The sequence below is a fragment of the Triticum aestivum genome, chromosome 7B, assembly GCF_018294505.1.
Source record: "Triticum aestivum cultivar Chinese Spring chromosome 7B, IWGSC CS RefSeq v2.1, whole genome shotgun sequence".
In the NCBI taxonomy this organism is placed as follows: Eukaryota; Viridiplantae; Streptophyta; class Magnoliopsida; order Poales; family Poaceae; genus Triticum; species Triticum aestivum.
Window position 1 is genome coordinate 680033480 of NC_057813.1, and position 72089 is coordinate 680105568.

Genomic DNA, 72089 nt, shown 5'->3' on the forward strand with positions numbered 1-72089 from the left:
TTCTGTACTGGACACTGAATCCGAATGGTGCACCTCTTCGGCTGCTGCCTGTTCGTTTCGTCTCCCGCGTTCCCTTCAGCTCCCTGCGCAGCCTCTCTTGCACCTATAAAAGGGAGGTCGCTCCTCTCAGAGAGACGCACCAGAATTACTTCCTCCTCTCGCCACCGGTTCCTGAGCACTGCGCTGCTGCTACGATCTTCCCCATCCCGGCTTGCGGCGTGCACCGCAGGTCAGGATAGTAGGCCTCCGAAACCGCACCTTTTGAGTCCTGTACGGGAGAAGGGTGATAAGGTTTTTGGGGAGCGCTTTGCGCGACTACTGACTCCACTCCTTTGTCACGGACTCCGACGACTACTTCCCCGACGACGACTTCTTCCCCGACATCGACAACCTCCTCGACAACATGGCTGGCGAGGACACCGACCCCAAGTCCAGTGCTACCGCTACTGCTGCTGTCCCATACGTGTTCTTACTTTTTTTGTTAGAGGTCATGTCACAGTTCCTTCTTCTACTGTTTTCCCTAGATATGTTAGGCTCTACTTCATATATGTTGCTTGCCCTAGATATGTTTGCCTACAGTTCATATGTGAAGATGATATTTACCTTCTCTCTATCAGATCGCATGACTTGCTTTATCTCTGCTATATTAGTCATGCTTTATTCAGTATTTCCGTTAACAAAATCATATGGTAAATTGCTCATATTTCCAACAATCCAAAAACCTTATGATAGGCAATTTACCCCAAGTGGTTTTGCTGCTTCCATGAGACCTCCTATGTTTGAGGGTATCCACTATAAGAGGTGGCGCGTGAGAGCAGTCTTATGGTTTCAAACCATGAGTTTCTATGACGCCACTGTTGGCAAACCTGAAGGAGAGCAAGATGCACAACAGGCATAACAAGCTTTTCAGAAAATGGATACCTTGTTTAAGGCTGCTCTCTTGAGTGTTCTTGGTGAGAACATAGTTGATGCTTATGCGTCAATTGATAATGGAAAAGATATGTGGGATGCACTCGAGGCCAAGTTTGGGGTCTCGGATGCTGGCACTGAGCTGTACATCATGGAGCAATTCTATGACTACAGGATGACTAAAGAGCACTCCGTGGTTGAGCAAGCTCATGAGATACAGTCATTTGCTAGAGAACTTGAGCACTTCAATTGTATCCTACCGGACAAGTTTATTGCCGGAGGTATCATCACTAAGCTTCCTCCCACGTGGAGGAACTTTGCTACCTTACTGAAGCATAAGAGACAGGATTTTTCCGTCCGGATCTCATTGGTACTCTTGATGTGGAAGAAAAGGCGAGAGCAAAGGACAACCGTGCTCGAGGTATTGAGGGAGGTTCTAGTGCCAATCTGGTACAGAAGAAGAATTTCCAGCCCCACAAGTTCAAGAACAAGGGCAAGTTTGATGGTAAAGCAAAGTTTGATGGGAAGAACAAGGCTGTACAGCACACGAACTTCAAGAAGAAGAATGACAAGAAGAAAGGTGTTTGTCATGTGTGTGGTGAGGGAGTCCTGGATTAGGGGCTACCCGGACAGCCGGACTATATACTTTGACCGGACTGTTGGACTATGAAGATACAAGATTGAAGACTTCGTCCCGTGTCCGGATTGGACTCTCCCTGGCGTGGAAGGCAAGCTTGGCGATTCGGATATTAGATCTCCTTCTCTGTAACCGACTCTGTGTAACCCTAGCCCCCTCCGGTGTCTATATAAACCGGAGGGTTTAGTCTGTAGGACAAGAACAACAATCATAATCATAGGCTAGCTTCTAGGGTTTAGCCTCTACAATCTCGTGGTAGATCAACTCTTGTAGTACTCATATCATCAAGATCAATCAAGCAGGAAGTAGGGTATTACCTCCATCGAGAGGGCCCAAACCTGGGTAAACATCCTGTCCCCAGCCTCCTGTTACCATTAGCCTTAGACGCACAGTTCGGGACCCCCTACTCGAGATCCACCGGTTTTGACACTGACACTGGTGCTTTCATTGAGAGTTCCTCTGTGTCGTCGCTGCAAGGTTTGATGGCTCCTTCAATTATCAACAACAATACGGTCCAGGGTGAGACTTTTCTCCCCGACAGATCTTTGTATTCGGCGGCTTCGCACTGCGGGCTAACTCGCTTGGCCATCTGGAGCAGATCGACAGCTAAGCCCCTGGCCATCAGGTCAGGTTCAGAAACTTGAACTACACGGCCGACATCCGCGGAGACTTGATCTTCGACGGGTTCGGGCCCGCATCAGGAGCGCCGAACGGTCACGACGAGCACGACTTAGATGTGCCGTCGAACAGTATTTGGGATATCGCACCTCCAGTAGCTTTGGACTTCAATCTGGAGCAGATTGCATCATCCGAGGACGGGTGGATGGACCCCGCCTCGGAGGCCGCACACTCAGCGGCGTTGGAGCCGAACACAGACTCCACCTCTAAGGAAATATGTGTCACCGGACCCTCGGACTTGTCTCCGGTCTTAGGTTCCGGACCGCGTGCATCCGTGCCCATTGAATCTGATTGGGCACCGATCATGGAGTTCACTGCCGTGGACATCTTTCAGCACTCACCCTTCGGTGACGTGCTAAATTCATTAAGGTCTCTCTCTTTGTCAGGAGACTCTTGGCCGAACTATGTCCGACTCGAGTGGGAAGTGGATGCTCGACTTCGACTCCGAAGACATCGACGGTATGGACGGCGATGCAGGAGAAGAACAGGAACCACCGCCCACAGGGTGCTGGACAGCCACCTCTTCATATGATATATATATATATATATATATATATATATATATATATATATATATATATATATATATGGTGGACACCCCAAAAGAAAACAATGGCGATGAGGCAACAGAGGATAACCCCTTAGGGAAGCAATCAAAGCATGGGAGTCATCTGTGCCGCTCTAAGCCCCACCACAGCAATACCGGCATAGGAGACAACAGCAATCCGGATGGTGCCGAAGATGAATACAATCCTGACCAGCCTAACTTCGGGCAGGCCAAGCAGGGGGACGGGCAAGCTAGCCCAGATGAACAGGCAACGGACGGAGACTTTGAGGACGACAATTATATGCCTCTCTTCGAAGACGAGGTGAGCCTCAGCAATGATGAATTTGTCATGCTTGAGGATCCCGTCGAGCAGGAGCGCTTCAAGCGCCGGCTTATAGCCATTGCAAGAAGCCTGAAGAAAAAGCAGCAGCAGCTCCAAGCTGATCAAGATCTGCTAACAGACAGATGGACTGAGGTCCTGGCAGCCGAGGAATACGGACTCGAGCGCCCAACCAAAGGTTACCCAAAGCACAAGTTGCTACCTCAACTCGAGGAGGAGGCACTAGAGCCTACACTACCAGTGCAGGACGAGGCTGGCCGGCCACCTCGTGGCCGAGACAAAGCGGCGTATCAGCCCGAACACCAGCCCGCACCCCGACGCCAATACACTACGGCCCGGGGCAATGCGCAGGACCTGCAAGACATATTGGAAAACAAAGCAGGACATCCAAGACTGATCTATGGATCGCGGGGGCGCGCCACAATGCGTGATGATGATCGTCATGCCGGATACCCTAACAACAAGTCCGGCCGGGCCGAACACAACAGACCAGACTTATTTGAACTGCGTCGTGACATAGCCCGACATAGAGGCGCCGCACACCCCCTCTGCTTCACTGATGAAGTAATGGATCACGAATTCCCAGAAGGGTTTTAACCCGTAAACATCGAATCATACGATGGCACAAACAGATCCCGCGGTTTGGATTGAAGATTTCCTTCTCCACATTCACATGGCCCGCGGTGATGATCTATATGATATCAAGTATCTTCCCCTTAAGCTCAAAGGACCGGCTCGACATTGGCTGAATAGCCTGCTGGCGAACTCCATTGGCAGTTGGGAAAACTTTGAGGACGCATTCTTCGACAACTTCCAAGGCACTTACGTGCGACCACCGGATGCTGATGACTTAAGTCACATAACCCAACAGCCCGGAGAGTCAGCCAAGAAATTCTGGACTCGGTTCCTAACTAAAAAGAACCAAATCGTCGACTGTCCAGATGCCGAAGCCCTAGCAGCCTTTAAGCATAACATTCGCGACGAGTGGCTCGCCCGACACCTCGGCCAAGAAAAGCTGAAGTCCATGGCAGCCCTCACGACACTCATGACCCGCTTTTGCGCGGACGAGGACAGCTGGCTGGCTCGCAGTAGCACCATGCCAAGAAACCCTGGCACTTCAGATATCCGCAACAGCAACGGCAAGCCGCGGCACAACAGACATAAGCGTCGGAACAATGGTGACAACACCGAAGACATGGCCGTCAATGCCGGATTCAGCGGCTCCAAGTCTGGTCAGCGGAAAAAGCCATTCAAAAGAAACAATCCGGGATCGTCTAGTCTGGACCTCATACTCGACCGCTCGTGTCAAATTCACGGCACCCCTGATAAACCAGCCAACCACACTAACAGAGAATGCTGGGTGTTTAAACAGGCCGGCAAGTTGAATGCCGACAACAAGGACAAGGGGCTGCATAGCAAGGATGACGAGGAGCCCCGATGGCTGAACACAGGAGGACAGAAGAAATTTCCTCCCCAAGTGAAAACTGTAAATATGATCTATGCCACCCACATCCCCAAGCAGGAACAAAAGCGTGCACTAAGGGACGTCTATGCGATGGAGCCAGTCGCCCCAAAGTTCAACCCATGGTCATCCTGCCCGATCACTTTCGATCACAGGGACCATCCTACCAGTATCCGTCATGGCGGTTCAGCCGCATTGGTCCTTGACCCAATCATTGATGGATTCCACCTCACGCGAGACCTCATGGACGGTGGCAACAGCCTGAACCTGCTTTATCAGGACATAGTGCGCAAAATGGGCATCGACCCCTCAAGGATCAAACCCACCAAAACCACCTTTAAAGGTGTCATCCCAGGTGTAGAGGCATGTTGTACGAGCTCAATAACACTGGAAGTGGTCTTCGGATCTCCGGATAACTTCCAGAGTGAGGAGTTAATCTTTGATATCGTCCCTTTCCGTAGTGGCTATCATGCACTATTTGGACGAACCGCATTTTCTTGATTCAATGCAGTACCACACTATGCATACCTCAAGCTCAAGATGTCAGGACCTCGTGGGGTTATAACAGTCAATGGAAACACAGACCGCTCTCTCCATACAGAGGAGCACACTGCGGCCCTCGCAGCAGAAGTACAAAGCAACCTTCTTCGGCAGACCGTCAACTCAGTGATAAAAACCCCGAACACCGTTAAGCGAGTCCGGAGTACTCTGCAACAGGATCGTCCGGCACGACTAGAGCTCGACTAGCAATTCGACCTCCGTCCTAGTCCCATCCAGGCGGCATTTGTGCCATGCGTACACAATTACGCACTCGAAATACCATGGTCATAGGCGGAGGCACGACAGCGATGCGGTCCACAGTGCGGCTCAACCGTCACGAGACCCGCATACCCTCATCATCTTATTTCTTTTCGGGACCCTACTTTTGTGCAGCCCCTTCAGAGGGCTTGATCATCGGACTCATCACGGGAAGGAAAACCAAGGAGGCAAGAGGCTTTGCGTACAAGGGAATACCCAGGTGGTCTCTGTTAATGATCGTTATACCTGTTTTACACACCCACACGCAGCCTACCCTTGGATAGGACATGTCAAATAGTCCTATTTTTGCTTATCACATTACTTGTACACATACGCTTTGACATATTATTTAAATAACAACGGGAAACAATATACAACATCAACTTATTATTACCTTCTTCATATTTTCCCTTGACTGTTTATTTAATATTGCACCCGTACACTTTGTTACGTTTAGTTTGCCAGGGGCTTTATTGTGCCCCATAACATGACAAGAAAATTTCGAACACTTTCGACAGTGCGGCACCCCAAACTTATAGCATTATATGCATCAGCTCTGAATCATGTCTTGGGTCAATAGTTGGGTTTGCCCGGCTCCCTTGTTTTGGTACCTTATGTTCCGTTATATCGGCTAAGGTAGCGCAAGGAGAACTACTGCGGTTGTGTCCTGGTTCTTCCGGACGAGCACCTCAGTAGAGAAAGCCGAAAACTGACTGTCATGATGCGGCGAGAGCTGGTCGCTGTTCGAGAGGTCTTAAATCCTTAAAGATTTTTTCCGCTTCAGGCGAGGAATCGGCCTTGTCTGATTTAGGCATGTATAGTGCCCCAAGTTCGGCCTTTCGAATACTAGGGGCTTCGCCAAAATTTAAAGTTATAGACTTCTACGGCTAAGTGAGAGTGATAAAGCCACATAGTCCGATTGCCTTGTTCGCTGCGCTAAACACCTCCTTAAAGGACCAAAAATTTGGATAAAGAGTGTTTGGGTTTTCGACGAACACCCCAGTACTAGTTACAAGGGGGCGGAAGCCGATGACTGACCAACTTTCAGAATTTTATAAACGTCCGCACAGAAGGTAATATTTTAAATCAAAAAGCGTTATATAGCGCACACGAACTCGTTTTCATATCACAGAACGACATGAGTACATTCACTCAAAAATTATATCCTTGGCACATTCATTAGCCACAAGGCGGGCGCCTTTCATAACGCCGTCATAATACTTCTCGGGGTGGCGATGCGCCTTGCCCTCTGGCCGACCCTCCGTCACCAGCTTCTCTGCATCCATTTTGGCCCAATGCATCTTCACACGGGCAAAGGCCCGGCAGGCACCCTCAATACAGACGGATTGCTTAATAACTTCAAGCCGCGGACAGGCATTTACCATCCGCTTTATAAGGCCGAAGTAGCTGTCGGGCAGGGGCTCGCCAGGCCACAGCCGAACTATGAAGTCCTTCATGGCCAGTTCGGCCGCCTTGTGGAGTTCAACCAATTGCTTCGGTTGGTCACTCAAGGGCATTGGATGTTCGGCCCCGGCATACTAGGACCAGAACAACTTCTCCATCGAGCTCCCCTCTTCGGCACGGTAGAACTCCGTGGCATCCGATATGCTGCGTGGCAGATCTGTGAATGCCCTTGGAGAGCTCCGAATTCGGGTAAGTAAAAGAAATGTCTCCTCCGCATGCTTGCTTTTGCATAATTAATGCCTTACCCGCCGCTATCTTTTTGGCCGCCTGAATTTCCTGGAGGGCCTTTTGGGCTTCGGCCTTGGCGTCTCTCACGCTCTAGAGGGCCTTCGCAAGCTCAGACTCTTGCTTCGTGAAGTCATGCTCCAAGGACTCAAATTTCTTGCCAAAGTCCTGGAGCTCTTGCTGTACCTCGCTTACTCGAGCATCCTGTTTTTCACGCTCGGTGCGCTCCTTGGCCTCCTTGTCTTCATCCTCGGACAACGCTTTCTTCAGGGCCGCCACTTCGGTCGTGGCCCCTATTAAAATTCATGATGCTTCTGTTAGCATCCCCAATTTTTTCCTTTATATTACACACGGACGGGGTATCACTTACCTTTGTTCTCTTCGAGCTGCCTCTTCGTGAGGCTGAGCTCTTCTTCAACCTGCCTCAGGTCCCGCTTGAGTCTGGCGACCTCCGCAGTATGGGCGGCAGCAGCCAGCAGCAACGCCTGCTTAGACATTTACTGTTAGACTCCCGCGGATAAAAATTGACCCTCCGTTTGGCTTTTCTTTCCGAACACCAAACAGAGTATCAGGGGCTACTGTCTATCGGGTGATATTTTCTTACACTTTTGATTACTTACCTCAAAGCCTATTAGAAGGCTGGTGCAGGCTTCAGTCAATCCGCTTTTGGCGGATCGAACCTTCTCAATCACCACACTCATAAGAGTACGGTGCTCTTCGTCGATGGAAGCGCCGTGAAGCACTTCCAGCAAATTATCCGATGCCTCCGGCTGGACAGAGGTCATCGGCACAGACGGCTCGCCCTCCTTAGCGAGGGGCTGCCTTCTTGAATCCGGAACCTTTGGAGGTTTTGGCGCAGTATCCGGCTGGGAGCCAGACTTGTTGCAACTCCCATCAGCATAATCCATGGGGATCTTACCCCCCCCCCCCATGTGCCCGGCGTCTGGAATTTCGCCTTGGGGCGTCTCCAGAACCACCGCCCCCCGTTCCGGTATCCTTTGGGACAACACCTCGGTGTCATTCGCGGGCCGTGGGGAGGTGGTCGTCGGGAGTGAATACATATTCATCACCAATTCACTCAAGGACCCATCCGAAGAGGATACCTGAAGGTGGGACCCAGACGGACTGCAAATGCGTGTTCGGCATTATGACAAGCAGTAAAGCAAAACATACCGGAAGTATTAGTGTCCGCATACTTACGATTTCGCCAGGGGCTTGGCCCTGGGCAACCACTCCTCGCCGCTATAGGCGGCCGTGGTGGAATAGTCCGGAAGGGATGTCTTTCCCTTCTTAGGCGTCCTAGCCTCCCCCTGTGGGGCGGCTTTTCTCTTCTTCGTCTCCCCGTCTTCGTGGGAGGAATCTGCCTCGGCGTCCTCGGACGATGAGTCTATTACGGCCCTGCGCTGGAGACCTTTCCTGGTCCCCGTGGCCGCCTTCTTGGCCTTCTTCTCCGGCACCTTGTAAGGTGCCGGAACCAGCATCTCCATCATGAGTGCGGTTGCTGGATCTTCAGGCAGCGGAGCCGGACAGTCGATCCGCTCCGCCGTCGCCACATAGTCCTGTTTTGTCAGCATGGTGGCTTAAAATCCTCCCACAAATGTACTGGGAAAGGTACATCTTGTGATATTTAGAGTGCTTACCAGATTGGCGGGGCGCTTTGCGCTGAGTCTGCTGTCCTCGGAAGTGGGAGGAGGTACTTCGGCGGCTTTGAACAACACCTTCCAGACATCTTTATGCATCATGTCGAAGAGCTCTCGCAGCGTATGGTGTTCGGTCGGATCGAACTCCCACATATTGAACACCCGTCTTTGACACGGGAGGATCCGGCGGAAGAGCATGACCTGGACCATGTTGACAAGCTTGATCTTCTTTTCTATCATATTTTTGATGCAGTTCTAGAGTACGGTCAGCTCCGCAGGTGCAGCCCAGGCCAAGCCCTTCTTTTCCTAGGAGGTGAGCCGCATGGGGATGCCAGATCAAAATTCAGGGGCCGCCACCCAGTTGGCATCGCGCGGCTCGGTGATGTAGAACCACCCCGATTGCCACCCCTTTACGGTCTCCATGAAGGAGCCTTTTAGCCAGGTAACATTGGGCATCTTGCCCACCATGGCGCCTCCGCACTCCGCTTGCTGGCCACTCACAATCTTCGGCTTCACGTTGAAAATCTTTAGCCACAGGCCAAAGTGGGGCTTGATGCAGAGAAAGGCCTCGCACACGACGATAAACGCCGAGATGTTGAGGACAAAATTTAACCCATAGTAGAACATGAGCCCGTAGACAAATGGGTGAAGTGGAAATCCCAGTCCGGGGACGAAATGAGAGAGGAACACTACTCTTTCCTGAGATTTCAGAGTGGGGGTGATCTGCCCCTCCACAGGAAGCCTGTGCGCGATGTTTGCGGCCACGTATCCGGCCTCCCGAAGCTTGGTAATGTCCTCCTCCGTAACGGCGAAGGCCATCCACTTGCCTCCCGCTCCGGACATGTCGTGAATGGCTTTACGGAGAAGGTGATAACTTGGGCGCTAGAGCTCGAGCGTGCGAGAATGGATGAGTAAAGGAGGAAGAAGGCGTGGGTGAAAATGGGGGATCCTTATCTCTTTATAAAGGCGGTTGAAACTGTGCGCCTCCCCACTTGCCTGTTAAAATTACTTATTCTCCAAGCGCCACAATTGATGGCGTGGTTGGGTTACCCATACCCGTATTGATGAGAATCCCGCGATGGGGGGACACGATCTCTGCGTCGACAAGACGTGCCAAGGAAACTGCCTCGCAATATGTGCGGTAGCTGGTTGTGAAGAAACGGTTCAATTAAATGACCAGGCCGTGGTGTGATGTCACGCTATGTAAAGTTGTCAGCAGATTAGATTTGTGGAATATTGTTCTCTCTGCGGTGGTATGTGAAATTATTTTGCAGAGTCGGACACGATCCTTGTGTTCGGAATCTACCTTGGAGTATTCGGAGATGGAACCCTCCTTGCAATGCCAAAGACAACCTGCGTGCCAGACTCATCGTCATTGAAGCATGGTTCAGGGGCTACTGAGGGAGTCTTAGATTAGGGGGTATCCGGACAGCCGGACTATATACTTTGGCCGGACTTTTGGACTATGAAGATACAAGATTGAAGACTTCGTCCCGTGTCCGCACTGGACTCTCCCTGGCGTGGAAGGCAAGCTTGGCGATTCGGATATTAGATCTCCTTCTCTGTAACCGACTCTGTGTAACCCTAGCCCCCTCTGGTGTCTATATAAATCGGAGGGTTTAGTCCGTAGGACAAGAACAACAATCATAATCATAGGCTAGCTTCTAGGGTTTAGCCTCTATGATCTCGTGGTAGATCAACTCTTGTAATACTCATATCATCAAGATCAATCAAGTAGGAAGTAGGGTATTACCTCCATCGAGAGGGCCCGAACCTAGGTAAACATCGTGTCCCCAGCCTCCTGTTACCATTAGCCTTAGACGCACAGTTCGGGACCCCCTACCCGAGATCCTCCGGTTTTGACACCGACATGTGGGGATCCTGATCATTGCGCTCCTAGTTGCCCTAATTTCTATGACAAGCGTCATCCTGGGAAAGGCGGCAAGACCGCTAATGTTGTCATTGGAGACACTGACATGAAGAATGTTGGGTATGGTATATTTCCCACTATTCTTTCAGTATGTCATTCTCCTGATTGGTTGATTGACACGAGTGCTAATGTGCAAGTATGCGGTGATATTTCCATGTTTTCGTCTTATTAGACCATAGGGACTTCCACCGTGCTGATGGGCAACGGTTCCAGTGCTTCTGTTCGTGGTGTTGGCACGGTCGATCTGAAGTTTACTTTGGGGAAGATCATGCGGCTGAAGAACGTGCATTATGTCCCCTCCATCAATAAAAATCTTGTTAGCGGATCTCTTCTGTGTAGAGATGGCTACAAGCTTGTCTTTGAGTCGAATAAATTTGTAATCTCCAAGTATGGAACCTTTGTTGGTAAAGGCTATGAGTCAAGAGGCCTGTTTCATTTATCCTTATCAGACGTTTACAATAAAGTTGTTAATCATGTTTGCAACAATAGTGAATCAAATGTGTGGCATTCACGTCTTTGTCATGTTAATTTTGGTTGCATGTCGCGACTAGCGAAGTTGAACTTAATCCCTAGTTTCACCACTGTCAAGGGATCTAAGTGTCAAGTGTGTGTGCAAGCTAAGCAACCTCGTAAGTCTCACGTGACTGCGGAGACGAGAAATCTTGCACCACTAGAACTAATAAATTCAGATCTATGTGAAATGAATGGTGTTTTGACAAAAGGTGGAAATAAATATTTCATGACGTTAATTGACGACTCCACTAGATACTGCCGTGTGTATCTTCTGAAATCTAAGGATGAGGCTTTGAACTTTTTCAAGATCTATAAAGCTGAAGTGGAAAACCAACTTGATCGAAATATCAAGAGGCTTAGGTCCGACCGTGGTGGAGAGTATTTTTCCAATGAATTTGATGCTTTTGTGCGGAACATGGTATAATCCATGAGGGGACGCCTCCCTACTCACCTCAGTCAAATGGGGTGGCCGAAAGAAAGAATCGTACTCTAACTGATTTGGTTAACGCCATGTTACATACATCGGGTCTCTCCAAGGCATGGTGGGGGGAGGCGATATTGACTGCATGTCATGTCCTAAACCGAGTTCCCACAAAGAACGAAGAGATAACTCCATTTGAGGAACAGGAGAAGAAAAGGTTAAAACTCTCTTATCTGCAAACATGGGGCTGTTTGGCGAAAGTCAATGTACCAATTCCAAACAAGCGAAAGCTGGGACCAAAAACTGAGGATTGTGTTTTCCTGGGATATGCTTTTCATAGCATTGGCTATAGATTCTTGGTTGTACAATCTGTGGTACCTGACATGCATGTCGGTACGATCATGGAGTCGAATGATGCGACTTTCTTTGAAGATATATTTCCCATGAAGGATATGGCTACCTCATCTAATCAGGAGATGCCTAGTTCATCGAATCAGGAACCAGTTACAATTACTGAACCTGCCATTTCGATTGAACACTTTGAAAGTCCTCTGGAGGAGAACAATGAAGTTCCTACTAGGAGCAAGAGACAGAGGACTGCAAAGTCCTTTGGTGATGATTTTCTTGTATATCTCATAGATGACACTCCCAGTTCTATTTCAGAGGCCTATACATCTGAAGATGCTGACTACCGGAAGGAAGCAGTTCGTAGCGAGATGGATTCCATCTTGGCAAATGAAACTTGGGAGATAACTGATCGTCCTTATGGGTGCAAACCTATAGGATGCAAATGGGTATTCAAGAAGAAGCTTAGGCCTGATGGTACTATTGAAAAGTACAAGGCTCGGCTCGTGGCTAAGGGTTATACCCAAAAGGAAAGTGAAGACTTCTTTGAAACTTACTCACCTGTGGCTCAATTGACCACTATTCGAGTTATACTTTCACTAGCTGCCTCACATGGTCTTCTCTTTCATCAAATGGATGTTAAGACTGCTTTCCTAAATGGAGAGTTGGACGAGGAAATTTATATGGAACAACTAGATGGGTTTGTAATAGATGGTCAGGAAGGGAAAGTGTGCAAGTTGCTGAAGTCTTTGTATGGACTCAAGCAAGCACCCAAACAGTGGCATGAGAAGTTTGAAAGAACTTTAACATCTGCAGGCTTTGTTGTGAACGAAGCTGACAAATGTGTGTACTATCGCCATGGTGGGGGCGAGGGAGTTATCCTTTGCTTGTATGTTGATGACATACTGATTTTCAGAACAAATCTGAATGCTATTAAGGAGGTCAAAGATTTCCTATCTCGCTCTTTTGAGATGAAGGATTTAGGAGTGGCTGATGTCATTCTGAACATCAAGTTGTCGAGGGACGATGATGGTGGGATTACATTGCTTCAATCTCACTATGTGGAAAAGATCTTGAGTCGCTTTGGCTACAATGACTGCAAGCCCTCTCCAACACCATATGATGCTAGTGTGTTGCTTCGAAAGAATCGAAGAATTGCTAGAGACCAATTGAAATATTCTCAGATTATTGGCTCACTCATGTACTTAGCCAGTGCTACAAGACCTGACATCTCTTTTGCTATTAGCAAGCTGAGTCGGTTTGTCTCAAAACCAGGAGATGTGCATTGGAAAGCTCTAGAGAGAGTTTTGTGTTATTTGAAAGGCACTGCAAATTATGGAATTCACTACACTGGCACCCAAAGGTGCTTGAAGGGTATAGTGACTCAAACTGGATCTCAGATGCTGATGAGATAAAGGCCACGAGCGGATATGTATTCACTCATGGAGGTGGCGCTGTTTCTTGGAAGTCTTGCAAGCAAACCATCTTAACGAGGTCAACAATGGAAGCAGAACTCACAACACTAGATACAGCTATGGTCGAAGCAGATTGGCTTCGCCGGCTCTTGAATGACTTGCCCGTTGTTGAGAAACCTGTACCTGGTATCCTTATGAACTGCGACAATCAAACTGTGATCACGAAAGTGAACAACTCAAAGGATAACATGAAGTCATCAAGACACGTTCACAGAAGGTTAAAGTCTGTCAGAAAAATGAGAAACTCCGGAGTTACTGCATTGGATTATATCCAAACATCTAAAAATCTGGCAGATCCTTTTACTAAGGGTCTATCACGTAATGTGATAGATAATGCATTGAGGGAGATGGGTATGAGACCCACAATATGAGTTGTTCACAGTGGTAACCTACACTTTGTGATCGGAGATCCCGTGAATTAGATGTGGAAGGCAAGCTGTTGGTCAACTGGGAGGAGAGTATCCTTACTGTTAAAAATACCACTCCATGAAGATGCAATACTCTCCTAATCTGCATGGCAGGTTGATGTATATCTTAATGTGTTCTAAGTGGCTCTTTGAAGCAGAGATGTTGTCCTGCAGAACATCTTCTGAAGAACGCACCTATATGAGTCTGATTGTTAAACGTCGCAATCTATGAGAGTAGGGTTCTCTCTAATAAACTCATGAAAAGTCTCGGAGTATGACGCATAAGCTCCACCCGCGAGGAAGACCCACGGTAGCCACGTATCGGTCAAGGCTTTGTGTGAAGCTAGATTCGCAGAAAACTTGCAGTTCAATGCCCAGTCCACTGTTCAAGTTGCTTACTAGTGTAGCATAGAGTCTAGGTGGAAGTTCAACTTAATAGTCTCCACTGCAGTACAGTGTTTTGGAACCAAAGGCAAATTTTGTGTGCCTCTGGGATCTGCTGGGGGATTGCTGGAATTTTTTTCTATTTGGGCCTAGCCCAATAGCAGTTTCAGAAATTCCTAATAAATCCTAGAGGCCCACGTAGCCCATTTGTGCAAGGCAAGAGGTGGAACTAAAGTTTAGTCCCACATTGCTAGTTTAGAAGGAGTTGGACCTCTTTATAAGGAAGGTTCTTTCCCCACTTGTATGAGCAGGAGAACAAGAGGGACATCCACGCGCGCTCCTCCTCTGCCGCCCACCGCGCCACGCCTCGTCACGACGTGGGTTGCGGGAATGAGCCGAGCCGATGTCTAAATTTTTGCCACGCACTACGGGTATACGAAAGGTCACTCGGAAGCTGAAACGTTTTTCTCTAGTGGACACTGAATCCGAACAACGTGCCTCTTCGGTTGCTGCCTGTTCGTTTCGTCTCCCGCCTTCCCTTCAGCTCCCGGCGCAGCCTCTCGCCTCCTTCTCTTGCGCCTATAAAAGGGAGGTCGCTCCTCTCAGAAAGACGCATCAGAACTACTTCCTCCTCTCGCCACCGGTTCCTAAGCATTGCGCTGCTGCTACGATCTTCCCCATCCCGGCTTGCGGCGTGCACCGCAGGTCGGGACAGTAGGCCTCCGAAACCGCACCTTTTGAGTCCTGTACGGGAGAAGGGTGATAAGGTTTTTGGGGAGCGCTTTGCGCGACTACTGACTCCACTCCTTCGTCACGGACTCCGACGACGACTTCTTCCCCGACGTCGACAATCTCCTCGACGACATGGCTGGTGAGGACACCGACCCCAAGTCCAGTGCTACTGCTACTGCTGTTGTCCCGTACGTGTTCTTACTCTTTCTGTTAGAGGTCATGTCACAGTTCCTTCTTCTACTGTTTGCCCTACATATGTTAGGTTCTACTTCATATACGCTGCTTGCCCTAGATATGTTTGCCTACAGTTCATATGTGAAGATGATATTTACCTTCTCTCTGTCAGATCGCATGACTTGCTTTATCTCTGCTATTTTAGTCATGCTTTATTCAGTATTTCCGTTAATAAAATCATATGGTAAATTGCTCATATTTCCAACATATTTACTTTTTTGTTTCCCACTCTTTTTTCCCTTTCTTTTGTTCTTTATTTACCTTTTTGTTTCCCTTTCCCTATTTTTGTGTTTTTTTTTTCAGAATTTGTATTCATTTTTCTGCTTTATTTGCACCTCTTTTGATTTGATATTTGGTCACAGAATGAAAGAAATTATTATCTATGAAACCATTTAATCTTTGAAAATACATGGGTGTAATTTTTTTGAACATTTACATAAAAATAATAAAGTTTTTTTCATACATAAAAACATATATTTGAATATATATGAACATTTTTTGATTTTCTGCAATATACCCTTCTCCCATTTTCCTTTTTTAATAGCATTATGTTTAACCTGATAAACACAATGACTGTTTTTTCAAAAGAAACAAGTAAAAAGTATTCGGCTTACTGGGACCTACTACTTCCTGTACAAAAACGAAAAAGGAACGGACCACGGATTCGCATGGCCCATCTCTAACTGGGCCAAAGACACAATTCGACAGCCACGCTGATCCATAAGGCACACAACATGCTAGGACTGAAATTCTTGGCCTAAAAAAAACAATTGAAATTCTTTGTCTCAACATTTATGCTTGCGTTGGAATGTACGAATTTTAGAGGATTTAAATCCTATGGATTTTTTCCCGATGGAAACCCTTTCGATCATAGGATTGAGGCTACAAAATGCCCGGAATCCTTTCCTATGCCCTCCATGAGAATCTCTTTTATTTTCTCAAAAATTATTCCATGAGAGTCTCAACCGTAAGCTCAAACAATTTCTGTGTTTTTTCATGTGCACCGCCCAAAGACACATACTGTAAAATTCCTATGTTTTGAATACCTGTAGGATTTCATGCTACATGTTATCTCAATCATAAGTTGTTTTATGCATACGTTCTCAAATTTCTACAAGCCAAAGATGCCCTCAAAGGGCACAAAAATTATTTGAAGAAAAAGGACACACAACTAACTGTCTTAACCTACGGCCGTATATGGTTCTTCACCCGCCTTACGACATCTCCAAAACAGACCCTCAAACCTACTGCAAGCGCCCGGACCATGCTATCCGGACGTAGTTTGCCATCCAACGCAGTCCCGCGTCATCGGTCCGTCAACGCGTTCGGACATTAGTTTTCCCGCAAACCGAACACAAACAAAAAAAGCTTTGCGGGAGTCCAGACATTCTTTTGGCCAATGAAAAGCCACCATGTGCCCTTTCTCTATCCGGATGATGGAAGACCGTTGCCGGCTAAGTAATTAATGTGGCCGAAGCTAGCATGTTTAAAGATAGCATTTGATGGAAGCATGTCTAAAAATGACCATGCATTTGGCGGAAGGTGTTCTCTTGCCAATTGGTTAATCTCTACTACTTAGAAAAATAAGGTTCCCATTTCACCTCTATTTCGTCTAACCTTCTTTATATATGTCCCACTCTTTCCTTCTCCTCTTTGTTTTTTTCTCATCTCTGATTTTTCTCCCATCCATTCTCCCTAAAATAAAATCTATTATCCCATGTTTTATTAAGTTATCCTAAAAAACATACTTTGTGTGATAAGTAATTAAATTCTTATCAGTTAAGTGCTTAACAATAAAATGATAGGTCAATCATGACGATTGCATACAAAAGCTTGCTAAGATTTTAGCGTATCAATATAATAATAGACACGCAGTCACGAGCTAATCTACTAGAATATTTATATTCCGTTGCAATGCACGGACGATTGTCTAGTTGATTAATATAAGAGCATTTTTACACTATCTCTACTACTTATCTCTATCTCTACTACTTAAAAAGAATGTAAGGTCCCATTTCACCTCTGTTTCGTCTAACCTTCTTTATATATGCCCCACTCTTTCCTTCTCCTCTTTGATTTTTTTTTTCTCATCTCTGATTTTTCTCCCATCCATTCTCCCTAAAACAGAATCTATTGTCCCATGTTTTATTAACTTACCCAAAAAAATACATTTAGTTTGATAAGTAATTAAATTCTTATCAGTTAAGTGCTTAACAATAAAATGACATGTAAATCATGGCGATTGCATACAAAAACTTGTTAAGATTTTAGCGCATCAATATAATAATAGACGCACAGTCACGAGCTAATCTACTAGAATATTTATATTCCATTGCAATGCATGGGAGATTGTCTAGTTGATTAATATAAGAGCATTTTTTTTACATTAGTGTAGTGTCAAAAACGCTCTTATATTATGAGACGGAGTTGTCAAAAACACTCTTATATTATCTATACTACTTAAAAAACGTAAGGTTCCCATTTCACCTCTATTTCGTCTAACCTTCTTTATATATGTCCCACTCTTTCCTTCTCCTCTTTGATTTTTTTTCTCATCTCTGATTTTTCTCCCATCCATTCTCCCTAAATTAGAATCTATTGTCCCATGTTTTATTAAGTTATCCTAAAAAACATACTTTGTTTGATAAGTAATTAAATTCTTATCAGTTAAGTGCTTAACAATAAAATGGTAGGTAAATCATGGCGATTGCATACAAAAACTTGCTAAGATTTTAGCGTATCAATATAATAATAGACGCGCAGTCACGAGCTAATCTACTAGAATATTTATATTCCGTTGCAATGCACGGACGATTGTCTAGTTGATTATTATAAGAGCATTTTTACACTATCTCTACTACTTATCTCTATCTCTACTACTTAAAAAGAACGTAAGGTCCCATTTCATCTCTGTTTCGTCTAACCTTCTTTATATATGCCCCACTCTTTCCTTCTCTTCTTTGATTTTTTTTCTCATCTTTGATTTTTCTCCCATCCATTCTCCCTAAAACAGAATCTATTGTCCCATGTTTTATTAACTTACCCAAAAAAATACATTTAGTTTGATAAGTAATTAAATTCTTATCAGTTAAGTGCTTAACAATAAAATGACATGTAAATCATGGCGATTGCATACAAAAACTTGCTAAGATTTTAGCGCATCAATATAATAATAGATGCGCAGTCACGAGCTAATCTGCTAGAATATTTATATTCCGTTGCAATGCATGGGAGATTGTCTAGTTGATTAATATAAGAGCATTTTTTTTTACATTAGTGTAGTGTCGAAAACGCTCTTATATTATGAGACGGAGTTGTCAAAAATACTCTTATATTATGAAACGGAGGAAGTATTAATCATGCATAGTAACTAGCTAAATGACGGAACCAGGCTGCCATTCTATTTTGCAGATGGTGGAAGTAGGCTGAAAGTAATTAGTGACACATTTGGTTACTTTGGCGGATAATGGAAGCAAGCTACTAAAAAGCTAATCATGCAGCTAACCATACTAAATTTGGCGGAAGCTAGCCTTCCATCAAACAAAAAAGATACACCATGTAGTGATTTTTTAAACATGTAAGATGATTTGGCGGAAGGCTATTTAGCTGAGCCTGCTATTTGGTTGAAGGTTAGTGAAATACAATTTTTTAAGTATAAAGATGGACATATAAGGTAAAGGGTTGGATGACCGACTCCTGCATCAGTATCCAAACACCGATTCAAATGCGGATGGATACGGTGTCCGTTGACCCTTGCGGGTCAATGTTGGAGATGCCATTACTGCCAAATACCCTTTGTTCCAAAATATATGACTTAATTTTGTATTAAAGTTAGTATAAAGTTGAGTCATCTATTTTAAAACGAAGGGAGTAGAACCGAAATCAAGCGAACAACTCGAGGCAGTGACGACACGAGTCACAATCCATGCACCAGCATACCTCAGCTATTCAATAATTCCACTTCTTAAGAAGCAGGCGACACTGTCAATAGATAATTTTATCTAACATTACTACATTAGCTATTAAGAACAGATAGTTTAATCTATCTATTTGACAAAGGAGAACATGCGTACACAAATGTATGCATTACACGAGTTACTTTAGTATGCTAATACAAATGGCGGTACCCTATAGTTCAACAACAAGGTGTTACTAACGCTTAGATCATCAGGACGACTATGTGTAAGCCGAGTACATTTTTTGGTGCAAGTCACTTTTTTTGGGCCGATGGATCTCCATCCAACAGTCAGGATCGTATATTCAAAAAGGAAGTCGACAAACGGCGCTAGATACTCTCGTCCCTCTCGCGTCGCCTCCCATGCGGGCGGCTCGGGAGGGCTCAGCCGCCGCCGCCGCCGCCTAGTTTTCCTCTAGCGCCCTTCTCCCCCTCCGCCGCTGCCGATGGTCGGCGCCGGGAAAAGCCCGTGCATGCGACGGCGGCGGCGGAGGGTCTCTCCTCCCTCTTCCGGATCCGCAGCGGCGCGGGCGTCCTGATTCGCGGGGTGCGGCCCTCCCGACGGTGTGGCGGATCCCGGAGGCGGTGGGCCCATGGTGGTGCACGGGCGCCCAAATCCATGAGTGCGGGGCTCTCGGCAGCGTGCGGGCTCCCGGCGGCGGCGGGATCGGTCGACGACGGGCTTGGGCGATGGCATTGGCCGCGCGGTGTCGGATCTCGTCGCTCGTGGCGGATCTCGCCACTCCGGCCATCATGGAGGAACCTGGACCTGGGACGGCGGCCTTGTTAGGCATGGCGACGACGCCTTCAGCTGGCGACGTTCGCTGGGGGTGGATGGACGATGTCTTGACCGCGTGGGCGGTGAGTTGTCGGTGGATCGCCTCCGCGCTGCAGGCCTTCTCCCGCTGCACATGGTGGCTTTCAATCGCGGTCGTTGGCCCCAGTGCATTCGTGGGGGCTGGTAGAGGTGACATCGGACCGGAGGAAACTCTGGATGACTTGTTTCATCCTGATGGTGGCGACGACCAGGGTCGCCGTTCTCCTACTTGCAGGCGCCGTCGAGGTCCCTACCCTCTACCCCGACCCCATGCCCGGATGAAAACCCAAAATCTCCTTAGATTGGGCGGCGGCGGCACTGCGTGTGTCGTACCCTTCTTGGAGGCGTCGCCTGGGGCGTTTGGGTGCTCGGTTAGAGAAACTGCAGGCGGATGGGATGGGACCAGTGGCAGCAGGTGGTGTCCGCGACGGAGGAGCGGCGTGGCATCTGGCACGTCGACATCGGCGGGTCTCAGCAACATGGAGTATCAGGGTCTCACCGGTTTGCGTGTGATGATGAACAAGCGCAGGATGGTGGCGTTGTCTGGTGTCGTGGTGGCGTCGACGGCAGCTAGACTAGGCAAGGTAGATGCAGCAGTACAACACTGAAGATGGATTGGTGGCAGGTGGCTGCGGCGGCCTCATACCCGACAAGCGTCCTGGTTGAGGAGTGCGTCGGACTAGTGGGCGCCCCATACCCGGCAGACGTCCTGGTTGGGACCTCAGGTCTTATATGTTAGGTTTGGCTGCGAGGTCTGTTTGGTATTAGGCCCAGAATATCAGCATCCCTTCATCAACTGGATAGGAGTAGCGATATATGTTGCCTAGACGGTGGCTTTAGTCTTACTATTGTATGCCTTCGTAAGGTCTTGTGTGAATAATTAATAAAGTGGTTGCATGCATCGTCCAGATGAAGAGGTCGGAGGTCCTCCTCCTTTTTTAAAAAAATTAAAAAAAATAGTCAGGATTGTGTTCATCACTGTTCTTCTTTTTCCTCCCGCGTTAGGCCTCCACCACCCGCGACCGCCTCGCTGCCCTGCCCTCCCCTTGACCTCTGCCTCCCCCGCTCGGGCCATCCCTCTAAGCCCTCCCCCCCCCCCCCCCCCCCGCACGCTGAATAGCTCCGACGACCCCCTTCCCCCGCACCCAACAAATTTCAGACTCACTCCTTCCAGCTATCGACGACTGTCGCTCGTCCATGGCTCGGCCTCGCCGTGGCCGGCACTCCTCACACCGTCCCTGCCTTCGGTTCGTGCTTTGCAAAATCGACTTACACCAAAAAAAAATCCAGTCGACTTACGAATAGCTCATGCGAGACCATCAAGCAATTGGGCTAGACTAACATGCCCACTCATTTTCTTGAATTTTTCATACACATTCATTCAAAGAAGTATACAAGTACTTCACTTTTTTTTGCTTAATAAAAACAAAAAGTTAAATCGGCAATGCTAGCTATGTTATATTAATCTCATTGATATAAACTTGTGCTTAATTTGGGCTCAAGCTGGTGCATAATCATGTATTTAGAAAATGTTAAATGGGTATAGAAAACATGTTTCTGATGCATACAAAAAAGTTGACCGTGTATTAAAAATAGTTGACATGTGTTGAACAAAAAAAAAAGAAACCGATAAAAATCAACAAAGAAACAAAGAAAAAAAGAAACCCAGTAAAACCCCAAAAAGAAAACCAATGCAAAAAGATTGAAAACAGGGGAAACTGAGGAATAAACAATGAAGACCCAAAAAGAAACAAAGAAATAAAAAATATATTAAAAAACCAGTGAAAACTGAGAAGGAAAAAAAGAAAAAGAAAGAGACGAAAAACTAAAAACCGTGAAAGAAACGAAAGAACAAATGAAAACAAAGAAAAACAGAAAAACCAAAACAAAGAAAACCAGGAAGATACAAAGAAAACCAGGAAGATACAAAGAACACCGAAAGAAAAACAACAACAAAAAACCGTAACGGCGAGCGAGTGAATCGTTTCCGAAGCGAGCGGGTGAGCGAGAAGAAGTGGGCCGACATGATTTTCCTTCAGGCGAGTGAACGATACAGCTCGCTATAAGCGAGATATAGTCGCCGCGCAATTCTACAGCCACGTTGATCCACAAGCCACACAACATGCAAAATCGAACAGAAACTCATTGTGTCAACATTCGAAAGGCACGCAGATTGTTTTGTCTGAAGAAAAAGGAGACACAGCTATCTGTCTTGAGCTGCAGCTGTATATGGTTCGTCACCCGCCTTACTGCCAAATGGTAGAATTGAAATCAAGCGAACAACTCGAGGCAAGTAACAACAGGAGTCACTGTCACTAGATATTCTGATCTCACATTAGCTATGATAAAATGATATTTTTATCTATCTGTTTGACAAAGGAGAACATGTATGTACAAGTGCATGCATCACACAGGTTACTTTACTCTGCTCAGTTGCTCATACAAATGGCGGCACCCCATAGTTCAACTGCTAGATTTTGCTGAAGCTTTTTTTCTTTCTTTTTTGAGGATAAAGGGAGCTCTTATGTTTCAATTATCCTCGATTACAATCAGGCATGATTACATGTATGAAAACCTGTTGCATCACCCAGATGTAGAGGCCGAGGGTCTTTCTCCTTTTCAAAAAACAAATGTATCAAAACCTGTGGCACGTAGGAGAGTCCCGGGCCTGCTCCTCCCGTAGCAGTCGTGGCTTCTTCTCTTCGGCAACCGTGAGTCGGTCTGTGTGCGTGTGGTTAGTGTGCTCCTGTGATGTTTGTGTGCGTCGTTGGCAAGTTTGGTGTGTCCTTGTGGTGCGACCAAAAGGGGTTGGCTTGGCCATGTGACGAGTGGGGAGTTGGTCCCATTTGTATCGGTTTTTATCTGGTTTTCATGATTAACTAGGCAACTCATGTGCGGCCACAGTGTTCTCCCGGTAAATTTTGGTCACGTAGGATGACACAAAATCTCTAATCATCTTCTTGGTCTCCTCGCAGCAATCCCAACATCTGGCTCCCACTGTAGATGTTGCTGAAGCTTAAATCGTCAAGCAAATGGGCTAGACCAACATGCGCGCACATTCAAAGATACTAGCATATTGTACAAGAACTTAATATCTTCTGTTTAATGAAAACAAGAACTTAGTTCCAAGTCCCATAAATTACAATAAATTTAATCACCAGCTTGATCCCAACTAATTAAGCACAGGTTTACATCAACGAAATTAATATAACATAACTGGCATTTTCACACAATAGAATAGTAACATGATCATATCTTGACGCCGTTTCCTCCAAACCTCCTGACGTAGGGGTCGTGCATGGTCTGCACCGGCACCACCGGCATGGCGCCGAACACGCCGAAGTTCATGCTGCTCTGGTCGTCCATCAGCGAGTACTCCTCCACCTCGTCGCTGCTGTAGTCCGCGGCCTCCTTCTCGTCGTCTTCCTCGTCATCGTCCCGGTCGCCGGAGTACACGCTGTTCTCCGTCTCCATCAGGTGGTCCGCGTACTTGACGCTCTCCATCCTCACCGCAGGCCGGACCTGGGCGTCGTTGCCCCCCTTGGAGGCTGCCGCCGCCGCGCCGTCAGGAGCCGCAGTCTCGCCGCGCAGGATCCGCACAACGGCGCGCATGTCCGGGCGCCGCTCGGGCTCCCCCTGCACGCAGAGCGCGGCGGCCTCGAGCATGCGCGCCAGCTCCGCCGCGTCGTAGACGCCCCGGAGGCGCGGGTCCACGAGGTCACCGAGCCGGCCGCGGGCGATGAGCGGCTCCGCCCATTCGGTGATGGTGCGCTTGGCACCCGACGGCAGCCTCTCGATAGGCTTCCTGCCCGACACCAGCTCGACGAGAAGGATGCCGAAGCTGTACACGTCGCAGGCGCCCGAGACCTTGCCCCACATGGCGTACTCCGGCGCGAGGTACCCCAGCGTGCCCTTGACCCTGGTGGTCATGTGGGAGACGCCGTCGGGGACGAGCTTGGCGAAGCCAAAATCAGCGACGAGCGGCGCGAAGTCGGAGTCAAGCAGCACGTTGCTGGCCTTGATGTCGCGGTGGATGATGCTGGGCGACGCCTCGTGGTGTAGGTGCACGAGCGCCTCGGCGGCACCGACGGCAACCCCGACCCGGCGGCGCCAGTCGAGGGTGGCGTCGGAGGCGAACTGGCCGTGGAGGTGGGACAGGAGGCTGAGGTTGGGCATGTAGTCGTACACGATCATGCGCTGGTCGGCGGCGGCGCCGGCGCAGTAGCCGCGGAGGCCGAGCAGGTTGCGGTGGCGGACGCGGGCGAGCACCTCGACCTCGACGGCGAACTCCATCTCGGCCTTGGAGTTGTTGTTGTTGGGCTTGAGGCGCTTGACGGCGATCTGGACGCCGTCGGGGGTCTTGCCCCAGTAGACGCTGCCGAAGCCGCCCTCGCCGAGCTTGTTCTCCTCGCTGAAGCCGCCCGTGGCGGCGTGGAGCTCCTTGTAGCTGTAGATCCTCCACGAGCTGCCGCCGCCGCTGCCCGTGCCCGCCACCGCCCCGGACGACGCGCTCACGCACCCGTGCCCCACCTTCTCGGCGCCGCCGCAGCAGGAGCTCGCCACGGACCCCATGGACGGACGGACGCCTCGACCGGGTACGTATCTGCTCTGCCTCGGCGCAACAACTTTGTACAGCGGAAGCAATGCTTGGATGGAGCGATGCGGCTTGGAGCGGGTGAAGGGGCCTAACTGGTGTGAAGAAGGTACTTATGGTGGTGTTGGCAGTTGGCGTGCCTGCGCCGCGCGGCCGGCGGAGATGTTTATGCGGCGGCGTATGCTGTGGCGTGTGGAGCTTACTGCTGGTTGACCTGGTAGTGAGATGGTTTGGTGCCATGCGCCTCCATGTGGAAGGATGGCATTGGGCGGCGACGTGTGTGTGTCAGCGTGGACGGGAGCGGGCGCCAATTGCAGGGCAGGAGAGAAAGGGAATCCGCACTGGCGCCAAAAACTTGAACCGGTCAAACGCAGTGGTATGGGCTGCCCGGGCTGTGACACAGGCCCCGCATGTCAGTTCCAAATTACTCCCTCCGTTCCAAAATATAGCGCGCCCACGCTTTTCGAGATTCAACTTTGACCATAAATTAACCCACGAGACCGACTGCGGCGGGATCAAAAATTATATAATTAAAAACTTTTTTTGAATACGAATTCATTGGTATAATTTTTTCGCCCGCCGCAATCGGTCTTGTTGATTAAATTAATGGTCAAAGTTGAAGCACGGAAACCGAGGACGCGCTATATTTTGGAACGGAGGGAGTACTAGGATGCGGGACTTTCTATACGCCGCATTCTGCGGAACTCGCGACCAATCTCCTGTGGTCAGAGGTAGCTAGCCACTACGCCTGGTTCATGTTGGTGGTGAAAAGGCACTGCGAATACTATAGAGCTAGTCGCATCGGCAGGTCGGATTGTTTTTCCTTCTCTCGATCGGTTTGTGTAAAGTCTGAATATGTTTTCTCAAAAGTCCGAACGTTTCTAACAGAACAAATTTTAGAAAAAGGTATAATTTTGAAGTAGTGGACAAACATTGAAAAACAGGAGCATTTAAAAAAATTACTATCAATTTTGATAAAAACGAATAGGTTTATCAAAAATATGAACAATTTTTTGAATTGACATTTTATTTCAAAACAGGAACATTTTTAGAATTTGTGAACAAATATTCAAAAAACAGGAACACTTTTTTAAATAACGAACAAGTTTTGACAAAACGCGAACAATTTTTGAATTTTTAAACACTTTTTTAAGAAGGAACATTTTTAATTTGTGAACAACTTTTGAGAACAGGAACATTTTTTGAATTTCTGATTTTTTTTAAACGGTAACCTTTTTTTGAGAATGACGAACAAGTTTTAGAAAGATGTGAACAAATTTTAATCTGCAAGAAAAAAATAAAAAAATGGAAACAATTACGAAATTGTGTTTTTTTTAAAGAGGGTCATTTTTTGAAAACATGGGCATTTTATGAAAAAGGGACATTTTTTTTGAATCTGTGAAACTATGGACAAAAACTTCTGCACTTTTTTGGCATTTTCGAACATATTTTGAAATCTGAAAAAATGAAACAAAATATCCAAAAGAAAAAGGAATTACAAAAGAAATAGAAAAATTAAAATAAGTGCATAAAAAGGAAAAACGAAAAGGAAAAAAGAAAAAAGGAAAAGAATAAACGTAAGAAACTAAAAATAAAAAAATAGTGAAAACCGGTTAAGGAACTTTCTAGAAGGTTGTCAAAATCAGATACTGTAGCGTGTGTACCAGAACTCGAACTCGCGCCATGCCACTACAACTGACGAAGTGTTTTGGTAACCACGAAAGCTGCTAAGTACTATGATTGATAGGAACGCGAAACTGTGAAGAACCATTGTATTTGCACTATATATTAGACTTTTGAATTATCTGAAAACAATTAGGAAAAGTCAAAAAAAATTAATGAAAGAGAGTTCATCAAATTTCGAAAAAGCTTATTTTTTTTAAAAAAAATAGGTCATCATTTTTTAAAAGTTCATAAAAATTGAAAAAAAAGTCAATGATTATGAAAAAAAATCATCAAATTTGAAAGATGTTCGTCCATTTTTTTGAAAAAAAGTTCATTGATACGGAAAAAGGTTCATCTTTTTTTAAAGGTCATCAAAATTGAATAAAAGTTCATGGTTTTAGAAAAAAATCCAGAAATTTGGAAAAAAAGTTCATCGAATTTAAAAAAACCCATTGAATTGAATAAAAAACAATCAATTTTGATAAAGAAAGTTCATCCATTTTAAGAAAAGTTCACGAATTTGAAAGAAATTATCAAACCTGGAAGAAGGAAAAGAATTCTTTTTTTACAAAAATAGAAAATAAACGAAAATGATAAAAAGGAAAGAGTAAATAGGAAGGAAGGAATAAGAAAATTTGGAAGAAGAGGTTATATATCACATCGGGCATGTTGGCGTGGTTGGTATTGCCGCGTAGCTCGAACCCTGAGGTCCCTCATTCGTTTTTCTTCATGCGCGCATCTTTTGCATTTAAAAAATAAAGATAGAGAAGGGGGGAGATGGGCAATCCAACATGAAGGTGATGTGAGCGCCCGTTTGCAAACATGCAAGGTCCCCCCTCTTCTTGTCGCCGACGAGACTGCCAGACAAGGGAGATGAGGCAGACCAAGGGGCGTCGTGGAGGAGACCTATGGCTGCGGCTATGGTTTATTGTTTCCCAATACCAATGCTTTCAGTCATCCTACAAATGTTAAACAAAAGTTGAGTTGAAAATCTGATCGAACCCCAAGTCGTATGTCCCGGCGACACCCCTACGTGCACTTTTTGGTTGCCAGTGACTCCGTGTCGCTCTTTGTTTAACGGAATGGGCGAATATCCAGTTGAAAAAAGGTTGCTAGTTTCCATCTTCCTTTTATACACAGAATGGCATTAAGATAAGTGTTAACCCAAAGGATCGCCATTCGATTTTGATCCAATGGCTCGAAAAAATGGTCACGGATTTCAAAAAGGGGGCCACGTCAGTGTGACGACAAATTCTAGTCTTAGAACACAATGCGCTGTGGCTCTTCGTCTTCCTCCTGACTCCTTGACGCTTCCCTCCCTCCTCCCTCACCCCACCTTACCCCACGACACCCTCCGTTGGTAAATTTGCGAACATCCTCAGATCCATTGTTGTCGCGTCCAGATAAGGCATTATTCTAATGTTGTTGGGAGACTCATTAACCGTCTAGCACCCTGTGCAATCTCGCCCCCGCAGGTTGTCGATGTGGACATTTGCCCTCATCGCCTCATCGTTCACCCCTTCCCTCGACGCCCATCATCTTCTTAGCACACACCGGCCGCCATGCTATATGCCTATCTTTCTTTTTGAGGCAAACTTATATGGCCATCTGGAATTAGATTTTGTTTTTTAGGGACATCTGAAATTAGATACAACACACATCAACGCTGCCCTGGGCTATTATCTAAAGGGTGTACATAGAACTCACACTAGTAGAAAAACGACTTTTAGTACCAGTTCGTAAGGACCTTTAGTACCGGTTCTGGAAACCGGCACTAAAGGGTGGGGACTAAAGGTCCCTCCCTTTGGTCCCGGTTCAACACGAACCGGGACCAAAGGCCCACCACGTGGCACGAGGGGCGCCCTGGTCTGGGGGACCTTTAAAAGATTTTTTTGATTTTTTTAAAATAAAGCAAAAACAGCCCGCCTACTGGGCCGACACGGCATGCATACGACTAGAAATCCAACCTCTAGTTGGGCCAGGATGCAGGCGCGTACGGCCCAGTAGGCCCTATAGGGCAGAAAAAGACTTGCAATAGGCCCACAAAGGCCTGCTTAGAGAGGAGCTCGATACGGTAGCCGTGGCGGGGCTTATAAGCCGGTGCGAGCTCCTCTCAACTAGCAAGGTGGGACTAAACATTGTGCACTGTGGGTGACAGCGCACCACCTTTAGTACCGGTTGGTGGCTCCAACCGGTACTAAAGGGAAGGGGTCTTTAGTACCGGTTGGAGCCAGCCCAGGGGGCATCGTTGTTGGGGACAAGCTTCGAGGGTTCTTCCATTTCTCCTACTCGTTGTCCCCCTTGCTTGTCTCTTCTTTTAACCGGTTGTTGTGTAACAAGTGAGTAGGGCCCAGTAGAACGCCCATGGATTTTCTCATCAACTTGATGAATTAATTTTCCACCAACCGGTACTATAGGTCACAAATGAACCGGAGCTAATGCATAGCCGTTCGAACCGGGACTAATCGTATCATTAGTGTCGGTTCATTTACAAACCGGGACTAATATGTCTCACGTAAAGTAGTTTTTCTACTAGTGTCAATCGACTGAGACTTAATGAAGTCTCGGTCTAGTGACGTCAGCGTGTTTTTTTTTTTTGCTACAAGCGGCACGACTAGATGCTACAAACGGCGAAGAAAAATGTTGTGATGGTAACAACAACAAATGCTACAACCGTTCTAAAATGCTACAACCGTCAATGAAGGATATTGCAACCGGTGAGATGACGTGCTACAAATGAGGAGGGATGACATGCTTCAACCAACAAAACTAATGTTGCAACCGGTATGAAAAAATGTTGCATACGGTTAAAGAAATGTTGCATGGTCGACTGAGACTTTGTTAAATGTCAGTCAGACTGGTTTTTAGCAGGCCCGTACTTGCTCAGAGTGAGAGAGTGGTCGACTGCACAGTCCCCACCTGGTAGGTGAGACCCGGGCGTCGATGGAGGCGAGCTCGGGGCCTCGCCGGAGTTCCGTCCAGGAGCCAGATGGCACGGGCGACGAAGCGGACCGCATCAGCGCCCTCCCCGACGACGTGCTCCTCCTCGTCCTCGCCCGCCTCCCTTGCGCCGCCGCCGCCGCCCGCACCGGAGTGCTCTCCCGCCGGTGGCGCGGCCTCTGGGCCCGCCTCCGCCAGATCGTCTTCCGCGACGTGCCCTTCCCCTCGATAGAGGCGGCGCTCGGCCGCTTCCCTCCCCCGCCGCCCGCGGTTTTCCTCCTCAAGATCCGCGTCCCCCAGAGGCAGCGGCGCAGCAGGGGCCTTCCCAACCCCAAGAAGCACCGGGCAGACAGCGCCGGCGTCAACTCGCTGCTCCGCGCCGCCGCGCGGCTCGAGCCGGAGAGTCTCGAACTCCGCCTCCCCGCCGGCCTAATCGGCCGTTCCCGTATTCCATCGACCTGCCTCGCTTCGACGGCGCCGCCTCAATCGCGCTGGACTTCGCCTCCCCATTCTCCCTCCGGGTGCCGGCCGGCGCCGAGTTCCCCGCGCTCGAGGCGCTGTCCCTGACGTACAGCATCACCGACCTCGACGCCCTGCTCTCCTGCTGCCCGCGCCTGCGCACGCTCCGCCTCTGCAGGCCTTTGTTTCCCAACCACAAGTGCGACGTTAGGGTCAGCTCCCCGTCGCTGCAGGAGCTTGTTGTGTGCCGCGAGCTCAGCTTGACACAGCGCGTCGACATCGTCGCGCCGGCGCTTAAGCAATTGACCATGTCATTCAGCACGATGGAGCTGATCAGCACCTCCGTCTTGGCACCATTGGTGGAAAAGGTTTCGTGGCACTGCTACTACTTGGGGCCGTATATTGTGTTTGGTCTTTGGGGCATCAACAAGCTGCGGCTGCAGACGGCAGACAGACAACAACAGATATTATCCTCGCTGCAAATTCATGCCTGGGCGGTGCGACCCTCTACTGCTCAATCTGCTGCAAGCTCTGAGTAAATTAATTTTGTGAATGATATATATCTTTGCAAATTGCTTTTTCAGGACACGTCGCTTTTGCACGCCGAGGCGGGCAACTTCGCGCAGGAGATAGAGAAACATATGGTTGCCGCCTTCTCTGTTTTAGAGCTGCATCTCACGGCAAAGGGGCATGCTTTTGGAGGGTTTGTGTTTCATCTCCTTGGGATGGATCGGATTCGTACCGCTACGCGGAGGCTTAAGCTCGTCCTAGAGAGATCATCGGTAATTCTCTGCTCCGATTATATACCCCAATAATACATTGTATGGTTATTCAACATTTTTGGTTTTAGATGAAAGGAGGATGCCTGCCACTTTGTCCTTGTGAGTTTCCGAACTGGAATTCCCAAATTATCTGCTTGGCTGCTCTTGAAGAAGTGGAGTTCAATGGCTTCGAAGGAAAGGATCATGAGTTTGATTTACTGAAATTGATACTCGGATGTGCACCGATGCTAAAAAGAATTATTGTGAAGCTGTCACAAGAGACCTTGGCAAGTAATGATGGATGCACAAAGATATACAACATCTTCAAGGCATGTTCTTCTGTGGAATGTGATGTTTATGACATCTCTGGTGAGTATATGTTTGGCATGCATTATTAGCATCCTCCTAGATAAAACAGAGATATAACTATTAATCGTTGTGTAAGATTCGTCAAAAATGTGACGTTGACATGCCAATTATAGAGTTTGGTTGTGCGTGTCCTATTTATTAGCTAATTAAACATACTATATTTTGGTCGAATTTCTGTGATCACACCCTCATATTTTAGTAGAAATAGAAACTGAATGGTGGATTGGTTGATAAGGAAAATTCAATATTTTTACTCAGGCTTCCTTATACCTAAATTGCTCTTTGCATTTCACAATCTTCTTTATTGATCTTGCCCTACTGTTTTGTGTTTGTACTTGATTTTCTTGGTTAGCTGATGTTGTCCCATCTGAATTCATTGGCCTTGGGGATTGGTACAAACTCTCTTCTGCAAGTACTTTGCTATTTCTTTCTGTTGTCAGCCTGTATTCCTTTTTATTTGCCAATAACAACATTATATGTTTTGCCTCTGAATTCTGTAGCAAAAAGACAGTTTCTAGATTACCTGAATTTAGTTGTCTCATCTGAATTTTTCATTGACCTTTGGGTTTCTTTCTGCTTTCAGCATATTGTGCTATATTTGACAACAGTCCTATACATATAACTCCACATTTTCTTGTTGCGGCACTGATCGGAGCTTGTTTCCATTTGTCTCCTCCGCAGGGTTAATGTTTGGTTGCTTCAACTGATCATCTGGCGTGCTCTTTTGCCAGTGTACTGTACTAGCCATATACAAGGTGCTCAGATAAATCTTGTATGATTTCTATGCCGTTCGACCATTGAAGTTAATGCACTCTACCTGTGACGTCAGTCAATTACTCGAAGCTGATTATCCTGTTAAGCTTAAGCCTATGGTTTCAGTTCCTCGTCGTTTCATTGCGACGACGCACTGCATGTTTTTAGCGGGAGTAAAATGATCTGCAGTGAATGTTCTTCCCATCACAGCTCTTTCTGCTTATAGGTGTGATAGATGAACCAAACGGCTCTGTGAGATATATAGTTCAGTATCTTATAAACTGAGAATTATCCCTTTTTTTCCAACTACTGCACCTTATATGATGGATTGAAGATGCATCTTTGTGTCACTTCTGTTTTGGCAGAATCTGTGTCATCTTGTGTAGATGCAACAGGAGCATTGCGTTGATATGCAAGGTGGAAGTTGATTATTGGCGACGCTTGTCGCTCGAGTGCAATCTATGGCGAGAGGTATCCGGGCTGCCGTTGATTCAGAACTCCTTGAAGCTCTGATTGCTGATACAACACCGACGGCAAAGGTGTGGTTATTCGGCTTGAGTGAGGAACTACAGCAAAAGATGAGTTTGTAACACCGTTGTCCTGGTACAACGTGGACTCCGCTGAACACCGTCGGGCCTTGTAAAATTTTGTGCCTCTCTTTTGTGAAGGGAGACATGTACGGCTTTCGGATCCTTCGAATCCTTTGTGTATGCCCATGAACTTCATTAGGCAATGAAGCTTCCAGACTGCAACCAACCGAGATAAACAAACAGGGCACAAGTACAAGTGCTGGGCACCATTTGGTGATCCTCCTTTTGTTCATATTTGCTAAAATAATTATAATACATATATTTCAAAACTACAATTTACTTAAAAATATGTGAATGAATTGTTAACATAGTTTAAAAAATGTTGATTGCATTCAAAAAAATGTTGAAAAAAAATAAGTAAACTTTTTTAAAAATATATATAAATGTAAATAATTGTTTCTGTGATTCCAATAAAATTTACCAAACCATTCGGAGAAATATATGTTATATTTCAAATAATGTTCATGCGTTATGTTTGTGGCATTTTATTAAAAAGATACAATTTAAAAATGTTCACGTAGTTTAAAAAATGTTTCGTATCATCCAAAATGTTGCAACGTGTTTTTTTTAAAACAGGTAAACACATATTCGAAAATAAATTCAAAACATATATCTGAAAATATATTAATCATCTACTTGAAAATGTTTATTGCGTATAATGAATGTTTCAGATGTATACGAAAAATGAACACATGTGCTGAGTAAACTAGATACATATTGAAAAAAATAAAGAAGAAAAATAAAAGGAAAAGAAAAAGAGATAAAAGCGAAAATCCATCACCCACGGATGGATGCAGGTTGACGGAGAAGACCCCTTTCGGCCGAATCAATTCCTCCACGGCGACGGCAAGCCAACGGAGAAGAGGCGCGCACCCAAGGCATCTAACCGAAACGATCATCACCCAGCTGACAAGGCCAGCAGGCTCCTGGTCCTGGTAGGCCACTCCTTCAGGTGCCCTCCCACTAGTGCAAGAACGACAGCAACCACTGCTACCGGGGACAGCACAGCACGGCACCGCACCGCCGCCGGAATGTGGAATATATCCGAATCCACGGCGCGACGGAAATTCCATTCCCCCGCCCGCGCGCAGAGGAAATTCTGCCATGTTGATTCCTAGCTCGTCGGAATCGGCCTGCCGGAAGTGGGGACGAAGGTGGCCACGTACCTGGGAAGGAAAGAATCACCCGATCCATCGTCCGTCCATGCCTGTTCCTGTTGACTCGCCACGGTAGATTCGTATATGGATGGCGCGATATATGCTTTCGCAAGTAGCCTAGCTGCGTGGGAATTGGAAGTGTGGTCGTGACTCATGAATCACATTTCTCCAGAGGGAATACTACCGTGTTCCTAGCTAGCTCGCTCGTCGGAATCGGCCACGTACGTACGAACCTAGGAAGAGGATCCCCCATCCGTCCATATCACTCATCAGAATACGTATGGGATGGAGTGCTGTATATGCGCTGGCAAGTAGCAGGAGCATCGATCGTGGCGTGCGTGGGAACAAAGGGAAATGTACCATGAATCACATTTCTCTGTCAGAATCACGAATCCTCACGGCGTATGTTTCACTCGACGCAACAGTGTCGCAGTAAGTGAAGCCGGAGCGAATCTGCTCCAGGATTTGGCGGGTTAAAAAGCAAAAACACTGATCTTACCTTGGCCATGGCGACAAAGGTGGTGGGGAGTGGAGAGTGGAGAGTGGAGACAGCCATGGCCATGACCTTGGCATCTTCGCAGGAATTGGACTGGACCATGAGTCCATGAGCCAGAGTCCTCCTGCGTGACCCACGGCGCTCTGCTCCTGTGTTGCCACGCTACTCGCCGATACAGATCATCAACCGACAGGTGCACACGCACATGCCAAAATGCAGTACCACTGTACTACGTACTACATCTGTAGCTTGTAAGCCTCGAACTCTCCTTCTTTTGAGCAAGGAGGTGTCATGCTCGATCAGTGAGCGCTGGGCCGACAAAGCTGGTGCGCGCACAAAGTCACGGTGTGTGTCTGCTTACGTTAGCGCCACTGCTCTGTCTGCTCGCTAGCTGCAGTGCAACCCAGAGGTGGAGCCGTTGGATTTGCATATGCTTTTCTCCGCATATACAACCAAATGGAGTCCGTTTCTTCGGAGCAGAGCAACGGACGGAAGCAGAGTAGTGTGAAGCATGACGATGCTTGTGATCTTGTTCCGGAGATTCAGGGAGGCAAAGTGGCTTTCGATTGCCAAAACTCACAAGTTTCCGCAAGTTTCTCATATGCATCTCCATTGATTTTTCTTTTGGACCGGACCAATCACGCCATGAATCTACTACACGCTCCAGCCTAAATCTAGCACTAGCAGCACCGGGACGGACGGGAGGAGAAGATGGGGAGGGGAGAGAGGAAAAGCTGCCCGGGAAAAAGGGAAAGCTGGGACGAACAAATGGTGGTGGTGGTGGTGGCTCGCCGTGTCGTGGTCATCATGGTCGCGGCTCTGGCCCGCCGCGTCTTCGTGGTGATCACGGCTCCGGCTCGCCGCGTCCGCGCCGGCCTGCGAGCTCGCCTCGCTGCCCTGCTCGTCCGCCGTCTTCTCCTGCCCGTCGTCGTCGCCGGCTCTCGCGCTCGCTTCAGGAGCCGCCGCGGCCGTGAGCTCCGCCTCGGCGGCCCGGCTGGTGACCGGCTTGGCGAGGAACGTGGGCCGCTCGTCGCCGGCCATGATGACCACCACGTGCTCCTGGAAATCCGGGGCCGGCTTGGACGCGCCGGACGCCGAGCCCTTCTCCCCGTCGGCGTCCCCCGCCGCCTGGCCGCCGGAGCCGCCGTCGAGGAACCCGGAGAGCTTCCAGTAGGAGCAGGCCAGGATGAGCAGCGCGAAGGCGATGAGGCCCAGCATCGCCGCCAGCCCGCCGAAGAGGTACGGCACGGGCGACTGCCACGCCGAGTGCGGCGCCGGCGTCGCCGTCGGCGCCCCTGCGAGGTGGCTCACGGCCAAGAACTCTGCTCCGGGCCTCATGGTTGTGTTGGTGTTGAGGCGTAGCAGAGGAGCTGCACGATCAGTTTGCTTCCGCTGGCTGTTTTTTCTCTTGTGCTGTGGGAGGGTTGAGAGGGAAATGGGATGTATTTATAGGAGAGGTGGAGGAGAAAGATTTACAAAACAACACATTATTCTCCATTTATTTATTTAGGGGGTACTGTCCATTTGTGACGCCAAGGAATATCAAAAGACCAAAGGGATTTTTTTGTGTTTGGATCTGTAGGCTCTGTTGCTAGATATTTGCAAGAGAAACACCCCTTTGGTGCCAAATTGTCATACCAAATGTCAAAGGCAGTATCAATTTTCGAATGACATGTTATTTTGGAATAGAGGTACCGCCTCTAATCGCGAAAAAACGGTGTGATTTTTTTTTCCTCGCAGGCAAACGGAGGTGCGATCATAAGGGAGAACTTCTCGGTATACACATGTTTATAAGGGAAGTGGTTAATTTAATCCACTCAGTGCCAGCGATGCTTGACTCTCTTCCCAGTAACCGCATCCCACGATCTCGGCCAAAAGCACGGCGAGGCAAACGGGCGAGTTGAATGCCGATGGGATATGGTCGAGGTGAATGTGGTTATATGGGGGTAAGATTGGCATGGCGTGACGGTTTCAACTTCTGGTACGTTCTTTCCTGGAAGGAGGGGCGGAGAGGGGTGAGTCCCTTTTTCACGTTGCGGGTGGGGTTATGAATTGTAGATCATTCATCGTAATGAGGAATATTAAGTATGTTATTCATTTCCCTCCCAGCTTAGATTTTCACATAAACTAGATGGTGAGAAGAAGTCAACAAATATTTTACATCGAATAGATGTAAGGAAAATTCTTCAGATCTTCTTTTAGATTAATGCAAAGTTCTTTCCGAATAAATGTAACTATCTTTAGAGGCAACAATCGTAGTTCTAGAATGAGCACTAGAAACAGCTTCCGAGGATATGGGTCAATGCCATATGTTGCCGACGCATGAGTTCATATTTTACAACATCCATTGACTAGATAAGTTGTTACTTTTTTTCGAAGCGAAAGAGGTAAGGTCGACCCTACATCTATTTTTTTTTTCAATAGTGAGAACCCAAACTCGGTGCATGTGAGGACTTGAACGTCAATGGGTGGGTCGTACATCCACTCCTAAGGACGTGATCTAAGCTCACTTAAGGAGTTATTACTCGTTAGTTAGCTAAAAAAGATTAAATTCTAGTCAAACCTTCTTGATCAACTTACAAACATCCTTTATCCTGATATCACTTCATATATGACTTACTGGCTAGAATATTCGATTCTACACATTTTGCTATAGTTGTGCACTTTTAATAATTCACATTTGCACCAAGTGTTGGTGCTTTTACCTAAAAAAAGGTAAATAAAAATAAACTGTTGAGAATTGGCAAAAATGTTAACTAAGTTATCAACTATGTTGTGTTGGGTTCAAGTAGCTAGGAAAGAGGGACCATTGGATGGATCAATCGTTCATGCACTAGTTACTGCAACTAAAGTATTAAGAACTTCAAAAGTTTCCATTGGAACGGGGTTGTGAATAGTTTAGCCTTGGGTTTGGCCTTGATTCTACCATGTGTGTTGGTGCATAAATTCTAGGCACATAAGAAAGTTTAAGCCGCAAAACGTGCTTATTGAATAGTTTGGTTTTGAGATGCTTCTTGAGGGAGATCATTGAATATCTTATCTTGTTATTTTTTAATAGAAATAATAAACAAGGTTTCTAAATTATGGGGTTACTATATTATTAGTGAAGTTTTTTTTTCAAGGAGTTAAAAATTAATTGATTTTGTGTGGGGAATGTGGATAGAGGTAGAGGTGGATTGTTAAATGTGTTTTTCATTTACCTTCCGGCTTTGTATTAACTCGTCGCCGCGAAGAAATCCACAATGATTTATTTCGCTCGATCATAAAATAGAAGCAAAGAAAATCCAAACTTTGTATTAATCGGGAATTTCTTCATGGATACACGGGAACAATTTCATTTTAGAACCAAAGATTGTGGTTCTAAAATGAGCACTGGAAATTAACGGTTTCGGATGATCATGATCAATTCCATACGACAATGACATATTAGTTGGTATAGCTGTCTTATTAGTTACCTTCACTTCAAGATCCAATCGTTCTTATGCTGATATCGCTTCCATATATAACTTGTAACCTAGAAATTACATAGCTTTTGATGTATTTGTGTGCTTCCAATACTTCAATTTTGTTCCTTGATGGAAGGACCATCAATTTTCTTATTATGCAATTACTATTTATACAACTCCAAATATTGCTTAATTGATATTGATACTATAATTGTGCTATGGTTCTACCTTACATAGTACCAATTGCGGCGGAAGGCATATGCACTCACGTGGTGCACCGCTAAACGTGGCCAACGAGCCGCTGATATGGCATGACACGCACCCACAGAAACCCGATGCTTGATCTCGCGGGGAAGTTGCGTCACCACGACATCTTGCACGGGGCGCCTACGTGGGGCCATAAGGGAGACCACAAAACCTCGATGGCTTGTAGGGCCCGCCTGCGCACGCCGGGGAATCCTCCGTGGCTGACCAAAAACAAGGGTTCCACCATCACTGACGACGCGGTTTGCTCGGCGGATACGTGGGAAGAGGGGTAGAGGAGGAGGCACCGGTGGCGGTTCCCTAGAGGTGCCATCTGAGCCGCCCTAGGCGTCGCGGGGCTGATCCTCGTTTTTCTTTTTGGCATGCTTCCATTTTTGTCATGTGCAATGAGTGTTGTATCCTGGACGAGGCTTGCTTCATGCCGCCTTGTTTGTTTCTTGAACAAGTTTTGGACCTTGGCCTACCTTTTTACTCAGACAAAAAATGTGCAGTGAGTGCTGGGCCGACGGACCTGGTGCCGTCCCTACGTTGCTCGAGGCCGAGGGACTGCTGGTTTGCTGCAGGACAGCTGCATTTACAAAAGCAAAGGAATCTGAATTCAATCAGTACTCATTCTTGTCCCCCGGTACAAGTCACTTTGGATTTCATTGTAATCAATATTTGTTCCAATTTAAAGTGCTGTAACCTGTAAGTTACCGAAAGATGGGGAATGATGGTGTGGAGTGTTGTCCATTTCTTCAGAGAGCTGTACAACTGAAGCAGAGCATGATGCCTCCATATATCTTTCGATTGGCAAAACTTCCAAGTCTCGCATATATCTCCATTAATTTTCACTACCAATCACGCCAAGAATCTACACAGCCCAGCCTAAATCTACAGAGGAGGAGGAAGGAGGAGGAAGAAAAGCAGCCCCCAAAAAAGGGAAAGCTGTAGCGAGCAAAAGGCGGCTGCTTTTATTGCGAGCTTTCTTGCAGTGCCGTCGTGCTGCTGCTCTCATGGTCATGGTCATGGTGGTGGTTGTGGCTCCGGCTCGCCGCGTCGTGGTGATCACGGCTCGGGGTCGCCGAGTCGGCGCCGAGATGCGAACACACCTCGCAGCCCTGCTCGTCCACCTTCCTCACCTGCCCGTCGTCGTCGCCAGCGCGCGCGCTCGCCTCAGGAGCCGCTGCGGCCGTAAGCTCCATCTCGGCAGCCCGGCTGGTGACCGGCTTGGCAAGGAACGTCGGTTGCTCGTCGCCGGCCATGATGACCACCACGTGCTCCAGGAAATCCATGGCCGGCCTGGCAGCGCCCAACACCGAGCCCTTCTCCCCGTCGGCGTCCCCCGCTGCCTGGCCATCCCGGTCGCCGTCGAGGTACCCGGAGAGCTTCCAGTAGGAGCAGACGAGGATGAGCAGCGCGAAGGCGATAAGCCCCAGCATCGCCGCCAGCCCGCCGAAGAGGTACGGCACCGGCGACTGCCACGTCGAGTGCGGCGCCGCCGTCCCGTTGATCAGCCCATGGCCCGGCGCCGCCGTCGGCGCTCCCGCGCGGCGGCTCATGGTGACGAACTCGGGTCCGGGCCTCATGGTGTGTGTTGGTGTCTGTTGCGCAGCAGAGGAGTTGCACCTGATGACTTTGTTGCTCTGTTTTTCTCCTCTGTGTGTGTGTGTGTGCGCGCTTGTTTTTGTCTCAGGGATGAGTGGGAAATGGGGGGTATATATATATGAGAGGGTGCCCTCCGGAGAAAAATACTCGCAACACATTTGAGTATTTTCTACGGACTATTTGTGATGCTGGGCAATATCAAAAGACTAGTGGGCAAATTCTTGTCTGGAGGTGTGTACTATGTTTTAGATACCACCCCTTTTTGAGGCAAAACCGCTGGGAAATGTTTTGTGTGTATTTGTCATGTCAAAGATCGTGCATAACTTAAGGGTCTTATTCTAGGGCCGGACTAATACCGATCCGCTGTAAATCCTAGTTAGAGCCTTGGACCATCTTATGGCCATTTTTTTTTCTAATACGTATTGCTTCAAATATAATGCATTGGCTACAAATTGCGGTTACGTACATTTTGTTAAGCTACAGATGACGACTTTCAATACTTTAGTTTTTTTACACTCTCCGTTCCTAAATATAAGTCTTTGGAGAGAGATTCCAGTATGGACCACATACATAGCGAAATGAGTGAATCCACACTAAAATGCATCTATATACATCATATGGTTCATAGTGCAATCTCTACAAAGACTTATACTTAGGAACGGGGGAGTAAGTGATACTCCTATGTGCTTTTAGCTGACTATGATTTAATTAGGCACTTGAGAATTAGCAAAAATGTTAATTACATTGCCATGTATGTTGTGTTGGGTGGACCAATCATTTATGACCCTAATATTGCTCCAATATATAACTTACTGCCTAGAAATCACGTCAATTTTGCTGCAGCTGTGTGCTTTCAGTACTTCAATTTTGGTTGACTAAGATTTATAAAAATTCAGGTACTCAAGAATTAGCAGAAATTAAATTGCCAAGTATATTAGGCAGGATTCAAGCAACTAGGAAACATAGAACATTGGGTGGACCAATCATTCATGCACTAGTCACTACAACTACATTACAGTAGAAGTTTCCTATGGAGTGGGGCTGTGTATAGTTTGGCCTTGATTCTACCAAACGTGTTAGTGAATAAATTCCATGCAAAAGCAAAACTTAAGTTGAAACCTAATTAATTATGTTGTACCCATTTGCTTAATGAGTGAATAGTTTGGCCTTGTGTCTTTTCACTTGGTGGGGAGATCTTATGATGTAATTAGTATTGTATACAACTCTAAGAAGCTTCCTTATGCGTGGTAGCCTTATTATCGAACACATAATAATTATGGTTAGTAGGATAGTGCTAATATTATGGTTAATAGGATAGTGCTAATATGCGTGGTAGCCTTATTATCCACGCATAATAATTAGCATATGTGTTCGATATATAGGAACGCTCATAGAAACTTCTACGAAAAATGGTTCTGTTGCACTATAGCTTGGTGTGAGCTTATCCACAGCATAAGTATGATGGTCCCGAGCGGCTAGTAGGTCAGTATTTTGTACAACATTCATGATTGCACGGAGAAAAGGGGGTGCAATATGTCTCGAGCGTGCACACACAAACCCCAAATGCACGTTTTCTAGTGCGTCATGGTGGCTGATCCAGAACACCATGGATCACACGTACAGATATCACCACATGTGTATGTGGATTAGCTAGCTCAGTACAGATGCATGCCTCCTCTCCATTCATGTGAGCTCAATATTACAATGTCTTCCCCACTCTATGTGGGGTTCGCCAGGGCGACCCGTTCTTTCCGTTTCTGTTCAACATGGTAGTCGATGCCCTTACGACCATCCTTGACAAGGCCAAAACTTGTGGCCATATCCGTGGCGTTGTCCCTCACCTGGTGGAAGGGGGAGGGGTCTCCCTCCTCCAATATGCAGATGATACCATCATAATGGTGGAGGGATCCACGCCCGACATTGCCAACCTGAAGTTCCTCCTCCTGTGCTTCCAACAGATGTCTGGGCTCACCATCAATTTCGATAAGAGCGAAGTGATGGTCCTTGGCTATCCTCCGGAGGAGGCTCAGTCCATTGCTGACCGGCTGAACTGCCGCCTAGGTTCCTTCCCCACGACCTACTTGGGGATACCCATTAGTGACTCCCGGCTCACCATCACTGACCTTCGTCCGACTGTGACTAGGATGCAGCACCGGGTCGAGCCCTGGAGGGGGAGGTGGCTGTCGAAAGTGGCCAGAGTAATCCTCATCAACTCCTCACTTGCCAGTCTACTCCGGTTTCTCATGAGCTTCTATGGCCTTCATGAGACCCTCCATCAGGAGGCCGCCAAATACTAGTCTAGGTTTTTCTGGGCTGGCGAGGGGGACAAGCAGAGGTACCATATGGTGAGATGGCCAGACATCTGCAAACCCAAAGACCATGGTGGCCTTGGGATCTTGTCATCTCGACGCATGAACATTGTTCTCCTGACCCGTTGGCTTTGGCATATCGCCAATGGGGAGGGAGGACTCTGGCTTACCATCATCCGTAATAAGTACCTCAGGGGCCAACCTCTTGCCTTTTGCCAGCGCTCTGGTGGATCCCAGTTCTGGTAGTCGGTGATCCAGCTTCTGCCCGTCCTCCGCATTGGCACGTCCATCTCGGTTGGCTCCGGGTCATCGACCCTGTTCTAGTTCGATCGTTGGTTAGGAGACTCCCCCCTCGCTGCGCGATTCCCAGAACTATTCGCCATTGCGGTTGGCCCTCGGGTCTCTGTCGAGACGGCCCTTATTGACTTGGGGCATCTCGCTTTCCGGCGCCCCTTCGCCCCCTCTCGAGGTGGCTGCTTGGGACTCCCTCCTCCAGGACATCGACCTTATGCCGATGGACATCGAGGGTGCCCCGGATTCCCTCTCCTGGCGCCTTGAGCCGTCTGGCCGCTTCTCCACGAAGTCCCTGTACGCCGCCATTGCTCCCTCGGCGGCTCCGGAGCCTTTCAGCCTGATTTGGGACATCCGCCTACCTCTGAAGATCAGGATTTTCCTGTGGCAATGGATCCATGGACGCCTCCTCTCTGGGGTTAAAGTCCTCAAGCGTAATGGTCCGGGCGATGGGATGTGCCCCATTTGTGGCACGATAGAAGATGCTAACCACATCTTCTTCTCCTGCTCCACTGCCTAGTTCCTGTGGGCTTGCTTCCGCGAGACGGTCGGTGGACAGTGGTGCAACACCAACTTCCCCGACTTACTTGCGGAGCTCAACGCCTCCCCCCCTCGCTACCGCCATATTAGATGGTTGTGCGTTGGGGTCCTCTCCTGGACGCTTTGGACCATCTGCAGTAAGCTTGTTATTCAGAAAGTGCCTCTCCGACGTGCGACTGACGCATCTTTAAAATTTGTGGCTACTTGCAGCTTTCGCGACCGCTTAGCCGCCCCCAAGATCGGGACGTCATCACCACTCTCCTCGCCGACCTTCGTTCGATGGCTCTCCGCGTGGCGCCCCTGCTACCGCCTCCTCCCCCAGAACCTGACTAGTTGCTCGGGTTGCTTTGTGGAGTGTGTGTTTTGTTTCTAGGGCTTGTTGAGTTGTGCCCTCAGCATTAACCCTCTTGACTTATTTGTACTCTTGTGGACCTCAGTGTGCGTGTGTGTGTGAACTTGTTGAACCTTGTTGGATGCTTGGGCGGTTTGCTTTATAATATAAAGCGGGGCGAAAGCCTTTTTCAGCAATATTACGATGTCTTGTGTACAGTGAGCTCTTTGAGAATGGCTCCCGCTGCAACAGTACATGTAGATTCGTGTGTGCCATCATACTCCCTCCGTTAGGAAATACTTGTCATTGAAATAGATGTATCTAGATGTATTTTAGTTCTAGATACATCTATTTTCATCCATTTTGATGACAAGTAATTCCGGACGGAGGGAGTAGATGCATATGGAAGGCAGAGTGTACATATTTTGTTGCTAGAAGCATATGGATTGGAATTAATATTGATGGCGATCATGGCAATAATTCAGAGTCCCCTCTTGAACCATATATGAAATTTGAATGTTCTTACTTATGTTGGTTTGAACTAGGTATTCAAACTGAACATAAAGGACTGAAAATTCTCTAGTAAACCAAACTAATTACCGAACTCTAATGATATTATTTAACCATCTTCCCTTGTTATGGGATTTGAATGTTTTCACATATTTCTGGCAAAGTTGAAATAGAAATGCAAAATGAGCAGAACAAATGGAAACATTTTAGTGAATCTAACTATATGAGTATTCTAGGAGAAATTTAGGTCATTTCGAAGGCATAAGGTTCGATTTTTTGGCCAAATTTGAACTGAAAATTCAAGATGTAGAGAAAAAAAGGTAAAATATTTCATCAATACGAAAACGACAATCCCTATTCATTTCTTATATTTTTTTACATGCCAGAAAAAAAATATTTTTTTGATGTTCTATTGTAGCATTCTCTGAATATTCACATTCCTTGAAAAGCTCGAAATGAAAAACCACGCCCAATCCTAGAATAGGGTTGAGACTAAATGGTTCCGAAAAGTTCAAGGTTAACATGGTCTGTTCATAATGCTTTTCAGTCTGATGCTGGTGCGATGGGCAATCAGATCATGTAGCTTAAACTAGAAACATGATGGATGACTGATGTTAGGTGTCGTACAAAGATCAGGCAAATATTTGTTGTAGGTATGTATAGCATTGCTATTTGGGCGCCTATTTTTCTTTTCTCGAGCACATCAAACTATATATTACTTCCTCCATCCCACAATATAAGGCCGGGATTGCTAAATCTCAGTCACACATAACGAAGTCTCAGTCGATGCTATATTCATGAGATCCTACATGAACATCCGTGTAAAGTTTTCCTTAAAAAGTCATTTCTTCTTTTTTATATGTCCTGTCATTTTTTTTAGAAAAGGAGGATGACCCCCGGCCTCTGCATCTGGACGATGCATACGGCCACTTTATTAATTATTCTCACAAGACCTTACAAAGTAATACAACAGTAAGACTAAAGCCGCCGTCTAAGCCACTCTATCCAGTTGATGAAGGAGCGCAGATAGCCTGGGCCTAATACCAAACAGGCATCCCAGCCAAACCTAACATCTAAGACCTGAGAACCCATCCAGGACGCCTGCCGGGTATGGGTCTCACCGGTCCGGCATGCACTCAGAGGCCGCCGCCACCAACTTTCACCGCTCCATCTTCAGAACTGTACTAAAGCATCAACCTTGCTCGGTCCAGCTATCGTCGACGCCACCACGGCGCCCAACGGCACCTCCTCCCTGTGCGCAAACATCTTAGGACGTCGCGGTCGCCACTGATACACCTCAGCACCATGCTGCCAAGTACCACCAGCCGACACAGCTTGAAGTCTTTGAAAGATCTGTCGTGCGTAGCACCTGCCGACCAGGCATGACAAGGCGTAGCACCTGTCGGTCAGGCATGACTTGGCATCTCCATCGAAGCTCCCTGCAAGATGAAGCCGCTCCACCTCCAGCCTCTCTGAACGGGACGAGAGCACCCCAGGAAGACACGGCGAAGAGTTGGACACCACAATCACCACAAGAGCCGGACCAGCCGACCGCCATGGCGAAACGACACCACTAAAGAGAACCGCCGCCATCAGGAATGCCAAGAACGCACTGCAGCTGTCCCACCTCCCCGCGGACCCAAAGCGGCGCCTTCAAGAAGGTGACGGAGCCGGGCACCGCCGCCGCCCAACCAAAGTTGTGGGTTTTCACCCGGGTGCAGGGGGAGGACGAGGGGGAGGGAGCTGGATCTCGAAGCCGCCTTCAAGAAGGAAATAGCGCCTGGGGCGCCGCCGGCGTCGTGGCCGCCGCAGCCGGCCAAGAAATTACTCCGATCCAGAGATCCCAACCCCACATCCGCGCAGTCCGCCACGGGATCCGGCCGGATTGACGAGGAGGAAGCAGCAGCACGGGGGCGCCGTCTTCAAATCTGGCGAAGGAGAGCAGCAGGGGATCCATCCACGTGGCGCCCGCATCCATCGCCAACTCGCCGCCCGCGCGGCCGAGAAGACGCGGTCCACAACTCCGACGAGCGCCGCCCGCCTCCCGGACAACGCCGCCCTCACCAGCAGAGGCCGCCGCCTCAAACCCGAGGCCCGGGCCGGACGGGTCTGGCGGATCCGATCCCTACGCCCGCCCGAGCGCGAGAAGCTCCCCGCCGCCACCCTCCTTGGCTGCGCCCAGGGCCTGCCCGACGCTAGCCTTTGGCAGCGGCGAGGACAGGACGTACGTGGTGACGACGAGGGGCGGCGGCGCGAGATCGCCCCCGTGTCGCCCTAGCGGGGCGACACGGGGGTACGGGGGTACGGGGTTGGTGAAGACTTAGTTAAGTCTCAGTCGACCCAGATCTAACCACACCCATATAAGATCGATTTGCAAGCTGTCTTAATTTGCAAAGCGATCTTATATTATGGAACAGAGGGAGTAATTGATATCGCTTAGGAGTGAGTAATGGCCTACTGAAGCATCAATCAATCAATCAACTAGGTTAATATCTCGCGCCATTAGTACTACGTACGTAGCCAAAACGAAGTATCTGACCCTAATGGAGTATCCATGATTAATCATAGGGCTCTACCAATGCGTCCACGGCACCTCAATCCAGTCTCTCAAGTGTGGCATCTCCCTTTCCTTTTACTTTGCCATGTTATGTTACATAATGATCGATGGATGGATGGATTCCACCCCTTTTTCGCAGGACCCAATTGGTACATACGTACGTACGCAGCACAAGTTGATTACTTAATTTGGCTTTTTTCGATGGATGGAAGGGAACAAGCTCACGCGCGGGCCTGCTTTATTTTGATCAAGCGTATGCAATGCTTCCATGTGCTCGCTCACATGTTACGGTCGCTGATTGCAGGAGGCGATGCGGGGGAACCGTACGTGTCGCGCTCGGTTCCGGTTGGGGTTGAGATCATTGCCCGCCTTGACTTTCCCGCGCAGAAACATCGACTTGACCTTTACACGTGAGCTCCATCAGAGTTTCCATCGATCCAGCAAAGGTCAAGTCCATCTTGGGCATGCTGTGAACTTTCTTAGGAGAAAATGGATGTGAACTTGGTCGATCACGTTTGGGATGTGAACAAAGGAGTAACACTTTAAGGTAGACCAGAGGCCGGAGCTAAATTCTAAACTCTTAAAACTGTTCACATTTGAATGAGTTTTTTTTACGGGTTCACATTTGAATCGTTGGTCGATAGTAAGGCAGTTTTTGCCACGTGTAGCATATTTAAGCATAGTTTGAACTTTAACGCCTTATCTCCAACCAAATATATTAGACCTAATGCATTTTTGTAGGTTGCTTTTGGCCATTGATAAGATTAATAATATATGAGATATATGATATTAAAAATACATCGTTAAAAACTCCTTTGACATGTGAATTTGACGATATAAATTGATCACATGCATGTTATATATTATTGCTCTAACCGATAAACAAAGGCAACCTCAAAAAATGTATTAGGCTTTATATACTTCGATGGAGGGAGTAGATACCATCAATAGAAACAAGATTTTGATATTTTTAGCATGAGAGCTCTAGAACTGATTTTGACCAAAGAACACCGCTAATCCGAAATCCCATGATGCTTTTTTTCTTTCAGAATACGCCCAGAAATGACGTATTGTTTCCATAGAAGAAGAGGGCAAAAGATGCCACAATGCTTTACATCTCATAATGCCCAAACACAAAAAACAAATGTTGTTGAAATATATTGACCACCTCTCTTAATGAGTTCAGACTTTTAGTTAAATTGGCTGAAACATTTTTTTTTTGCGGGAAGGCTGAAACATAAATTCAATATGGTATTCAAGACAAAAGGTTATGAATTCAAGACACTGCCAACACAGTACTAAAAAAAGATTCTACGACCTACATTGTTTCAATGTTGAAGGACTAAATAACCCTAGACTTGAGGGAGAGGGTTGAAATATATTGTCTGTCTCTCTTGATCAGTTTAGACTATTGAATGAACAGGCTGAAGCATTAATTCAATAAACACTACTCACTAATGACTACCGACACGCTCAAGGTGGAGCAGCGCGGCTAAATTTCGTGTTTTGACCCTTTTGGCTAACAAATTCAGGATCTGACCCCCCTCTAATTTTTTTTGGGATCTGACCCTTTTGCCTACCGCCAGGGCTCATGGCGGTATGCTTGCACGTCCTACTGCCATGCTCCCTGGCGGTAGGTCCCTTGACGGCGGCTGACGGTCGTCTGCTCGTGCTGACGTGGAAAATGGCCTACCGCCATGGTCCATGACGGTATGTTTTGATACCCTACCGCCAGATGGCTTGCCGGTAGGTCCTGTGGATTTGTTCTTTTACAAGTTTTAGTGTTTGTTTCTTTTGTAAAGTTTTATCACAGGTTTCACAAAGTTTCACAAAGTTTCACAAATAGCAAAATATGAGCTCATATGTTAATAAAGAGGCCATATAGTAAACTTGTCCACATAGTTTACACATAGTTTCATAAGTAGCAAATAGCAAACTTGTCCACATTGACAACCCCAACTAACGGTAATTAGTTTCATAAGTAGCAAATAGCCAACAAACGGTGCAACAAGTTCTTGAGACAAGTTTAGACCTCCTCGTATGTTAGGCCTGGCTGTGGAGACAGATAAGGCAGCGGATCCACCGGTTCAGGCAGAGGTGAAACGCTGGTCGGCATCCGACTGTTCATGCACTCCCACCTTGCCTTGCCCGCTCGAGTTTTCGCCTCCGCTCTTCCCCAGTTGATGATGTCGAAAGCCGATGCACTTGTGGGCGGCATCCTGGCTCTCTCCTCCGCAGTGCTCTCGAAGTAGATTCTCCGACCCAAATTGCATAGCTCCCAGTTGGAGGGTTGTTTGGCAGCTTCAATGGTCTCTTCCCGGTGGAGACGGGAGATATTTGGATATGCCTCCATCTCTGCCATCACACTCTTCCACTCCTTCACACTCTGCGACCAACACTTGACATCGTCGAAGATCCGCTCTGCCTTCTCCTGCCACCGCCTTGCCCTCGTCGCCTCTAGGACCTCGTCTGAGACAGATCCCACCGGCTGCAGCAACTTGGGGAAGGACTCGTACACGTACGACAGCGACATGGCAGACGAGGTGTGCTCGGGGAAGGCCGGGTACCTAAACATATGGATGCATCACACAAATTAAGTTTTCATCATCTACAAAAAAATAATTCTAAACCTAAGGTTCATCATATGGTCAAAAATCTAAAGCTAGGGTTCATCATATGGTCAAAATTTCTAAATCTAACTTGTATTATCTAAAAATATCAATTAGGGTTCATCACCTTACAAAAAAATCTGAACCTAGGAAATATGAATTAGGGTTCATCCTGTGGTAAAAAAAACCCGATTAGGGTTCATCATGATTCATCACCAAGGATCATCACCTAACTTGTATTATCTAGATGCAATCACCTAGTTTCATCATATCAACTAAACTAGGGTTCATTATGATTTCTAACATGAACATGAACACATAAATCATCGCTATGCTACAAAAAGGGGAGTGATTTGACCCAAATTAATTGGGGGGGTCATAGGAGCTTACGTTTCTGGAACAAGGGGCATCTTGATCCGCAAAAACGGTGAAGGAATGAAGAAGATCCGAGGGGGAGTGAAGCAGATGAGAGAGGGGGCGAGAGGAAGAAGAAAGGGGGCGACTGTGTGTGTGTGTGTGGGGGGGGGGGATAAGGGGGTGGGGGGGCTACGCTATTTATAAATGCTCAGACCCTACCACCACACACCTTGACGGTAGGTTCTAAAACCTACCGCCAGAGCCCACGGCGGTAGGGGGCGGCACAGGGGTGGAATCGGTCCTGTTACGAGAAACATCCCCCCCTTGGCGGTAGGGTTCAGTACCTTACCGCCATGGACCATGTCGGTAGGCCTTTTCCACGTCAGTACGAGCAGACGGCCGTCAACCGCCTTCAAGGGACCTACCGCCAGGGAGCATGGCGGTAGGACGTGCAAGCCTACCGCCACGACCCCTGGCGGTAGGCAAAAGGGTCAGATCCCGAAATTTTTTCAGAGGGGGGGGGTCAAAATCCCGAATTTGTTAGCCAAAAGGGTCAAAACATGAAATTTTGTCGAGCAATGCTGCTCGTTGCCATTGCTCTCTTTCCGTTCAGAATGAAGCTTGCACCATTGGAAGCAGCAGAAGAAGACCCGCCACTAGAGCAACTCCAATGGGGCGACCCATTTCGTCCGCTGACGTTTGTTTGGGTCGGCGCGGACACAAAAGTCAGCCCAACGCGCCGACCCAAACGGATGTGCGTTTGCTTTTCGTTCGCTGACGACCTATTCCCGGCCCATTTTAAGCCGGATTTGCATTGGCGCGGACACGAGACGAACGCGCGCGCGCTCGCCTTCTCCTTCCTCCGGGCCCGCTGTTTGGTAGCACATTGGCCTCCCCCCATCCAACAGCAACCACGCCCGCCTCCTTCGTCGCCTCCGCCGCCGCCCATTTTTCGGTGACTCTACCAGCTGCCGGCGCCCGCAACATCCTCTGAGCAATGCCGCCACCTCCAACGCTGCCACCGCCGTCTTGTCGCCGGGAACCGACTGCTTCCCACCCCAACACCCTGCTCCCCCGACATAGCCGCAACCGCGACCAAGCAGCCGCCTCGCCATCCCCGGCCAGACCCTGACCGACGCGCTCGTCGGAAGCCGGCCCGCTCGTCGGACGCCGGCAGGGCAGCTAGCTGGTCCGTGCGCGCCGCGACTCCTTTCACCGACCGTCTTCTTCGTTGATGCCCGCAAGCTGTTCGACAATTTGCCAAGGTAAAAAACGGACTCCGCCGATGAGTTCTTTTTTCACAATTTTCTTTGTGACTCCGACGATTCATCGTCCGATGACGAGGAGGAGATATTGGCTGCCGCGTTGGTCCATCACCACCTCAATAGCCAGCGGCCGTTGTTCAGTGGCTCCATTCTGGGCCACCTTCCGGCGTTGAATTGCAACCGGGAGAGCGGGCATTTCCTTCTTTGGAAGGACTACTTTAATACAACAAATTCGTTGTTCAAACATCAGAAATTTCGCCATCGTTTCCGTATGAGTAGGCATATTTTCAACTGTATTAGAGAGGGGGTGGTCGGCTACGATGACTAATTCGAATGCAAAGAGGATGCCGTTGGAAAGATTGGTCTCTCCTCTTATCAGAAATACACTGCCGCCATCCGAATGCTTCCATACGAAGTGCCCGGTGATCTCATTGATGAGTACGTTCTTATGAGCGAGTCCACATGCCTAGAGTCCCTGTACAAGTTCTGCAAGGCTGTTATTGCTGTGTTTGGACCTAAGTACTTGAGAGAGCCGACTGCTGAAGATCCAGCCCGTTTGTTGGCGATGAATGTCAGTAGGGGCTTCTCAGGGATGCTTGGCAACATAGACTATATGCATTGGGAGTGGAAGAACTGCCCTTCTGCTTGGCAAGGGCAGTATATGGACCATGTCAGGTCTTCCATTGTCATACTTGAGGCCGTGGCATCTCAAGATCTCTGGATCTGACACTTTTTTTAGGCATGGCCGGATCACATAATGATATCAACGTGCTTCAACGGTCGCCGGTGTTTGCTAGGCTTGCCGAAGGCAACAACACACCGGTGAACTTTACTGTCAACGGGCACAACTACAACAAAGGATACTACCTTGATGACGGTATCTATTCTCAGTGGACCACTATTGTCAAAATAATCCCCAACCCTATCGGAGAGAAGAGGAAAAATATTTGCTCAAGAGCAAGAGAGTGCTAGAAAGCATGTCGAGCGTGCCTTTGGTGTTTTGCAATCTCGATGGGGCATCGCTCGGTATCCTGCTAATACCTGAAGCACGCAGAAACTGTGGGAGGTGATGACTGCTTGTGTGATCATGCACAATATGATCGTAGAAGATGAGCGCCCGGAACATCTGTACGATCAAGAGTTTCAGTTTTAGGGTGAGAATGTTGTGCCTGAGCAAGGAGGAGCAGTAATGTTTGAACAGTTCACCCAATTCCATCATGACATGCATGATTGGGAACATCACGAGCAACTGCAAAATGATTTGGTTGAGCATGTGTGGGCTCATGTTGACAACCAATAGATGTATCTTCTTTATTCGGCTTGCAAAATTATGTGAGACATTTTTACTTGTATTCGGCTTGTAAAACTATGCTATTTTATTCCATTGAAACTACGTTATTTGACCATATGTTTGGATGCAAAAGCAATGCAAAAATGAGCTATTTTTGAAATAGGGCGGCCAGCCACCCACGCCGGCAGATATGGGTCGGCGTGTTGAGCACACTGCCGACTCAAATCTAAAACAGAACGGACGCCGGGCGAACGGCCGACTCAAATGGACAAAAAGCGAACAAATTCGTCATCCGTTTGGGTCAGCCCGTTGGAGTTGCTCTTAGACCATCACTTTTCGGTGCGTCCAGATGCACCGCGTTGTCATCAATCAACGGAGCCATCCCGGGGGCTTGGACGGCCGATCGGGTCCACGAGAACACCTAGTGCCAAAAACACTTTGAGTCTAGGAGGAGTATGGATCCAAGCTACCTTGGCTTTCAAATATTCAATGTGGATAGATGAGGGCGGCAACCCATCAACAGGTGTGCATCAATGTCCTGAGGCACAGTTTCAAATGAGGCCGCGTGTCTGCCGTGTCTGGTAAAGGTGACACCGCGAAGAAACCATTTTTCTTCTGAGAAAAGAATATGTTGGTCCTTTATTATTGTGACAAGAGATAAAGGTCTCGATGATGAGCTGCCTACTGGAAGTTGGTCCCATCTTGCATTGCCTACGTACGTACTCCTACTATATGTGAGATGGCCAGAATTCTCCAGAAGTATATACACCTGTTACACTAGAGCTAAAGGCATGTCCATACTGTTACATTGCTAGTACCCAATCTCTTATGTGTTGTCAGTTTTGTGGATAACTATCTTCACTTGCGTACATACCTTCCTTGAGAAAATTAAACCTATACATACAAATAGTATATTTAAAAAAAAATGAGAGTTAATCTATCAATCACCATTTTTTTCGAGGAGACTTCGGATCTATTCATCTTCAATCATACCAGTACAACGAACACAGTAAATAATAAAAAATACATCTAGATTCGTAGACCACCTATCGACGACTAGACGCATGAAGGGACCTGAAGGCACGCCGTCGTCATCACCCATCCATTGCTGAAGCTGGACAAAACTTGTTGTAGTAGACAGTCGTGCTAAGGCCATAGGACTAGCACAGCAGAATAGCAACCGCCACCGATGAAAAGTAGCCTAAATCGGAAGGATCCAACACGATCGTAGATGAACTACCACCAGATCCAAGCAAATTGACCAAAGATAGATACGCCAGAGACACATCTACATATGCCCACCGACGATGCTAGACACACCATCGGGACGGGGGCTAGGTGAAAAGTACCTATAATCCCATCTTCAGGAAACCGCCGCCATCTCGTCTTTCTGAACAGAACACAAATCCTAACAAAACTCGAAGAAACATCTGAAAACGGAGCCCCCGGCAGCAAGGGCCGGGATCCACCACGCCGCCATGATCCTAAGACCACAGGAAACGAGACGGACCGACGACGGCGCTGACGGAAGGCAAAGGAACCCTAATCTTTTGTTGGGGAGGGCCGTTGCTAGTTCGGATCACCAAAGCACACACTCTCTCTCTCTCTCTCTTCGATCCCGTCCGTCATCCAAAGCAGAAAAAAACAAAAGCGGCTCCCTAGTGTCAGCGAGAAGAAGAGGAGGGGATGCCGTTAGTTAGGCGGGGGAGCCGGCGCGAGACAAACGGAAAAAGGTTAGCTTACGGGAACGGGTAGTCGGGTACGGTGCCGTCACGTAGCAGCGGACGCCTCAACGGAATAACGGCGGGTGAGATCACACTCACACTCCACTATCTAGTCCACGCCACCCTTCCATAATTTGTGTCTCCGATTACTCCACGCTCACGCTGCCGGGTGGGATCAGGTGGGTTGGAGGTGGGACTCCCATGTAACGTGACCGACGTGAGGTGGATTCCACGCCCGGCCGGCCACCTCTCTCTACATACGGCTGTCCGGTCGGGTGTCGAGTCTACTCTACTTTATTAGCTAACAAACATATCGCGCTGGTATGAAAGACAAAATATCTCAGCTTGGAGCACTTATTTTTCCCTTTTTCTTAGGCCTGTAAATGCCTGTTTATACAGAAGGGTCCTGCTAAAAAACAGGTCTTAGAACACATGGAATCATACATATTAAAAAGACCCGAACATTCTCAAAAGAAAAAAAAAAGACCCGAACATTGAATAGACATCAGACTTTTGGCCATGTCAAATCAAACGTTTTTCATGATAAATTATGTTTGTCGAGGATGAAAGTTTAGTTGGCGAGCATGGTAAATCTGTCCCAATTTATTATTATATTTGCACAGAAAATTACCGTACTCCCCAAGTAATTTGCCATCTCACGCCAACATAAATTGCCATAAAAACGTTCAATTTGCCATGCATAAAAATCCGACGTCAGACTTTAGCATTTCCGTATTAAAATGTGTTTGCTAGAAATCTATTGTTTTTTTAATTTGATTGATTAAAAGATTGCTCACCACACCAGCTGCATGGTGGGTAGAAATTGACTGTATTATTATCTCCTTTTTAGTGGGGAGCTCTTGTGGCTACTCCTGACCGCTGTAAACAGTCTTTTATTGTTGTCATTGTTGTTGTTGTTTTGCCTCGTTTCTGTAATAAAAATGAGGCATGGGAAAACCCCTTTTATTGAAAAATGGTAATTAGTTGTATAATTTTTGCGCTAATGAACTCCAAAATATATCTTCTTCTTTCATTATGATTTCCACCAAGGCGAATAGAAAACAATGCCGGTACAAATCTATCGGGAAACACTCGCTTTGCTAAGAGCAACTCTAGCAGACCACGTATAATTCCGACCCACATATGGCGTTTACAGTTTGACATAAAACTGTTTTGCGGGTCGAAATCGTGCGCGGCAGAGTAGTCCCCGTATATGAAACTATATAATTTTTAAAAAAACCTTTCACGGGAGAAATTGCAACCACACTAGTTCATCGCATACTACATGATCATACACTAGTTCATCACATACTACATGATCATACATACTACATTCTACCACTACTACTAGAGGGGGGTGGGGGCTCTCGCGGCGACGAGGCCGAGGTCGATGTACCAAATTGGACGAGCTCACGGCCGAGGACGACGCGGTGGAGGACCTCAGTCCTCCTCGTCGGAGCTGACGAGATCGATGAACTTCTGCCTTTGCTCCTCGCGGATGCGCCGCCACTCGCCGTCCTTGTCCTTCGCGGCAAGGTTGGCCGCGACAGCCTGCTGGAGCAGGAGGTCTTCCAGCTCCTCGTCGTGGCGCTGACACTCTGCCTCCTCGCGCAAGCTCCGTTCGGCAATGGCGGCCGCGACCGCGTCGACATAGGCCACGAAATCTTCTAGCCCGATGACTCCTCGGCGCTCGATCTCCTCCAGCTCCTGCTTGATGGCGAGGAGCGCGTGGTCCTCCGGCTCCTCCGACCACTCCCTCTTCACGGGGAGAAGCGCCGCGTCGAAGGAAGAGCCCCTCACGGCGGAGGAAAAGCCCGTCGCGGAGGAAGAGCCCGTGACCGAGGAGGGCGACTGGAGGAGCCCGTGCCGGCGGTCGTACTCCTCCGTCTCGCGACAGAGGAGCCTTGACGGCCGCTCGAGGCCCTGGTTCGTCCACTTCCTCGACGCACGCTTCCTTGCGCCGTCCGCGCGGACACACCGCTCGCGCTCGGGGTCGCCGCTGCTGCCGGAGTTCCACATCCGGCCTCACATGGCATTTCGAGGCGAAGGGGGCTTACCGGCGTCGAGAAATGCGGGGGAGAAAGTGGGGAATCGTGGTGAAACGCGGTGGCTGGAGGATAGGGTTTCGACCCGTATCTGCCCCGCAAACCCGTAGATATACTGCTTCCTGGGGAGGGGGGGCGATTTACGCGCCGCGGTAAAAAAAATACGGGCCGGACGAGTATACGAGCCCTGTTCTGGCATGAAAATTGGGCTGAATCCGTATACTCATCGGAATTATGCGGGTTGACGAGATATATGGGTCTGCTAGAGTTGCTCTAACACCTTTCATGCACGGCAATTACGAAACACAACATTGACCATGGGTTGATGTAACTTGACAAGCCGTCGTTTTGGATGACGGCACATACGTCGTTCCTGTTTCCTGGAATAACAACTGTTTCGAAACGTGTTTGGACTGTGCAGCCCAGCGGCCGCAGCACGGCAGCAGCGTCTGCGCCAAGGCTGAAGCTGCAGGATTAGCGCGCACTACTCCTATTTTTTTCATGGTAATACGTATCTCATTTCTATATAAAGAACAAAGTACAAGTACGTAAGAACCGACATGACAAAACTGAAAAGATAACAGAACATCTCTGAGCTTGACACTAACGCCCGTCACCTGCCTCCGGCACCATCACATCAGCCACCGGAAAAAAAAATGACGGATCACCTCCTCACCCGAGCTCGACGCGGCTACATCGCTGATATGCAGCTTTGCGGACCTCCAAGGTGGCTCAGCAAAAGTGAAGCCAGTGCCGTTGAACGAATCAGACCGGGGCAACACCCCGTACACGCCATCGAACTTCAGATCTGGCACCCCACCACGACTAAGACGCCGAAGGAGGAAACCATACCCGCCATTCACGAACCACGAACCCAGCACACGTTCCGTCTTCCAGATGTCGTTGATGTAGACCACAATCTGCATCCGCTCCTGGACTTCCTCCCAGGCTCCACGCCGACGCTGGAGCAAACGCCGTCGCAACGGCGGAGCCCGAGGACACAGGTCCACCACGAGGATGCCGCCGCCGCCACGCCATCCTTGCTTGAACAGACTGGTTTCCAAATTCATCCCCAACCACATGACCGAAGGCCTTGTCAGGGAAGGATCCGAAGAATCTTTATTCAGCGCCGTCATCGTTGCCGCCGAAGCGAACACGATGAACAGCCTAAAAATCTAAACTACACGGGAGTAAAAATGATCCACGCGCGTGGATCCGGCGACCCCTCCTCACCACCGACGACCGAGATCGCCGGCGGAGGGGAGCCGCCGGAGGACGGCGCTGAAAGATGGCCTCTCCTGGCGCGCACTACTCCTAGCTCAACGCTGAATGTGCATGCTGGGATATAAAGTACGCAGCTTCTACGGAGAGCTTTGCTTCGGTTTTTTTGGCAAACTGTCGATCTATTCATCTTCAATCATGGCAGTACAACGAACATCAGAAATAATAAAAATTACATCCAGATTCATAGACCACCTAGCGACGACTACATGCACTAAAACGAGCCGAAGGCGCGCCGCCGTCATCGCCCACTACAAGGATTCTGGTCTATTGCAACAAAATTTATTGCTACAACTATCTTTCATTGCAATTAAATGCAATATCACCACAAAATTCCAGTTCGTGGTAATAAGATCTACATATTGCCACAGTTTCATTTCGTCGCGCTAGGTACTCATTTTGTTGCAATAGAAGCCATGTATTGCCACAAGCTGCATCAGCGTTGCAATATGGTAGCGATATTGCAACAGCTGCATCTCGTTGCGTGAATTGGTCATTTTGTTGCAATAAAGCCTAGGTATTATAACAAAGTAAATCTTTGTGGCAATATTTAGACATATATTGCAACAATTCTGGCACGTGGCGCCAACCATAGACACTATTGCAAAATACATGGCTTCTTATTGCAACAAAACATGTATTGGTTGTAATACGGCGACTTTTTGCCTCACCTTCGTTGTGCTGCAACAAATATTATATATTACGACAACTTGTGCATCCATGGTAATACGTACAACATATTGTAACAATCCTCTAGTGTTGCGAAAAAGGAAGCAGGATATTGCAACGATATTCTCTACAGTGCCCTTAATTTTTTCATTTATTTATTATACTATTTCTCCGGATCTGATTAAAGGGGCGTACTAGTTCATAGAGGTATTAACACATTTGGTACCACAAATTGCACCTAAGTTGTATTTTAGTCACATATCTTGCAAAGTGGACATTGGTGGTACCAACTTGGAGGAACGCTTACTTACGCACGTGTGAAGCGTTGCACACTCGCGGACGCCCTTCACTTTAGGGTTTCTTGCACCACTAGGGTTTCCTCTACTTGCCCTACTGACCTCCTCCGGTAGGAAGGTCGTCCTCGGCACCAGAAAGACGGCAAGCTCGCTGCCCTTCTCACCAAGGTGAGTCGTGAGCACTGGGCAGCAAAACCTCACATTCTCTTCCTTCCTATTTTTTTTGTATCTTGCTTGATGTGATTGTACGTATTTATGTGATGTTAATAAAAATGTATAGCATCCAAGATTCTCTCACCCAATGTCAACACGCTTCTCTACATAGTTTAGTTATCTGATTTGTTATGGATTAACTCATGCACAATGTCGTATTGTTAGACAGGCTGGGTTGCGCTATTCGTCACCCTAGGTGAAAAATGCTTATTCCTCACCCCACCGATCGGGCGCACCATCCAGAACCAGCCCGTGCATGGGTTTCCAGTGACGTGATTTTGGATAACCACCACTGTAAGAAAAGCTGCAACAAAGGTAAGAAAACTTCCTACGCCCATTCTGACCAGCCAGCCACCAAAGTAAAAAAAATGTGAGCCTGAAGTAAGAAAACGTTATGTGCGCCCATTCCAGCCAGCCCACATTTTCCTTTTTTCTGCTAGAAGCCGACCCACATTTTTCAACCTCGAAAGCGAAATTACTCTTCTAACTTTCTTATTACACACTGTAATATAGACTAGCCGGAGGCCCGTGCGTTGCCACGGAATGGCAAATAATATACACACAAATAGAACTCCTTAGTAGCCATTTGTATCTCGTTAACTAACATCCTTGCAATCAGATACTTACATGCAAGTGATGCAAATGGTAAGGGATAAATGTAGGTCGCACGCCTCTATTTTATCCTAGCTTGTTTTTTTGTCGACAAATAGGGTGGAACCATCCTAGCTCCAATCACGTGTTGTATAAATTTATGCTGAAATAAATATTTATATCCAAGCACAAAACTAATATCATCTCCATCAAATATGATGATAATCCAATGAGTACAAACGCTCCAACACCGTAGTATGATCATTTTGTTGAAGCAGGGTGAGTGTTGCGTTAATATGCATCAACAAGTGTGTCCACACTAATGCATAACCGGCCTTTAGTGCCGGTTCGTGACGGCCTTTAGTGCCGGTTCGCCAACCGGCACTAAAAAGTGGGGACTGAAGACCCCCCCTTTAGTACCGGTTCATCACGAACCGGCGCTAAATGCAAAAACGTGGCACAAGCCAGGCCCGGGTGCGCGTAGGGCTTTAGTACCGGTTGGTAACACCAACCGGTACTAAATGTTGGGGTGTTTTTTTAATTTTTCCTTTTAATTTGTGTTTTTAATTTAATTTAGTGATTTTTTTACATTATAATGAGTTGTTAAATCATTAGGTGAAATTACCACGGATTAGTTTCGACTGGATGCAGATCTAACTAGCTAAGTGATCAAGTATATGTCATATCCATATTACTTGATCACCTAATTAGGTGATCAAGTATAATATATATGGATATGGCATATATATATATATACTTGATCACTTAGATATGATCCATCCAGCTGAAACTAATCTGTGGTTTCTTTCATTAAATGATATAATAACTCATCATCATCATCATCATCATATTAATATAAAAACTCTTGCATCATATCATCAACATGAGTATATATATATACTCTAGCTAGCTAGCTAAAAATCATCGTAGTCGTCATTATCACTATTTAATCATCATAGTCATTACCGCTATCTAATCACCACCAACAGTAGCTTAAAGAAGAAACATTCAATTGTAAGCAAAAATATCATCGAGTTCAACATGATTGTCATGATATTATAAGCGTTCATATATAACACCACAAAAGCAAATCACTCTTTGAGATTAAGTTCAGAACGAAGAACACGGACATGAAAGGACAAGTACTAAGAGCAGCATGAACTAGCTAAATCACTCCTGCTACTCTCTCTCTGGTAAAATAGCATAGAACATGTATAGCTCTCCTGATTCATCATATTGGAGCATGCAGATGAACCTGTCTCCTAATCGTGGGCTGCACTTCTCATTGCTGCCCCCTAGTACTTCTTTGCGATCGTTAACAATTTTCTTCCAATCTTTCACTATTAAGCATTCATCGCTTCTAGAAATCCTGAATGCATTCATGTGTAATGCAGGATATCTTGGCCGTAAGCTAACAATTGACATGCGACCTTTAGTCTCGATCCCCTGAGGCACAACTATCATCGGGAGTTCCTGTTGAAGAACATTGTATAGTACTTAATTAATAAACTTAACAATGAAAGTTTAGCAAAAAATTATGTATGCAAAAGATGCACTGCGGACAAATAGTAAAAATGTTACCATCATTCCTAAATAGATGTGACCGTAGTCAATACCATCACTATTGGTCGCACGTTTTGAGTACTAACATTTCTAAGTGCAGGAAGAAAATTTGTCTTGACAATATGAAGATCCTCAAGCCATGAAACATAATGACTTATCTCCTCGCAGTTTAGTTCAGCTCCGGGATAGTAGTAGGTCCTGTCTACCAAGCGCCGGACATGTTTGCTTGAATGGTAATATGCTGTCAATAGAAATTAGTTGTCAGTTATTTTTGAATAAGCAATATCAAAGACAAAAATATAGTTGAGAAGAACTCACATAATGATAGAATTGGAGGCGTCTGCACATCGACCCATATGTCTCTATTACCTTCAATATCATCTTCCAGACAAATATCAAAGGTGATAACCATACCAGGCTCAAATGCATAAGCCTTGCATAGTGCTTGCCAAGTTTTGCATTCAAAATAGGTGTACGTGTGTGCATTATATACTTTGACGTTGAAAGTATAACCATGCTTAGTTTTCAGGTAAACTCTTTTTACCTCCATAGTTTCCATATCATTGAAACCTATCTTATCCAAGATAAAAATTCTTGCATGACAGAGGATGCGCTAGTAGAATAATGAAAATGAAAAATTATAAGTCAGGCAAATGAAACATATATAATTCATGCTTAATTACGAAAACAGACTTGTCGTTGTGACTTACTGTATCGAATTCGAAGGTCTCATCCAGCTTGATGCTGAATCGCCTATCATCAACAAGGAAATTTCTGTCGCACTGGCCGCGCTGGTCTTCACAATATTCGCACATAATGAAATTTTTTCCGTCGTTAGACGACATTTCCTATGTTCATATAGGCGAAACATTAAACACTTACTAATTCAATTAATTCAACTACTTCTATTAATTCAACTAAGCGTTTACTAAAAATAAACTAGTTATATTAATTCAAATAATCTCATATACCTAAATTTTCTTGCTAAAAATAAACTAGTTATATTAATTCAACTAGTTCAACTAAGCATTTACTAAAAATAAATTAGTTATATTAATTCAACTAGTTCAACTAAGCATTTACTAAAAATAAACTTGTTATATTAATTCAACTTGTTCAACTAAGCATTTACTAAAAACAAACTAGTTATATTAATTCAAATAATCTCATATACCTAAATTTTAATTAGTTCAAATAATCACATATACCTATAAATTTTCTTCCTAAAAATAAACTAGTTCAACTAAGCATTTTTAAAAATAAACTAGTTATATTAATTCAACTAGTTCAACTAAGCATTTACTAAAAATAAACTAGTTCTATTAATTCAACTAGTTCAACTAAGCATTTACTAAAAATAAACTAGTTATATTAATTCAAATAATCTCATATACCTAAATTTTAATTAGTTCAAATAATCTCATCTACCTATAAATTTTCTTAATAAAAATAAACTAGTTCTATTAATTAGACTAGTTCAACTAAGCATTTCTAAAAATAAACTAGTTATATTAATTCAACTAGTTCAAATAATGTCATATACCAAAATTTCTTACTAAAAATAAACAAGTTCTAATTCATCTAACATTAACATTTCTAACATTCTAAAAATAAACTAGTTATATTAATTAATTCATCTAAATAATAAAACCAGAAAATAAGTAAAAAAATGTGTGTGTGTGTGTGTGTGTGTGTGTATGTGTGTATGTACATGTGTGTACATGTAGTGTGTGTGTGTATGTGTGTATGCGTGTGTGTATGTGTGTGTGTGTATGTGTGTGTGTGGGTACTACGATCGAGCGGGCGTACGAGCTGCGGGGGCGGCTACGACGGGCGGTGGGGGCGGCGAGGGCGGCAGGGACGGCGATGAGACGGGCGGCGGGGGCGGCGACGACGACGTACGGGCGGCGGGGGCGCGGGCGACGACGGGGACGACGACGACGGGCGGCGGGGGCGGCGAGGGCGGCGGGGACGGCGATGACGTGCGGCGGGGGCGGCGATCGAGGGTGGCGGGGGCGACGGCACGGCGGCGCGGCGGTGTCGGCGTCGAAGATCGATGTCGCGTGAGAGAAGTGGAACGAAGTGCTCGACGATAACTGAATTTTCATAAGTGCCATATATATAGGAGGGGCCTTTAGTACCGGTTGGAGCCACCAACCGGTACTAAAGGCCAATTTTGGCAGCCCAAGCGGCGGGAAACGAGGGCCTTTAATACCGGTTGATGGCTCCAAACGGTACTAAAGGGCAACGCATTAGTACCGGTTGGAGCCACCAACCGGTACTAATGATCGTGCGCTCCCACCCGCACCCGCACTATTTTTAGTCCCACCTCGCCGATCGAAGGGCAGCCGCACTGGTTTATAAACCCAGCCGCGACTGCCCATTCGAACTCCTCTATATAGCAGGCTTCTGGGCCTAACTAGGGCGCGCTGCCCTGTGAGCCTGCTGGCCATTCTGTGCCTGAATTTGCACACCCTAGGTCTGGCAGGCCCACCGGACAGCGCCCCAACAATTTTTTATAGAATTTTTTTCTTTTCTGCATTATTTATTTTCTTCTATTTATTTTTGAGTAATTTTTTATATAGTTTTTTCTTTTCTGCTTTATTTTTTTTCTTCTGTTTATTTCTGAGTAGTTTTTTTTGCTGTATTTAGTTTCTTTGTGAATATTTTTGCTTTATATAATTTTTTTCTTTTTTGCATTATTTATTTTCTTCTATTTATTATTGAGTAATTTTTAATATATTTTTTCTTTTCTGCTTTATTTTTTTCTTCTATTTATTTCTGAGTAGTTTTTTTGCTGTATTTAGTTTCTTTGTGAATATTTTTGCTTTATATAATTTTTTTCTTTTCTACAATATTTATTTTCTTCTATTTATTTTTGAGTAATTTTTTATATAGTTTTTTTTTCTGCTTTATTTTTTCTTCTATTTATTTCTGAGTAGTTTTTTTTGCTGTATTTAGTTTCTTTGTGAATATTTTTGCTTTATATAGTTTTTTTCTGCATTATTTATTTTTTGCTATTTATTGCTTTATATAGTTTCTTTTCAGAGTTTGTTTTGCTGTGATTTACTGTTTCACGGTCATTTAGCTCTCTGAATAAATTGATGTGATTTTGATTTTCACGGTCATTTAGCTCTGATCTAAACAAATCGGCGACTGAATAACAACAAATGATGTCAGAACGTGTTGGAAATTGATGACGTCGCTTCGAATGCTGCATAATGTCAGCTTAAAAAAAGTCTGGAGTTCAAATAAGTTAAAAAAATGAAGTGCCCGTGTAACTGATGAGTTCTCGTCCGAAACCGGTGAAGACTCATATTGAGTCCACAAATTATACACATAGAGTTCAATGAAGACCAAATGCTTGTGATAGTTTGAAAAATAACATATTTAAATTGTGCATCTAAACGCAGAAAAAATACATTGATCAGTAACGCCTTTCAGCCAAAACACACTACTACTACATAGAAGTACATATAAAAAATACATTGATCATCAATGATCTTTTTTATAAAATCTAAATTGTCAATAGGAATCTACCACCGATTTAAGAACCGGCGAAGACTCCTATTGCAGCCACAGATCCTACACATAGAGTTCAATGAAGACCAAATGCTTGTGATAGTTTGAGAAGTAACATATTTAAGGTGGTCAAATTCTTGCTAGGGGAGCGATGTGGGACTAAAAATAGCCCCTGCCACAACCTCTTTAGTATCGGTTCGTGCCACGAACCGGTACTAAAGATGATGGTGGCCAACATCTTTAGTACCGGTTCGTGGCACGAACCGGTACTAAAGATTCGCAATGAACCGATATTAAAGGTCTCCTCCCGCCTAGTCATTTGAACCGGCACTAATGGACGCATTAGTGCCGGCTCATGTGCAAACTGGTACTAATGTTTCTCATATTTGACCCTTTTTTTACTAGTGCCATGAGTGGCAGGCCTCTATGGAAAAGAGTGGGCTGAGTACAAGAGAAACAGAAGCACAACACTGGATGAATATTTGGACAAAGAACAGATTCTAAGCTCTTCACCATCATAATTGTAACCTTTATTCAATAAACAAAAATATAGTAAGGATACACAAATATGATAACAGCGCTGATCTACTAAATAGTAAGTACGGTGTTTCATGTTGACCTAGTTCATTCAAATGCTTACAGGAACAAGTACGCTTGCAAATCCAGGATACATTTATTTATTACAGAAAAATCAAATTCATTTATGAAAGTTCTTCATGCTATAGAGATATATACATGATGGAAAACCTATCCTTCCAAACCCTCTCAATGAAGTGACATCAATACAAAACAAAAGAAAGAACTCCAAAAAACACAACAATTTGCCCATTAAAATTGAACCTAATTGTGCCTGGGTAAGCTCATTTGTATTACATTAGTGACCGAAATGTATGTCATTCATGGGAAAATCTAGTTTACTTTAAGGTATTATATAAGGGCAACTCCAAAGCACATATACCCAAATTTTCTTCGCATTTTATCCGTTTGGGTCGGCAAACGGACAGGCAGATATGGGTGGATAGGTGAACACGGCATGTGAACCCAACATGACTCATTTGGTGATGATGCCCTCATTGTCCTCCCTTGAGAGTCGCATACCCGGCCTTGCACAACGACGTGAGAGCTCGCCGGAGCCGACGACGAGCCCACTGCCGCGCTTTGGACGCACATGCTCGGCCAACGTGACGACATGCTCGGCCACAAGTAAGAACAATATTCAGCTAGAGTAATCAAATCAAGTCTTCATTAAAACATTCAAGCTGCATGACTCCACAACTGTCGTCAGCCTCTGCCACCACTCTGGCAAAAACACCACATGCTGGATTGATCGCTTGCATAATTCAGTTAAAGCAATTTCCTGCAAAAGTATAGCACGAGCTGTTTCAGATGACTTGCAAAAACACAGTAGGGTGTTGTCACACACACACACAGACACACACACACACGCACACACACACAGACACACACACACACACACACACACACACGCACGCAAAGCAGGGTACTCGATGCACATTACTGCAGACTATCCAATAAGAGGGAAAATTCAGAGCCAACTGAACATCCTCATTCGAATAGTTTGATGCACGTACCGTCCTGGCCGAGATGATTGATGAATTAGAACGGGAAGCACACACTACAGGAATCAGAACGGCGCAGGCATAACAGAAAGTGGCAATTTTAGTACGAAGCAGAACCTGAAGGAAATATGCCCTAGAGGCAATAATAAAGTTATTATTTATTTCCTTATATCATGATAAATGTTTATTATTCATGCTAGAATTGTAAACCGGAAACTTAGTACATGTGTGAATACATAGACAAAACAGAGTGTCCCTAGTATGCCTCTACTTGACTTGCTCGTTAATCAAAGATGGTTATGTTTCCTGACCATAGACATGTGTTGTCATTTGATAAATGAGATCACATCATTAGGAATGATGTGATGAACAAGACCCATCCGTTAACTTAGCATTATGACCGTTACAGTTTCATTGCTACTGCTTTCTTCATGACATATACATGTTCCTCTGACTATGAGATTAGAAAACTCCCAGATACCAGAGGAACATCTTGTTGCTATCAAACGTCACAATGTAACTGGGTGATTATAAAGATGCTCTACAGGTGTCTACGAAGCTGTTTTGTTGGGTTGGCATAGATCGATATTAGGATTTGTCACTCCGTGTATCGGAGAGGTATCTTTGGGCCCTCTCGGTAATGCTCATCACTATAAGCCTTGCAAGCAGTTTAACTAATGAGTTAGTTACGGGATTAAGCATTATGGAACGAGTAAAGAGACTTGCCGGTAACGAGATTGAACTAGGTATGATGATACTGACGATCGAATCTCGGGAAAGTAACATACTGATGACAAAGGGAACAACGTATGTTGTTATGCGGTTTGACCGATAAAGATCTTCATAGAATATGTGGGAGCCAATATGAGCATCCAAGTTCCCCTATTGGTTATTGACCGGAGATATGTCTCGGTCATGTCTATATAGTTCTCGAACCCGTAGGGTCCGCACGCTTAACGTTCGATGACAATTTGTATTATGAGTTTATGTGATTTGATGAACGAAGCTTGTTCGGAGTTCTAGATGAGATCACGGACATGACGAGGAGTCTCGAAATGGTCGATAGGTAAAGATCGATATATTGGAAGGCTATATTCGGACATCGGAAAGGTTCCGAGTGATTCAGGTATTTTTTGGAGTACCGGAGAGTTCGGAAATTCGCCGGGGAAGTAGTGGGCTTTAATGGGCCATACGGGAAAGGATAGAAGGGCCTCAAGGAGTGATCGCCCCCCCCCATGGGCTGGTCCGAATTGGACTAGGAGGGGGCGGCGCCCCCCTCCTTCCTTCTCCCCTCTTCCTCCTTCCCTTCCTTCTCCTAGTTGGAATAGGAAGGGGGGGGGGGCGAATCCTACTTGGACCGGGAGTCCAAGTAGGACTCCCCACTTTGGCGCGCCCCCTCTAGGCCGGCCTCCTCTTCCTCCCTCCTTTATATACATGGACAGGGGGCACCCCATAGACAGACAAGTTGATCTTTTAGCCGTGTGCAGTGCCCTCCCTCCACAGTTACACAACTCAGTCATATCGTCGTAGTGCTTAGGCGAAGCACTGCGTCGGTAAATTCATCATCACCATCGCCACGCCGTCATGCTGACGAAACTCTCCCTCGGCCTCAACTAGATCAAGAGTACGAGGGACATCATCGAGCTGAACTTGTGCTGAACGCGGATGTGCCGTACGTTCGGTACTTGGATCGGTTGGATCGCGAAGACGTTCGACTATATCAATCGCGTTAACTAACGCTTCCGCTTTCGGTCTACGAGGGTACGTGGACATACTCTCCCCTCTCGTTGCTATGCATCACCTAGATAGATCTTGCGTGATCGTAGGAAAGTTTTTGAAATTACCGCGTTCCCCAACAGTGGCATCCGAGCCAGGTCTATGCGTAGATGTTATTTGCACGAGTATAACACAAAGAGTTGTGGGCGATAATAGTCATACTGCTTACCAGCATGTCATACTTTGATTCAGTGGTATTGTTGGATGAAGCGGCTCAAACCGACATTACGCGTACGCTTACGTGGGACTGGTTCTACCGACGTGCTTCACACACAGGTGGCTAGTGAGTGTCTGTTTCTCCTACTTTAGTTGAATCGAGTGTGGCTACGCCCGGTCCTTGTTAAAGGTTAAAACGACACACTTGACGAAAAATCGTTGTGGTTTTGATGCATAGGTAAAAATGGTTCTTGCTAAGCCCATAGCAGCCACGTAAAACTTGCAACAACAAAGTAGAGGACGTCTAACTTGTTTTTGCAGGGCATGTCGCGATGTGATATGGTCAAGACATGATGATATATAAATTGTTGTATGAGATGATCATGTTTTGTTAAAGTTATCGGCAACTGGCAGGAGCCTTATGGTTGTCTCTTTATTGCATAAGATGCAAGCGCCATATAATTGCTTTGCTTATCACTATGCGATAGCAATAGTTGCAAAAGCAATAGTTGGCGAGACACTCATGTGATGACACGTTGATAAATATCAAGATGATGGAGATCATGGTGTTATGCCGGTGACGATGGAGATTATGATGGTACTTTGGAGATGGAGATCAAAGGCACAAGATGATGATTGCCATATCATATCACATATTTTGATTACATGTGATGTTTATCTTTTATACTTCTTATTTTGCTTAGTTCGATGGTAGCATTATAAGATGATCCCTTACTAAAATTTCAATGTATAAGTGTTCTCCCTGAGTATGCACCGTTGTGACAATTCTTCATGCTGAGACACCACGTGATGATTGGGTGTGATGGGCTCTATGTTCACATACAACGGGTGCAAGCCAGCTTTGCACACACAGAATACTCGGGTTAAACTTGACGAGCCTAGCATATGCAGATATGGCCTCGGAACACTGGAGACCGAAAGATCGAGCATGAATCATATAGTAGATTTGATCAACATAGTGATGTTCACAATTGAAAACTACTCCATCTCACGTGATGACCGGACATGGTTTAGTTGATTTGGATCATGTGATCATTTAGATGACTAGAGGGATGTCTATCTAAGTGGGAGTTCTTAAGTAATATGATTAGTTGAACTTTAATTTATCATGAACTTTGTCCTAGTAGTATTTTGCAAGTTATGTTGTAAATCAATAGCTCGCGTTATGGCTTCCCTATATTTTTATATGTTCCTAGAGAAAACTAAGTTGAAAAATGATAGTAGCAATGATGCGGACTGGGTCCATGATCTGAGGTGTATCCTCATTCCTGTACAGAAGAATTATGTCCTTGATGCACCGCTAGGTGATAGACCTATTGCAGGAGCAGATGCGGACGTTATGAATGTTTGCCTAGCTCAATATGATGACTACTTGATAGTTTAGTGCATCACGCTTTACGACTTAGAACCGGGACTTCAAAAACATTTTTGAAACGTCACGGAGCATATGAGATGTTCCAAGAGCTGAAATTGGTATTTCAGACTCATGCCCGTGTCAAGAGGTATGGGACCTCTGACAAGTACTTTGCCTAAAAGATGGAGGAGAATTGCTCAACTAGTTAGCATGTGCTCAGAATGTCTGGGTACTAAAATCACTTGAATCAAGTGGGAGTTAATCTTCCCGATAAGATAGTGATTGATAGAGTTCTGTAGTCACCATCACCAAGTTACTGGAACTTCGTGATGAACTATAGTATGCAAGGGATGACGAAAACGATTCCTGAGCTCTTCGTGATGCTGAAATCGACCAAGGTAGAAATCAAGAAAAAGCATCAAGTGTTGATGATTAAACAAGATCACTAGTTTCAAGAAAAGGGCAAAGGGAAAGAAAGGGAACTTCAAGTAGAATGGCAAGCAAGTTGTCACTCCCGTGAAGAAGCCCAAAGCTGGACCAAAGCCTAAAACTGAGTGCTTCTACTACAAAGGAAATGGTCACTGGAAGCGGAAATGCCCTAAATATTTGGTGGATAAGAAGGATGGCAAAGTGAACAAGGGTATATTTGATATACAAGTTATTGATGTGTACCTTACTAGTGTTTATAGTAGCCCCTGAGTATTTGATACTTGTTCGGTTGCTAAGATTAGTAACTCGAAATAGGAGTTACAGAATAAATAGAGACTAGTTGAGAGTGAAGTGACGATGTGTGTTGGAAGTGGTTCCAAGATTGATATGATCATCATCGCACACTCCCTATACTTTTCAGATTAGTGTTGAACCTAAATAAATGTTATTTGGTGTTTGCATTGAGCATAAATATAATTAGATCATGTTTATTGCGATACGATTATTCATCTAAGACAGAGAATAAATTGTTATTCTATTTACATGAATAAAACCTTCTATGGTCATACACCCAATGTTGATGGTTTATTGAATCTTGATCGCAGTGATACACATATTCATAATATTGATGCCCCAAGATGCAAAGTTGATAATGATAGTGCAACATATTTGTGGCACTGCCGTTTGGGTCATATCGGTGTAAAGCGCATGAAGAAACTCCATAAAGATGGACTTTTGGAATCACTTGATTATGAATCATTTGATGCTTGCGAACCGTGCCTTATGGGCAAGATGACTAAAACTTTGTTCTTCGGAACAATGGAAAGAGCTAGTGACTTATTGGAAATAATATATACCGATGTATGCGATCCGATGAGTGTTGATGCTCGTGGCAGGTATCATTATTTTCTGACCTTCACAGATGATTTGAGCAGATATGGGTATATCTACTTAATGAAACACAAGTCTGAAACATTTGAAAAGTTCAAAGAAGAATCATCATAACAAGAAAATAAAGTTTCTACGATCTGCTCGTGGAGGAGAATATTTGAGTTACGAGTTTGGCCTTCATATAAAACAATGTGGAATAGTTTCACAGCTCACACCACCTGGAACACCAAAGCGTTATGGTGCGTCCGAACATTATAACCGCACTTTATTGGATATGGTGCAATCTATGATGTCTCTTACCGATTTACCACTATCATTTTGGGTTATGCATTAGAGACAGTTGGATTCACTTTAAATAGGGCACCATCAAAATCCGTTGAGACGACGCCTTATTAACTATGGTTTGGTAAGAAACCAAAGTTGGCGTTTCTTAAAGTCTGGGGCTGCGATGCTTATGTGAAAAAGTTTCAACCTGATAAGGTCGAACCCAAATCGGAGAAGTATGTCTTCATAGCATACCCAAAAGGAAACTGTTGGGTACACCTTCTATCACAGATCCAAAGGGAAGATATTCGTTGCTAAGAATGGATCCTTTCTAGAGAAGAAGTTTCTCTCGAAAGAAGTGAGCGGGAGGAAAGTAGAACTTGAGGTAATTGTACCTTCTCCCGAATTGGAAAGTAGTTTATCACATAAATCAGTTCCAGTGATTCCTACACCAATTAGTGAGGAAGCTAATGATGATGATCATGAAACTTCAGATCAAGTTACTACCAAACCTCGTAGGTCAACCAGAGTACGGTACACACTAGAATGGTACGGTAATCCTATTCTAGAAGTCATGTTACTAGACCATGATGAACCTACAAACTATGAGGAAGCGATGATGAGCCCAGATTCCACGAAATGGCTTGAGGCCATGAAATCTGAGATGGGATCCATGTATGAGAACAAAGTGTGGACTTTGGTGGACTTGCCTGATGATCGGCAAGCCATAAAAAATAAATGGATCTTCAAGAGGAAGACAGACGCTGATGGTAGTGTTACTATCTACAAAGCTTGACTTGTCGCAAAAGGTTTTCGACAAATTCAAGGTGTTTACTACAATGAGATTTTCTCAACTCTAGCGATGCTTAAGTTTATCCGAATCATGTTAGCAATTGCTGCATTTTATGATTATGAAATTTGGCAGATGGATGTCAAAACTGCATTTCTGAATGGATTTCTGGAAGAAGAGTTGTATATGATGCAATCAGAAGGTTTTGTCGATATAAAGGGTGCTAACAAGGTGTGCAAGCTCCAACGATCCATTTATGGACTAGTGCAAGCCTCTCGGAGTTGGAATAAACGCTTTGATAATGTGATCAAAGCGTATGGTTTATACATACTTTTGGTGAAGCCTGTATTTACAAGAAAGTGAGTGGGAGCACTACAACCTTTCTGATAAGTATATGTGAATGACATATTATTGATCGGAAATGATGTAGAATTTTCTGGAAAGCATAAAGGAGAGTTTGAAAGGAGTTTTTTCAAAGAAATACCTTGGTGAAGTTGCTTATATATTGGGCATCAAGATCTATAGAGATAGATAAAAACGCTTGATAAGATTTTTCAATGAATACATACCTTGACAAGTTTTTGAAAGAGTTCAAAATGGATCAGTCAAAGAAGGAGTTCTTGTCTGTATTACAAGGTGTAAAATTGAGTAAGACTCAAAGCCCGACCACGACAGAAGATTGAAAAAGAATGGAAGTCATTTCCTATGCTTCAGTCATAGGTTCTATAAAGTATGCTATGTTGTGTACCAGACCTACTGTATACCTTGTCATGAGTTTGGCAAGGGGGTACAATAGTAATCTAGAAGTAGATCACTGGACAATGGTAAAATTATCCTTAGTGAGGACTAATGAAATGTTTCTCGGTTATAGGGGTGATAAAGAGTTTGTCGTAAAGAGTTACGTTGATGCAAGCTTTTACACCGATCCAGATGACTCTAAGTCTCAATCTAGATACATATTGAAAGTTGGACCAATTAGCTAGAGTAGCTCTGTGCAGAGCATTGTAGACATAGAATATTTGCAAAATACATACGGCTCTGAATATGACAGAGCCGTTGGATATACTTCTCTCACAAGAAAAACATGATCACACCTTAGTACTCTTTGGGTGTTAATCACATAGTGATGTGAACTAGATTATTGACTCTAGTAAACCCTTTGGGTGTTGGTCACATGGCGATGTGAACTATTGGTGAAATCACATGGCGATGTGAACTAGATTATTGATTCTAGTGCAAGTGGGAGACTAAAAGAAATATGCCCTAGAGGCAATAATAAAGTTATTATTTATTTCCTTATATCATGATAAATTTTTATTATTCATGCTAGAATTGTATAAACCGGAAACTTAGTACATGCGTGAATACATAGACAAAACGGAGTGTCCCTAGTATGCCTCTACTTGACTAGCTCGTTAATCAAAGATGGTTATGTTTCCTGACCATCTACATGTGTTGTCATTTGATAAACGGGATCACAACATTAGGAGAATGATGTGATGGACAAGACCCATCCGTTAGCTTAGCATTATGATCGTTACAGTTTCATTGCTACTGCTTTCTTCATGACTTATACATGTTCCTCTGACTATGAGATTATGCAACTCCCGAATACCAGAGGAACACCTTGTTGCTATCAAACATCACAATGTAACTGGGTGATTATAAATATGCTCTACAGGTGTCTCCGAAGGTGTTTTATTGGGTTGGCATAGATCGAGATTAGGATTTTTCACTCTGTGTATCGGAGAGGTATCTCTGGGCCCTCTCGGTAATGCTCATCACTATAAGCCTTGCAAGCAATGTTACTAATGAGTTAGTTGCGGGATGAAGCATTACGGAACGAGTAAAGAGACATGCCGGTAACGAG

At 46.0% G+C, this 72089-nt stretch overlaps 3 protein-coding genes and 1 pseudogene across 3 annotated transcripts; 1 reads left to right on the forward strand and 3 right to left on the reverse strand.

Annotated features, from left to right (window-relative positions):
* Positions 1-23160: 23160 nt before the first annotated feature.
* Positions 23161-24630, reverse strand: LOC123161917 (PTI1-like tyrosine-protein kinase At3g15890). The gene has a single exon (XM_044579732.1). It carries the CDS (start codon positions 24483-24485, stop codon positions 23163-23165), a length of 1323 nt encoding a protein of 440 aa, XP_044435667.1. The 5' UTR covers positions 24486-24630; the 3' UTR covers positions 23161-23162.
* Positions 24631-29066: 4436 nt separating this feature from the next.
* On the forward strand, positions 29067-32277 carry LOC123159990 (uncharacterized; annotated as a pseudogene).
* Positions 32278-34221: 1944 nt separating this feature from the next.
* LOC123159393 (protein GLUTAMINE DUMPER 4) lies at positions 34222-35117 on the reverse strand. Its single transcript, XM_044577219.1, has one exon. The coding sequence runs from the start codon at positions 35033-35035 to the stop codon at positions 34352-34354; it is 684 nt and encodes a 227-aa protein (XP_044433154.1). The 5' UTR covers positions 35036-35117; the 3' UTR covers positions 34222-34351.
* Positions 35118-38034: 2917 nt separating this feature from the next.
* LOC123160351 (protein GLUTAMINE DUMPER 2-like) lies at positions 38035-39064 on the reverse strand. Its single transcript, XM_044578162.1, has one exon. It carries the CDS (start codon positions 38973-38975, stop codon positions 38361-38363), a length of 615 nt encoding a protein of 204 aa, XP_044434097.1. The 5' UTR covers positions 38976-39064; the 3' UTR covers positions 38035-38360.
* Positions 39065-72089: the final 33025 nt, after the last annotated feature.

Excerpts from the sequence above, each read along its gene's own strand:
- LOC123161917 (XM_044579732.1), bottom strand. The coding sequence starts at position 24,485 with ATGGGGTCCGTGGCGAGCTCCTGCTGCGGCGGCGCCGAGAAGGTGGGG.
- LOC123159393 (XM_044577219.1), bottom strand. The coding sequence starts at position 35,035 with ATGAGGCCCGGAGCAGAGTTCTTGGCCGTGAGCCACCTCGCAGGGGCG.
- LOC123160351 (XM_044578162.1), bottom strand. The coding sequence starts at position 38,975 with ATGAGGCCCGGACCCGAGTTCGTCACCATGAGCCGCCGCGCGGGAGCG.